This window comes from Barbus barbus, assembly GCF_936440315.1.
Source record: "Barbus barbus genome assembly, chromosome: 50".
In the NCBI taxonomy this organism is placed as follows: domain Eukaryota; kingdom Metazoa; phylum Chordata; class Actinopteri; order Cypriniformes; family Cyprinidae; genus Barbus; species Barbus barbus.
In genome coordinates, this window is record NC_136728.1 from 6,259,604 (window position 1) to 6,329,428 (window position 69,825).

The following is a 69,825-nucleotide window of genomic DNA, read 5'->3' on the forward strand; positions in this document are numbered from 1 at the left end:
TGGGTCGGGCTTTCTGGGATGGTACTCAAATGGTTCAGGTCCTACTTGGACGTCCTATACTCACATAATAACCTCTCCCTTCTATGACATGTGGAGTCCCACAAGGCTCAACTCTTGCACCGCTCTTGTTTAGCTTGTATATGCTCCCACTAAGTCAGATAATGAGGAAGAACCAAATTGCCTATCACAGCTATGCTGATGATACCCAGATTTACCTAGCCTTATCTTCAAATGACTGCAGCCCCATTGACTCCCCCTACAAATGCACTGATGAACAGTTGGATGTGCCAAAATTTTCTTCAGTTAAACAAGGAGAAAACTGAAGTCATTACATTTGGAAACAAAGATGAAGTTCTCAAGGTGAATGCATACCTTGACTCTTGGGGTAAAACAACTAAAAATCAAGTAAAAAATCTTGGGGTGATTCTGGAGACAGACCTTAGTTTTAGTAGTCATGTCAAAGCAGTAACTAAATACTATCATCTCAAAAGCATTGCAAGAATTAGATGTTTTGTTTCCAGTCAAGATTTGGAGAAACTTGTTCATGCCTTTATCACCAGCAGGGTGGATTACTGTAATGGTCTCCTCACAGGCCTTCCAAAGAAGACCATTACACAGCTGTAGCTCATCCAGAACGCTGCTGCCAGGATTCTGAAATCTGAGCATATCACACCAGTCCACAGGTCCTTACACTGGCTTCCAGTTACATTTAGGATTGATTTTAAAGTTCTTTTACTCGTTTGTAAATCACTAAATGGCCTAGGACCCAAATACATTGCAGATATGCTCACTGAATATAAACCTAACAGACCACTCAGATCATTAGGATCGAGTCAGTTAGAAATACAGAGGGTTCACACAAAACAAGTGGAGTCCGCTTTTAGCTATTATACCGCCCACAGTTGGAACCAGCTTCCAGGAGAGATCAGATGTGCTAAAACATTAGCCACATTTAAATCCAGACTCAAAACTCATCTGTTTAGCTGTGCATTTGTTGAATGAGCACTGTGCTACGTCCGAAGTGATTGCACTGTACTTTCATTTTATATAATTTTCCTTGTTTTTATTGTTGTGATTATTATTCCTTGTTTTTATTGCTATGATAATCATTTTCTATTCTTAAATGTTTTAAATTAATTTTAATTCAATTTTATATCATTTTAAAAGTTTAAACTGAAGGCTAAAATAAGTGCTGTGATGATAAAGAGAATGTGGGCAAAGAAAGACAAGTGTGTTGGTTAATCAGTTTAAAGTAGGACCTCTGAGTTCTATTTGTTTGGTTTCTGGTTAAGGACTGTCTGTAAGCGGAGGGAGTGCGGGAGAGGGAGAGATCTATAGATTGAGAGATGTGCACAGTCCGGGGGGGACAAAATGCATTCTCTAAGGCACTAAGAGCCCTAGAGGCAAGTAGTGCATTTGAAGTTATAAATACAGAGAGAATGTGCGACGCTAGAAGGGAGGTTCTATTCGTGAATCGCTCTACAAACTCTAAATCATAACATACGCATGCGCTGATTTGTGACTGCGTGCTTTGAGTTTGAGCTCCATCAAGTTGATTCTTTATCGTCTATTTTCTATCTTAAAAATATTTTTGTTTCTATAACATGTGAATATATCCCCTATAGCATTCTAAAACAAAACCAATCAGAGCGCCTTGTTAACACTAGTTTTATTTTGATTTCTCGAGTCTGCTATTAGCTTATAGTCCATTAGCATCGGCAGCGTGGCTGCCGCTAATCTCACTTAAATTGCTAATACTCTATTCACACACATTACCATTGTTTCACTGTTACTTGCTTAACTGGTGGATTTGTGTCTACCTTTGAGTGCAGGTGAGGACACATTCGAGCTGCATTCGGTGCAGCTGGAGCTGGAGGCCGTGGAGAAGCAGATCCGCGACCTGGTGGAGAAGCAGGCCCAGCTGAGAGAGCGGAGAGCCACGCTGGAAACATCCCGGGCTGATGCTCACAAGTCCGGGGTAAGTATACAGCACGCTGCTAACACTCCCTCCACCTCTACTCAGTGTGTTTCAGACCCTGTGCACCCAGGACGCGATCTTCCCAGATGTCCTTCACTCTGGCGCCGGGACGCCTCGGACCCTGGGTGCACCAGCAGCGGAAGACAGGTCCGGGTGACGACCTCTCCCGCTCTGCGGCCTCCGGTCTTCTAGATCTCCACCCAGAACCGCTTCGCTCCCCTCCGCGAGACGGAGCACGACGCTGTGATCGTCGGAGACTCCATTATCCGGCACGTCCGTGCTACGTTAGCTGAAGGTAAAGTGCACACTCACTGTTTCCTCAGTGCTCGTGTTCTCGATGTTTCTGCGCAGATACCTGCGATCCTGAAGGGCGATGAGAGCATCGGTGCTGTACGCGGGGGTTGACGACACCAAGCTGTGGCAGACGGAGACACTGAAGAGGGACTTCAGGAGCCTGATCAAGACGGTACGCAGTACATCGCCCGCTACGACGATCATCGTGTCAGGACCGCTTCCCACGCATTGACGAGGACACGAAAGGTTCAGTAGACTTTTTGCTTTAAAACTAATGGTTATTGTCATGGTGTAAAGAACAGAAACTGCTCTTTGTTAATAATTGGAATCTTTTCTGGGAGCGTCCTAGGCTTTTCCGTGCTGATGGCCTGCACCCCAGCAGAGTCGGAGCGCAACTCCTGTCGGACAACATCTCCAGGACGCTACGCTCCATCTGACTAGTAAGCCAATTCTCAAATAACTGCTATGATGACTTTTGTTCTACCCACTTAAAAGATAGAAGTACTTGCGTTGTCCAATCTATACAGACTGGGTCTGTTCCCCGAATAGCGAGGTAAAAATATAAATTTAATGCAGACTCTAGAAAAAATCTGATCGTGATTAAACCAGAAAAACGTCAAATAAATGAACAAAAACTATTTTTAAAGCTTGGGCTCCTAAATATTAGATCACTCGCACCCAAAGCAGTTATTGTAAATGAAATTATCACAGATAATAATTTTGATGTGCTCTGCCTGACTGAAACCTGGCTGAAACCAAATGAATATTTTGGTCTAAATGAGTCTACTCAACCAAGCTACTGTTATAAACATGAGCCCCGTCAGACTGGTCGTGGCGGCGGTGTTGCAACAATATATAGTGATATTCCCATCGTTACTCAGAAAACAGGATACAGGAGGTTTAACTCATTCGAAATACTTATGCTTAATGTTACACTGTTAGATATGCAAAATAAATCTCTCCTATCTCTTGCTCTGGCTACTGTGTATAGACCGCCAGGGCCATATACAGATTTCCTTAAAGAATTTGCAGATTTCCTCTCAGATCTATTAGTTAATGATGATAAAGTGCTAATTGTCTGAGATTTTAACATTCACGTTGATAATACATATGATGCGTTAGGACTTGCGTTTACTGACCTAATAAACTCTTTTGGAGTCAAGCAAAACGTCACCGGGCCCACTCATCGTTTTAATCATACGCTAGATTTAATTATATCGCATGGAATTGATCTTACCAATATAGATATCGTACCTCAAAGTGATGATGTTACTGATAATTTCCTTGTATCTTAAGTTGTACCTTAAGCTCTTTTTCAAGCAAAAAAATCACTCATCACTAAATGAAAACTTAAAGTGAAGACCTGATTATTTCAGGAGCCTTGTCACAAGTTCATTGTTTTTGAATGGCGGTGCTACTTCTGCTATATTTTCACACTTAAAACAATAATGTGATATTCCTCTTATAACAATGTCCTCTTTTATACTAAGAAATAGGTCAACTGGCAGTTCTCTCCCAAGTGGTTCCACTGCTGCCAGCATTAAGTCTGAGTGTGATTCAGTGGGCTATATTACACTTTTAATTTTCAGGAAATTACTTGTCTTTAAAAGTTTTGGTTCAATATACTTACACTACCCTCCAAAAGTTTGGAAACACCCCTGGCAAAGTGTGGTTTTGGACGATATCAGCATAAATCCTTATCATTTTTTGGTGCAAATACATTAAAGTAACTTGACATTATCATTGAAGACCATTATCATATGAAAAACATAATAATGGCAATATATACACGTCAAAGTCAGCCATGCCCCTTTGCCAGCTGTGATGCCTGGTTACTGGTTTAAACTTGGCCCAGGTTTTTAAGAGATTTTTGGGTCAGCACACCTTAATACTGTAGCTTCAACAATTGATTGCCAATTCAAAGTCAATGTTTGAATAAACTGACAGCTCGGATGCCCAGATTATGCAGAGCTGTAAAAGCTGCTAATGGTGGATATTTTTATGAATCGAAAAGTTACGTTTTTTCTATGTATAATCTGTTTAGCAATAAAATATGTTTCTGTAGTTTGTGTTGTCCCTTATCAGTGCAAAATTATCACAAATTAAAAAGGATTCATGCCAATATTGTCCAAAACCCCACTTTTCTTGGGCATTTCCAAACTTTTGGAGGGCAGTGTACCTGTTGATCAATAATAGCCTTAAACCTATACCTAAACCTAAACTTTTTTTTTTTTTTTTTGTAATTTTCAGGAGGGTGTACTAATTTTTGCAACACAACATTTGATCACTTTGATAAGGAAATCTTACTTTGCTGAATAATTTTGACAAGCAGGCTTGTTGGAACATTATATATCTCCAAAGAACCCTAACATGTCATCTAAGTAAAGAGTAATTGCTGAATTTGTTACATTTTAGAGGGGGTGTACTCATTTATGCTGTGCACTACATGTAAATATCAAAATATATGCTGTATGTGTTTGTCTTTATATACATAATAACACAGTACACACCCATATATTATGTAAACACACTTTTATTTTGAATGTGATTAATAGCGATTAATCATTTGACAGCACTAATAAAAACACAAACTAGCAATAGTTATGCTGCCTTCATCTACTATCGGAATTATTGTAAATACAAGTTTCTTAGTCGGAAATTGGACGTGAACGACTTCTCAAGTCGTATTTATTACTGGGAAATTCAGAAATAATTTTGATACCAGAGTTTCCGAGTCATAAACTTTAAATACGGACAACCATTGCTGCTGTCAATGCTGTTCTCACAACAACTACATCCCTTTGTCTTGTCGCTAAAGTACTGTATTTATAAGCTAGATATGAACAATGATGCAAAGCATGTTGTATGTTTTATAAGCATGTATTTGACTGAAATTGTCAGCGAACTGCATGTATAGCGCGGTGAATGTTTATTAAAGCACTTGAATACCACAATCACGACTTCATAAGTGGGAAACAACAGGATATTTCCAATAGCACGTGAAAACTGCTTTCAATTGAAAGTAGCTAAAACTACTAGCTAAATGTCACTAGCAAATTTACTAATCTATATAAAGATGAATGGAAATTTAGATAAGGTTTATCCAAGCAATTGCTATATTTGTCCCTAAACTTTTGAAAAAAGTCTCAAAAAGGGGGAAAAAGTCGCTAATCTAGCTGCAAAATAGCTAAATTGTCAACACTCGCATGTTGTTGTGCCTCTCCGGAGCGCAGGGTGGCGGTGAATGCTGACAGCAGCACTGTGTAATGCAGCGTGAAGCAGGCGGGGAGTATATAGCTACTCATATTTCAGTTTTTATTACATCATATGTCTTTTAGGAGTGTCCATATCATGAAAAACACGCGCAGGTTTGTTGTGTGTTCGTTGAAGTAACCGCTCGCCGTGTTTTCTTCACTTCCGCGTCTGTTTATGCAGGTAAAAGAGGGATAATTTGAAGAGAATGGAAGCTAAAAAGGTAAAATCAAAAGTTACTACACTGTCTTCTAGTGAATAACTCCTGTAACTAACGAAACTTAATAAAGTGCTCGATTTACTGTCTATGCAGAATCACACAGGTCCTCTTATGATTGCGCTGCAATATAATGACTTATTTGACTTGGACTCAATCTCAGCGTCTACAAACACAGATGTTCTTCCCAAAGGCAGAGCATTCATTTTTATTAAGGTAGGACAGGCCAGGTTATTAGATGTGCTGCATGGCCTATTTCAGAGGAAGTTTATGGATTATTAAAATGCTTGCTGTGAATGTAGGCTGTGCAAACAGTGAATGAGAGACTTGTGGAACAGAACAAGGCCGAATGTTTGCTTTTTGAAGTGATCCTCATTGCAAAGGAGTGTTCAGAAGAAATCAAAATGAAGATAGTTGAGAGTGTAAAGCATTACGGTAAGTTTACTTTGGCCATTTTAATACAGCACTTGCATAGATATAGAATAGGGACTAATTTCTCTCTCTCTCTCCAAGTGTTTAAAGAAGGTGCTCCTAATTTGTATTTTAAAAGTTTAGTATTTAATATTTTTTTTTTAAATTAAATGTTATATAAAATTAAACATTAGCTATAAAATACGAAAGGTTTTGACAGAATGTGTAAAATTTTGTTGGATAATTTATCAAAACATATTTGTGTCTCACAATAATAATAAACATTGGATATTTATTCTTAAATGCTTAATTTTTATTCAATTCTTATTAAGTATGATATGCTTATTTTATTTACATTTGCTTATTTTATTCCATCACTAGGTCTAGAAATTGGCAAATTTTTCTTTTGCAAAAAGGAAGAACTCATAAATACTCTTCAGTCCAACAAAGTCAAGCTGTTCCTCTCTACTGAAAGGGATGATGTCTATGAAGCTCTGCATACAGGTAGATCACTTCCTGAACATTTAATGAGTCATTTTAAAATATTTATTTTTAATACATGATTTAAAAAAAAAAAAAATGCATTAGTACACATTATTTTATGTTTGCACATTTTGTTGAGTTTAGGAATCCCAGCTGCTGTGCTGTATGATCAGGCTGATGATCATGTCCTCAATCAGCTAAAGGTCATTTTCTCAGGTGATGTTATCGGTTTCTCTGAGGATTCACTTGATAGTCTTTCAGATTTTGGATTCAGTGAAACCCAAGTAGAGACATTCAAAGCAGCAAAGGTAAATTATGAAACTTTGTACTTATGCAACAATCTTTTTTTTTTAAGCTACAATAGTCATATTAACCTAGTCTTATGTTACCAGATCTGCATGAAGGAGTTTGCCGTTTTGATCGGTCAGATGAGGAGGAGGTTTGGGCAAGAGAACAGCCCTCTCTGTACCTGTCTCTTAACCTCGTGGGGCTCTAGAAATGTCTGTGCATCTGCCCTGAAAACTCTTCGGGAATGGGGTGTGGATGTGGACGAGGCGTTTTGTCTGGCTGGAGCTCCTTGCAGCCCCATACTTGCTGTAGTTAAACCCCACATACTGTGGGACGGTGGCCTTCACAACATGAGGGACTTGTCCACCCACAGTTAGTCGCACTAAGCTGGACACACAAGTGTGGCTTACCTTTATTTTAATCAGGTGCCAATTCTGTTCTCTTGCTGTTACACTTGACTTTGCATATTTTATTCAAAAGGGTTATGTTGTAAAATAAGAAGCATCCATATAGGGTGATTAGGGATTAATAGTAATTCACAGTACTATACATAGATTTGGTTTTAGGGGTTTGTATTAAGTTTTTTTCTGTTTACGAAAACTATAGTACATGACTAAGAAAAAATTAAAAACATGTTTAAATACTCCCAATCTACTGAAATTAAATGCAGCCATATTTAGAAGACAACACATGAGCAAAGTCTGAGCATAAAACGTCATAATATATTTTATATAATCTAATTTACAGAGTCAGCATGCTTACACCATCCTTAAAGTTGATCCTATCATGGCTTGGGTTGAATTTCAGAAAGGCACTACTTTCAGCTAAACAGCTATGATATCATCTATTGAAACAAATTATATATAATATATTAAAGATCTAGTTCACCCAAAATGAAAATTCCTTTAAAACTTTTTTTTTTGTTTTATATATATATATATCTCCCAAGTCATGTTTAGAATATGAGCGTGAAAATTTTCATTTTGGGTGAACTATTCCATTAAGAGTAAAAGTACATTTTCAAGCAGTATCAGTTATATTTTATGCATATTTCAACAATAATGACATTGGCGAAATTAAAGCAAGGAGTACAATATTTTGCAGTCATGCAGTAACATATTGCAACTAAAATAAGTGATTGTCTTTGGCTCAACAGTAAAACACTTATACAAATTATAAATCAACCATAGTATGAAATGTAAAAAAAAAACTAAATCACAGGTCAGATTGATCTCCACTAACAGTAAACACAAATGTGGAAGTTGCACATTCATACAAATGTTTTCAGAGGCTAAAATAAGAATACAAAAATATATTTATGCTTCCAAAGTAATTCATCCTTCATCTACTTTTTTTTTTTTTTTTTTTTTAATGTGACAGGTTACAGTTATCATTTTCTAATACACTTTCTAATAATGATACTATACTATACAAATCAGCATACTTATGGTCAAGTCTACCAAGTGGTCCTTAAACATAGATGCCCTCAGGATTTAAACCTGAGGTGATCGAACTATGGAGTCCATGGATGCTGCCGACCACTGGATGAGATAAACCCGGTCGTTTCAATGAGCCAGTTAACGCAGCAAAGTCTGGGGAATGAAAGAAAACAACTTATATAAAGAACTTTGTCTAATATCTCATTGTAAAGCTCATTATATATATATGTATGCTAAGAACTTAACAATACAAACAAAATTAGAGTAGTCTTGACCAATTCCATAGATCTTTGCTTAATTCCAATAACAGTTGCTTATTTGGAATATCATACCACCATACTACTATTCCTGCGGTATATAGTATGGATACAATGCATGTAATGCCTATTTTCTGAATGCATAGAATATGCAAATACAACAGAGCACAATGCTTAATCCACAATGCAATGCAGTTTACTTATTTCTAGTGACGAATGATCTGAAAATAATATCAGCGGTGATTTTGACTCATTATTTGATCAGATTCAGGCTGCATTCAGTATGCAGTATGCTAATATTCAAACTAGCCTTTTAATTAACCAATTAGCCAAGTCTATGGATATTGTAAACTCTTTGACCAATAACACGTACAATACCAACTCTAACCACAAGGTGGCACTTTGAATTAGAAATATAAATAATAATAGAAAAAGCACTTTGAATCAGTGACATCTACAAACAAAAGGCTTGCAACTGCAGTGTTATTTTTCATCCAGTCTTGACGTCAATAAATCGGAGAGAAATAACAGAGTTGTGTACTCGACAGAGTAAATGACAGAGGCAAGACCGCTGAGTCAATCTTTGCAACTATAATATGTCACGGCACCGATGAAGCAGGAGCATGCAAAAACTCTGCAGCCTTACATGTTTTAACTAAGGAAAAGGCTTTTAACTCTCTCCTACGAGGGCCTGCAGTGTTTTTTTGCTAGATCTGTAAGTGAAAACTTACTTGGCACTCTAGTAAATTAAAAACAGATGTGGGCTGGCCATTAATGACACTTGTAAAATGAACTTATTAGTGTGGTTGAGGTCTTCTTTTCATTCATGCCGAGTCCTAACAGAATCCACATTGTATGGAGCATATCCCTGGGGCTTTAGATATATTGTCAGTAAAAACAATACCTTTATAATCTGTTGTGTTGCTGGAGTCATCATCACCAGGCTCCACAGGCAGAACCGTGACTTTGGTGCCTGTTTGTTGTATGAACTGCTGTAGGTTTACCTGCCTCAACTCTTTGGTAAGCTGCTCCAGTTCATACTGACTCTCCTGGTGGAAACAGGGTGGAGAAGGTGCTAATGAAATGTTTGCGTAGTACTGCAACTGGCATTCAGCCTGCAGCAATGCAATAACAACTGGCTATAAACAGTAACAATGTTCCAATGTACTTCCACAAAATCAGCTCACAATTCTAAACAGATGCGTCATTTTTGCATTTACAACAATCACAAGTGAGAAATGTTTTAGAAAAGAGCAGCTAAAACCAGCATGAATTTCTTTGTTAGTGAGTGCTGGTTTGGAACTTGTCTAGTTAAGTATATTTCAACCAGCTATGTTGCTCACCATTTGTTGAGGCTAGTCAACCTCCCAATATTTTGCTGGTTTAACTACTTAAGAAGCCTTGTGGGTGAAACCACAGAGTCAAGATTTGGCTGTTTAGCCTGGTCGAGTTATTCCCTGCTGGTAGATGCAGATATTTTTGGATGGCTCTTAAAAGCGTGAAATGGAAATGCTCCCTGCTGCCTTTGAAATCACAGCTAAGGCTAGTCGCTAATGAAGGACTAACGTTTGCACATTCTTGTGGTGCAATCAGCTAATCACCATTGTCAACATGTCATGATGTCAAACTACACGACTTTTTAACACTAGGCTTCATTCATTTGCCAACTCTGTAAATGATTACACAAGAAAAATGGACATCATACACTAAAAAAAATTCACAAAGATCACATTGTACCAAATGATGAATAAGTGTTTAAAAATCAGCTTAATATATTAAAAATGTTTGATATCCTTCAGCTTGATGGAATCACGGTCTGAAGCTATTGATCACTGCAATTTTATGAGAAATCTGTCAACTCCAACTGGCCAAAATCTGAAGAATGGCTCTGACGTTTGTCAACTTTTGGCAACTAGTGTCAACTTATCCAGACTGCAAATTAGAGCCAACGTTTTTGTAGTGTATTTTAGCCTTTACTTCTAGGTACTTCTGGGGGATCCTGCACCACCCAAACAACTGGTATTGAGATAAACAGAAATAGTTAATTGTTTTATCCAGGTATTGTAGACTTCTTTGCAGCCAACACAGCATATAGTGGTGAAAAGCAATGCTTCTCTCTTCAATAATAATCTCTGGCCACTAATTACCACGGCAGTCTTCAATTTTAAAATTTCATATGGATTCCTCAAGTTTTTGTTTGTGAAATTTGACGTACCTGCAGTCTCTTGCATGACTCAGTCAGTGAGCGCTCCACTGCTCTTGAGCTGTTTTCAAGCTGGGCCGTGTGTTGAGCTTGAGCTTTGAGTTCTGCTTTCACTCTCTGAAGTCTAGCCTTCACTTCCCCCTCACTGGCCTGCTGGCTCTCTTTGATCTCCTTATGTTGCTTTTGAGCCTCTATGCCTGCCTCTACACCCTGCAGAGACATCAGCCGCTGTTCCAGATCCGCCTTACAGCCGCGCAACCGACTGCTCAACTCCTGGAGGTGATCCTGCAGCTGCCTCTCACTCTCTCGCTCGATCTCGAGCTCGGTTGCCCAGAATTCGTCTTCCTCAATCTCCACCTTGTTCCTTCGCACCTGCTTTTCCAACCTTGAAACTTCCTCGATCATCTTCACATACAGTTCGTCGTCCTCTAGTCCAACTCTTTTCTCAGTCAGCATTCGAAGCTCTGCCTCGTACGCCTCTATCCTGCTGTCTAGAACCGAAAGAGTCTCCCTCTGCAGTCTCACCAGTTGGGTAAGATCCTCCACGCGGTGGCCTGATAACCGAGGGGACATTGATGGTGAATTGTGAGCACTTCTCACTAAAACCTCTCGTTGTTTGGCACTACTGTCACTGAGCCTCCCTCCACTAAGGATGTCCCTCAGACTGCGGGGCACACCGGTGAAGGTCAGAGATTTGCGCCGTGGCTCGCGCCGACGGAGGGAACGGTCACCTGGAGCTCGGAGCTTGGCCATCAAAGGAAGGCTCTGCCGATGCAAGCCACGCTCTGGGCCCCGAGGATTCAGATGTTCAGTTGAGGGGTACTCCTTGAGAGACGGACCTGTGCGGTGAAGGATAAACTGCACGTCACCGGCATACTGCCCCCAAGTGTTCAGGGAGGCCACCGGACTCTCATGAGGAACGAGATGTCGCTCAGTGTCCCTCCATTTTTCGATCAGTGTATACCGTCCTGTGCGACCTATAAAAAAGAACAAGGATTATAGTGCTGAACAAGACCAATAAGCCAAATATATCAAAGGGATAGTACACCAAGTATGTTCACAAAGAAAACAAAAATGACTTTATTCAACAGTTTCTTCTAGGGATGCACTGAATTTTCGTCTGCCGAAAATTATCGGCTAAAAATGCCATTTTCGTTTTTCGACCGAAAGATAAAAACAGGCGAAAATACGAGCCGAAAATATATATATAATAATATGTCGCGTCCCAGCTTGCCCGGCAGTGTTAAGCATGCGGGTTTCACTCTCCTCGTCATTGTGCGGGTTTACGCTCTGCTCAATATTCCGCTCCATAAATGTGCTCGTGTACTGCTCATGCTCACCGAAAAAGCAAAGTCTGCTAAAATAACGCGCTGACAGGAAATTTCAACTTGTTCCTGTTTGCAGTAGCGCTACTGTGCTTTAACATGGTGTAGTACAGCTGTACTGGGCAACGCTGGTACAATTATGCTTTCAGTGATGCTCTGCTCACATGCTGATAATAATAGCTTAGGACTATACAATATTTGGAGAATTAGTCCAAAAAAAAACAACTTATATCTGATTCTGTTACATAGAAGTGAATAAAAATATTATATTGACATTTAATATTAAGGTAACACTTTACAATAAGGTTCCATTAGTTAATGTATTAACTAACATGAACGATCAATGAACAATACATTTACAGTGTTTATTAATCTTTCTTAATGTTAGCTTTAATGCTAATACAGTTGTTCACTGTTAGTTCACGTTAAAGCAGAGTGCATTAACTGTTAACATGCACAACTGTTGTTTTTAATAATGCATTAGTAAATGTTGATAACTAAGATTATAAATGCTGAAGAACTATTGTTCATTCTTAGTTCATGTTATCTAAAGTTACCTAATGAACCTTATTGTAAAGTGTTAGCAAAATTTATATAAATTCTGTCCAGTTTTATTGTGCTACTTTCAGTAAAAGTGTGGTTATTTTATTGGCTTGTTTTTTTTTTTTTTTTTTTTTTTAGTATCATTAAAAATTGAGTTAAATTAAAAAGTCTTACAAAATTACTTTATATTATTTAATAAAGTAATAAATAATCATTACAAAGCATTTTTGGTTTCGGTTTTTGGCCAAGTGCATCCAGAATTTTCAGTTTTGGTTTCCCCCAGAATTTTCATTTTGGTGCATCCCTAATTTCTTCTCTTCCATGTCAGTCTTTGACATGCTGTTAATGCAGGAGTTGGATTCTGACGTAGAACCTGGATGCATTGTTCCTTGTTTACAAGCAGATGCAGCACACTGTACATAAAACTTGTCTGAAGTAAACATGTCTGAAGATTTCAGACATGTTGAAATATTTTTTTTTTTAATATTTTGCCCTGCCTTACTTATTTGAACCAGAATATACAATGAACGAAGAGAGATGGATGTTCTATGTCAACAGCACCACACACATCTATTGTGATACTCTCGTGAACGCACATCGAAGACTGACACAGAAGAGAAGAAACCACTGATGTCACATGGATTATTTTAACGTTGTCCTTACTATATTTCTGGGCCTTGAATGTGGTAGTTGCATTTCTGTCTATGCAACTAGAAAGCTTTCGGATTTCATTAAAAACATCATAATTTGTGTTCCAAAGATGAACGAAGGTCTTAAGGGTTTGGAATGACATGAGGATGCATAATTAATGACAGAATTTTTAATTTTGGGGTGAATTAACCCTTCGTATGTACTCTCAACAATTTTTTGTTGACTAATATGTTGCAAAATTGACCTTATGCTTAGCATCATGCAAAAGCAAACATTTGTAAATGAAAACAGTATGATTTACAATCTCATGTTAGTGTACATCATTATAAACATACTTTCCCAAAGTAGTATTACTTTATTTCTGTTAAACCCTTTTAAATGGGAAAAAAACAGTGTAATTCTTGTTTAAATGTGTCATGTTATGACTTATATCATTGTTATGTGAATACACAAATATATTAGGGATGTTTTTCCCAATCCCATTCCACCCTCTTCCGCCCATCATTTCCTGTACTTCTCCACTACCATATAATTTGCTTAAGGGCAAAGGCACAATATTTATTCATAAAATTAGTGCACTTCATCTAAAGATACACATTTGAAACAGCGAGCAGTAATTTGTTAAATCCATTCTTCCCCCAGTAAAAACATACAAATTTACTTTCAAAAATGTCAAAGTGGATTGAGGTGTTCTTAAGAGTTTTTTCTTTCAGTAGAATGAGTCAGATTTTCCATGTCAGCGGGCACTTTGGTTGCGCCAGTGCATTTCTCACTAATACAAGAGGGGGTCCATAGATTGTACCAGTCTGAGTGCAGCTGAAAATAGAATCAAACGGTGACGTCAAAGACAGGTTTGAATCAAAAACAAATTGCTTTGGGTCCCACTGGTGATGTAATTAACTGAAATCAGCTTTGTAGACTATTTGCGCCCTCTCCTTGAAACTCCTTAAAATATGGCTGATGTCTTTAGACTAGTTGTTAAACTAGTCTCGAGCCAAAACAAACTCTCTTAATCTTCTTTTTAATTATGAAATGGATGATGATTACTCAATCAAACTCGATGCCAGATGGTTTCAGCATTACTCAATTGATGGCATCTGTGTTAGCAACTATAGCTTCCATGATTTAAGTCTTCCATACCACTGCTGGGGAGCTTTTTGGTAGTATACGTTATTTGTTTTTTTTATTTACACTGTTCACTGAGGTCCACTTATAATGTTATCAAGAGTTTTATATCAAAAAAGATCATTCAGAAGTAATAAGCTATTTTCTGTCCTGTTTTTAACCTCCCTCATCAGAACGCTCTGTTTGAATAGGTGTAGCGGATTGAAGACTCTGAAGTAAATGCCCACTGATATGATTGTGTATGCAGTGATTTAGGTTAAAAATGCATAAATACTCAGTACACATCAAACCATCTGTAATGACAGACAAAGCAATAGTAATCACAAAATGAAAATGGTTACTCACTTACAGTCGGATCCAATATAATCTTTCTGAAAATCCGGCATCGAATTTTGCCTAGTTTGTAAACGAATTCACAGTAAAAATGAAGTGAACAGAGGACCGAGTTCTTACTGACGTGGTCTGGATTTCATTAAAAATAAAGTTAATCCACTTTTTCTTAATGTTCAGAGTTCAGATCAGAAGGCAATGCAAAGACAGTTTTTCCATAACTTGGCACTGCACAGAAACCAAACGATCATTTGGGTTCTGCGTAGATCTGCGTTCGCCCCTCATTATTTACACTACATGGACAATTCGGTGGGTGGGGCTAAAGAGGCAGCGATGTACAGGCAGGCGTTGATCTTCTGTGGAGGTGGCGTTTAGCCACACTGTTTTACATCATAGTACGTAGTACATTCCACAAGCTGTTGTTTTGGCAGAGTGGCTTCAATATAAGATATTTTTAAACTAACGCGAAAGTTTTCAGTTCTGAAACTTACAGGATGTTTTTAATAGTACGATAATTTAGTTTTTAATAGAACAGCACCTCTTATTTGTCAAAAGATCAAGGGAATTTTGGTTTCTCAGTTCGCAACCCCTAAAGGTCTTCTGAAGTGAATTGATGTGTTTGTGTAAGAAAAATATAATCGCTAGCTTCCGATAAATGTTGCATACATGTTCACGAGAGAGTGGCGTTCCAGGGGATGATGTAGGAAGTAGGCGTAGCATAAGCTCCGGTGAAAAGTGACGAACACGTAAGTGCAGAAGAGAGAGCAAAACAAAACACCGGTCACAACTTAGAAGTACAAAACGAGGATTTGTAAAGAAAAATATCTGTAAACAAAACTTGGTTCTCACGTCATCCGCTTGGACAGCACTCTCTCGTGAACGCACGTAAGACAGTTAGCGGAAGCTAGAGATTGTGGTTTATGAAGTTGTAAATATAGATATGATGGATGGACACAGTTTTTTTGGATTTCAAAATCTTAACCCCATTCATTGCCATTGTAAAGCATGGAAGAGCCAGGATATTTTTTAATATTAACTCTGACTGTATTCGTCTGAAAGAAAGTCATATACAGTAAATCATTGGGTAATTTTCATTTTTGGGTAAATTATTCCTTAAAGTCATACAAAATACAAGTTTTGAATGACATAAGGGTGAGTAATTAATGAATTTTCATTCGTAGTTAAACTATTACTTGTGAATATTTTTGTAGCTTGACAAACTACAGTTTCAAAGTAGCTTCTCCAACACTTTTCCATGCATTTTTTTTTTAAAGAGAGCAACTTAAAATTGACACTACCTACCAATTGCTTGAGCCAGAGCGATGACCACTTCCTGGCAGGTGGTGGCCTCTGTGACCCCACAGACCACACGCTGAACTCCGTCGACCCACACCTTCAGCTCCATCCTGGGTCAATCTCTGGAGGATCTGGGGCTGCTGGTCTGTGATGTCATACTGTCCTGCTCCAGGGGTCCAGTGCTACAGCAGTCACCCCCCTCACAGCAACTCTGCAACAACCACAACACGGGTTAGGAAACACCTGGGAATGATATATACTTCTCTCTGCCTTCAGCAGATATTCTCATACTAATAAGTGTGGGTATCTGAAATGAATTCGATCTTGTGTTTTTGAATGTCTTTTGCTTAAATTTGTATTTTTAAGTCAAAGACACCTTGTTGACTGGAGTTTCGAGATTGTTTTTTTATTATTATTCCCACAAGATTTGTTCGGTCTCTTTGTTCTCAGCTGAATGTTTACTTTTAATGAGTTTACAAAGTGGCATTTGTGGTTAGAAAGCCATAAAAAAAACAACTTCTATATACAAATTTCTAACCTTTTTAGCTTAAACAAATAAGCATTAACTTTACTACAATCTGAAATGCATCTGTCTAGGAATAAAGACAAGTGTTATAATATAATCAGGAAAGCTTTGTAAAAGGAAATGACTATGCTATTAGCAGGAGACCTCTGTGCTTCCAGATGGACACATTTCCTTCCTCAGATCTCTGACTAGTTGAACAATCAGCTCTTCTTCTGTATTTAACAAAGAAACAAGATACTGCGGTCTAAATAATTATTCAGTCTCTTTGAAACAACAGCTCACACATGGTCCCAAAATAGCATATTTTCCAAGAAACGAATTGGCCATGAATCAGTGCTTTTTGTGGAGGTGTGCCGAGGGTGTGAAGAGGAGGAGGATGACATGAAAAACAGTTGGCTGCAGTGTGGACGTCCTGCTGGATACAGTGAGACCAGCTGGACCTGACATTATGTTCCTCCCACTTCTGCAAACAGGTACAATTTTAGGACGAAGGGCTGGCAACCACACACGCCTGAGCAAATTTTCAGCTTTGTAGAGAAAATTCACAAGATCTGAGTTTATTCTCTCAGCAAAGAAAATATTACACAAACTGATGTAAAAGAGTCTAATGGTGTGTGCACACCAAAAGGGAATTTAAGTATTTGAACGAGTAGATTGCACACAAAGTCAATGCAAAGATGTGAATACAGCAAATTCAATATTTATGAGATTTGCCTCAATCGTGTTTTCTGTGAAAGTGGAAAAACTTCAACAGCTAGCGTAAAATATGCATGATGCGTTGTCATGCAAGCCAATCAGCAAAGAGCTTATTGTCACGTCCGGTTGTATCAGAAAATGTTTTTATTATTTTTATTCACACAAGTGATGCGAAAGTAATCTAGAGCAAGTAACGCGATGCAAATAATTGCTTCGCTTTTAGTGTGAACACAAGACTGGTGTAAGATCCACTTGCAGATTTACTGAAGAAAGTGCAATAATTAACCCAAGCAAACAGTGGGAGGGATATCCAAAGTCATTTAACATAAATCAAGCTTCACCAATCAGAAAAACACGAGTAAAACAAATGAGTAACAAATGAATTCAAAAACACAGCAGAGTCAACCAGAATATACAGAGCTTTCCACATGCATGTTATGAGTTCATAAGAGCCCATTTTACTTGCCTCTAAATGAATAGTAACCTGAGATGCACAATCATAGAATCACAAAATAGGTTTGAGTCCATTTACAAGGCCAGGGACTAATGGAAGCCTGACTTTAAGGTGAAATTTTTTATTTTTTTTTATTTGTAATTGTGACTTTCTTGTAATTCCTGGTTTTATTTTTAGCTCACAATTTGACTGTATATAGTAGCGATTTCATAAATCAATGTGACTTTATTTCTCATTATCAATAATATTGGCCTTATTTAATCACTTTAATCACACACACACATACACATACATATATATATATATACTGTTTGTATTGATTGATTGGCTTGCATGAAAACGCATCATGCATATTTTCCACTATACAATACAAATTTCGAATAAAATTTGTTATTTAACCCACCTTATTAATATTAAAAAAAAAACAGTTGTGATACATCTTTATCCACAATGGTTTTGTTAACATTCTGTTATTACAAGATTATGCATAGTGTCCTTTATTGTTTATTAAATTCCAGACAATTTTATTTCGTCCACTCATGCTATTTTTTTGTAGAAGTTCTAATATCAAAACAAATGTGTTCTTTTAATTTCTTCATTATGTTTATAGAGCTTTGGCTCCAGCAGAGGGACAGGGACGATTTACTGACTGTTTGGGGCACTGCGCTGGAAAAGTAAAGCACTGCAGCAGCCAAAGACCACAGCATCAAGACAGAGCTCCTCTCTCAATGAAATACTACACCCGTCCTAGGCTAATAAAATCTGCAAGCACACAAAATTATGCATTACTCATAAAAAACAATGTGCAGTTCTCAAAGGACAACTCTTTTTGGGACTAAAAACCAGGTTGTTAAAACAAAGCTTACAAAGTTTTTTTCAGCAGAAGTCTTTAGTTCAAGATCCTTCGTAATTGAAAAATAAAAACTGATGATATAGTAAAACTTTTTTTTTCTTAAACAGGCATTTCTGGATATCTTTCACAGTATAATTCGTTTATAATTCATCTTAAAAATAACAACTTTTTGAGCTTAAAATTGAAACTGCATTCATCTAAAGCAGCAGTTTTTATCATAATACATTTTATCAGGATGTTTCCTGGGAATCAAATCATGACCTTGGCGTTTCTATTGCCACATTCTACTATTTCTTCAACAGTAACCCAATTGTTTGCACACACGATATAATAATACTTTGCTTTAAACAATCAAGCCATTATTTCCAAGAACTACCCAACAAAAAGATGTCTTCTCAATTGCTTTTTTCAACCCTGTAAGAGGGAGTACACTGAATATCTCTGGTTTAGTGCGGAGACATATGGTGGGGTGGAACCCCTATAAGAGCTCTTCGGTCTGAGCCAAAATGGAAAAAAGAGAGCTTATTACAAAAAACCAAATAGCTACTGCAGTCAATGTGGAGTTCTTGCCAAATTTCTCATTTTTGATTTATACATGGTTTGGAATCTTTCAGAAACCATGGCTGCCAATGCAAGGACGTTCAAATCACATTTTAAATTGCCCATAAATTTATGCAAAAAATTCCCACTTGGCATTGTCACACAACATTTCTTTTTAGGAGTGCGATCCTCAGCAAATGTCAAAAATGTGATGTTTGTTGCACGTGGCATATTTTCTCTCCATTTTGCCCTTCTGTAAGCAGATACGCATTTTGTCCTTCATTTTTACTACCCTTTAGCGTCTATGACAACAGATGGAGTCCTGTAGCCAATAGTCAGATGCATAGTGGGGCCATTTTATGTGTCCTTTTCTGACTAACGCAAAAGTGGCCTGCAGCCGACTCTATTCTGACATTTTTCCAGGAGCGATCACTGAAGCAAGGAAGCCCAGTTAACGGATGACTTCACGTCTGCTGCATATATGTTTGACTGAATTAACCAAAAACACAAGGGAACCAAGGTTGTCCGATCAGACATAGTACAAGATGTAATATCAAAACGTGTGAGATTTAAAGTTTGACCTTCTAAGAATCAGATCACAAGTCCATAGTATTTGTTGTCTTTTACACAATGCATGAGTAGAATAAAAAATAAAAAGCCAAGAACCTAAAACACAATGCTTGTTAAGACTAAAAGAGCCACAGAAGTTCAATGTCACTTTAAAATAGTGGCAAAGTGACACATTAATCATTATTTGCAACACAACCTCGGGCCTACAGTCTTCATGAAAGCGCAAATAAACGTCACAAGGCACGTCCAAGTCATGTGTGGAAATTGAGAAGTACTGGAGCTACATTGGCCATTTGGACTGTTTTGTTCAGGCCACCGGTCTTAATCAGGAAAAGACTGTTGAATTTGATTGCCGCCCCACCATGAGCACTCCATTCAATCATCTGCGCATCATGCAAGTGATCACTTAGTCTAAAACGAGCACTGAATCAAGCACCATTTGTGGAAGTCACAATGAAGCATTTGGGAACTGACTGTCCATTTGCTACATCCATCTCTGAATTCATGATGACATCATTCCACATGATAACTATGGGCCAGATTTACTAACAGTTTGCACTAACACAAACCCTGTTTTGGCATTAAAAACTACTGTTTGGATTTACTAAAAACAAGCAGTGAAACATTAGTGATGAAAGGGAATGGGCAGTTATTTTTGCGGCTGATCTTATTACATATGCATTTGTAGGAGTTTCCATTTCAGACACAAAATTTATGGGTAAATAAATCATGCAAGGTGATTTACTAAAGTTTGTGGAAGTCAATTTACTTGTTATTTATGCCATTATTTAACGTCCCCAAAAAGCATGTCTGAAAAGGGTTACTCCACCCCAAACTGAACATTTTGTCATTAATCACTTACCCCCATGTCGTTCCAAACCCATAAAAGCTTTGTTCGTCTTCGGAACACAAATTAAGATATTTTTGATGCTTTCTGGCAGCTCCCTGACCCTCTTATAGACAGCAATGTAATTAACACGACCAACGTCCAGAAACGTAGCAAGGAGATCGGTAAAATAATGTGACATCGGGGGTTCAACTGTAACTTTACGAAGCTACGAGAATACTTTTTGAAAGAAAACAAAAATAACGACTTTATTCAACAATTCGTCTCCTTTATGTCAGTGTAGCGCCATTTTGGAGAGTATCCACTGAACGCAAACTGTGTATGTTGTTCTGTGTCAGCCGCACCACACGGATACATTTTTGACGTCGCTTACGCTTTGAATGAAAACAGCGTATCCTTGTGGTGCAGGACCTCTTCTCAGGACCTGATGTCTATAAACCACTTATTTCTATATCTTTTATCTATACTCAGACCATCAGTAGGAAACTTTTGCACGGTGAAATGTGACTTTTGGTGGTATAAATTACACCAGCATTGGTTTTGTGAAGTCTCTCTTTATAAGGCTAACCATCTCAATGAACCCAACTGAGTAATATCCTCCTACCATTGCTCATACTTCTGATTCAGGCTTCTGCATTTTCCCTCGGGAATCAATGAAGTAAGGTACCCAACGTTTTTCCACCAATTTCACTCTACTCCTTAGCCAACTTTATGAGTAAATATAAACGACATATTTAGTTTTAACTTGTTTATTAAAAACATTTGGCAAACATGTCTTTCTTATGCTTTGTCTGAGACCAAGAGAATAAAGTGATTGCTAAGACAAACAAAACTTAGTATTGCTCAAACTTAATGCTGAACAAACCACTAACCCAAAGTTAAACTTTGGATGGCATTTCTAGATGCAGTACGGGCACTCACATGTTCCTCAGGAAAAACTCAAGATTTGGCTGATTCAAAAGCTGCACAAAAGCAAATATAGAAAAATAAATATCCCCCAAATATTCCTCCCAATGGGAAGTTAACATAGCATATGTCTAACAAACCTTTCATTTGGTTATTAAGAATCAAGAGAGCGTTTGGCAGAGGCTAAACCCTAAAGTCTGCAAGGAAAGGATCAAATTAAAAACAAATGATACAAGATTCGAGGTCTATCCAAAACCAGAGAGAATGAGCTAATTTCTCGTGGAAAGATGGTGTGCTGTTACTATTGCAGAGCTATTTTGGATGAACCTTTTATTCTACTTGTGCTTGCGCTAGCTGCCATGCTACATGTAATTACTAGCAATTTATGCACTCTCCCACAAGTAGTTGCAGGCCTCGGTTGAAACCGTTCCAAGAGTAAAAACACTCCAAGAAACACAGATAGCTAGATAGAGCTAGATAGATATTTTGAACAATTTTTAATCTTTTTTGGCAGTTTATGAAAGTGAACTTGACCCAAAACTTTCAAGGTCCACAAAGGGTATAAAAGTAGTGTAAAATGAATCCAGACTTGAAAGTGACGCAATTATTTTTTATGATGAACTGACTGAAATGTATCGTCAAACCTCACATCACGTGATCAAATGGGAGGCTAAATGAGGTTGATCAATGTTTTGATTCAAGGGTGAATAAAGCCCTAAATTTCGATCTGTTCTTCACAGAATGTGACCGTGTTGCTTCAAAAACATATAAAATAGTCATCTACTTTCATGCTACCATTTGATCCTTATTGGAGCTTGGAAGATTGGGTTCTATTGACTTCCATAATGGACAAAAACGGCTGAAACATTCTTCAGATTATCTTCTTTTATGTTCCACAGTCAAATGAAAGTCATACAGGTTTGGAACGGTGTCAGGGTGAGTAAAAGATGACAGTTTTTGGGTCCACTGTATAGTGAAAAGATTAGCTAGTGACTAAGGCATTTTTAGGCTTGAAGGAATGCAGGTGGTTATCCAAAGACTTGGGCCTTGATTTTACACCATGGAAACTGATAACATTGAGGTTACACATTCCACGCAGCCGGGCACTGAACGCTGAAGGAGATAAGACGTTTCTAGCCCCCCTCACGCTTTCTCTAATCAAAGACTTTCATTTGTAGCCATTGTCCACGACTAAGAAATGTTATTTATAGCATGCAGGTTTTGATACTAAAGTTCAATTAGGTTTTTTTTTATTTATTTAGAAGAACAGTTTTTTTTTTCTGGTATTCTCTTATTTGAGCTACGGCAGAATTGGGATATATTTTTAAATCTCGTGTTTTGAATCTTGTTCCTTCCTTAGGGAAAATTAAGGTGCAAATCAAACACTAAGTAAACAAACAACACCACTACACAATCAAACTGAACCACAAAAGACCTCCCATCTGCCAAACACAGAGGAGAACTGTGTCCTCACCAAATCTCCCATCTGGGACGAAAGAGGAAGGAAAACAATCCTTCGTTCCCCATCCCAGTAAAACAATAACCTGAGGTTTTGGAAGAAAGCGAGTGAATTCACAGTGAAATCTCCCAATCTTGCTCCTAAATCCCCTGGGTGTCCCAAAATGTACTTTGCTACGCTTGATTCTTTCACGTAGATTGGCACATTTAGCCTGTGAGAGTAAAAAACAATGAGGAGCTTTCATGGAAAGTAATAGGAAAACAAAGCTTTGAAGGGAATAAAACCATGCCAAGTCCTTCTCTAAGGACGCTAGATGGCAAACAGTCTACCTACTGTGGTATTTAACTACGGACCAGCAAGAGCCGCCTTCGCTCTCAGAGTTTGTTGAGTCTCAAGTCTCAGCTGAGGTGCTTTAATAAACTTGAGAATAAACGTCGGCCCCCCAAAATCCACCTCCACGCCCACGGCTAGGATGTAGACTGGCAGAATCGCTAACATCTGGATGGCACGTTTAGCTGGATATAATACTGCCTTTGTACTTTTGCCATGGTTGTGATCAGCAGGCTAGCTTTGAAGGACCAGCCAAAAACTGGTTACGAGTGTCAACGTGAATAAGTGGTTTATTAATAATCTCTCATCTTACCACTTTCAATAAAGTAGTTATGCATTCCCACTGTGGCAATACAAAAATGCCCTAAAGACACTTTGTTGGATTAAATGAGTATTTTGCAGTAAATAGCCTATGATATGATAAAAGAATAACCAAATGACAATTAATCTTTGTTAGAACCACCAAGGCCAACTTTCTATTGCACTGCATGACATACTAATTAATGATACAAATTAAAAGCACATTAAATGTTAGATAATAACTGGGTTTGGTAGTAACCGCATATTGCATCAAATAGACTTGTCATACACTGATGTTGTTAAGCAGACTGATCCTTCAAATATCAATAATTGAGTACAAATAAAAAAAGGCTTTACAATGAATTTACAAATTAAATAACACAAATCTACCATCTTTATGTGGGTTAACAATTCATTGCATCCACATATAGAGGAGAACAAAACAAACAAACAAAAGTAGCAGCTTTATTGCATGCGTTTTCCCAACAGTGTTGAAAGCAAATCTCAGTTTGCTTTGAATATGAATAATAAACTTTGTTTGTGTGTGTGTGTGAAGTCAATTGATATGACGGTCTGCATACAGAATACTAAAAACATGCTATTTTAACTGTTTTTTTTTTTTCTTTAAGTTAAATGACAAAAAATTAAGACCTAAAGTTACTAAATATATCAGATTGTGATGCTGAATGCTGTTTTTAAGTTGAATTTATGAAGCATTTCAGTTTCCGCATGCAAAATCTGTACATTCTTACCTTTATGACTAAATGTAAGAAAACATTTATCCACTTTTTGTCCGATCCGATGTCACAAAGACCAAAGTTTGTGCAATAAATTAAAAGGACACTGTAGCATTCATGTTTTTTTCTGTGTTAAGACTAACTATACAGCTCCGTTTGCTATAAACGAACTGCTCTTATATTTTGTGGTTTTACAGCGCAAAAGTCTGAGAAAATTAGCGGATTTCATCCGTAGGGATCACCGCCCCACAGGAAAAAGTTTTCATGCTGTGCCGCAGTCAGTCCATCCGAGCTCAAATGTGGAAAACACGACCATCTGATCTTACTCGCTGCATTCTCTCAAGTCCCGCCCTCAGTCTCATCATAGTGTGCTATTATTGGTCAAGCTTGTGAAGCGCCTCTAAACTGTCCAATCAGAGACCGCTTTTGAGAGACTCCTATTGGCCCATCTTGTCGCAGAAGGCGGGACTTTTCAGTTTTGTCAATTCAGTTTTATTCCTCAAGAGGGCGCTTGACGGCTCAGAAAACCTGGGTTAATCTCTGGACGGTTTTTAGTGTGATTTAAATCATTTCAATTATTAATAAATAATTTAAAAAGGAAATTTAAATAGCCTCAACAGTCACTATTTTATTTATTTATTTAACAAAATGTTTTGATTTGGTAAGCATGTGAGCGCTGAGAAAAGTAATAAACATCACGTGACAATCAACAAAATCAAAGAGTTTCATAAGCGGTTTGAACAATAGCTCACAACAGAGTTATGATGCTTAAACATTTTAATAACCATAAATTATAAAAAAAAAAAAAAAAATCAAAAGACAATACATTTGAATACAGCAAAACGGTTTGGCGTTATTTTTTTAAATAAAGACAGACTTGCAAACCCATGGAAATACTGACCCCTTGTGTCTTTTGCGTTTTTTTATTTTATTGTGTCATGTAAAATCAAAATATATAATTTTTTATTATTCCAAAGTTCAAATTATTTAACATATGTTTGCGTAACATATGTTTAAGATCAGATAATAGACTGTACTAAAGTCGTAAATCTTCCACTTTGTTTTTTTCAACCCTCTTTGTGTTGCAAAATCTTTTATAATAAAAAAAAAAAAAAAAAAAATATATATATATATATATATATATATATATATATATATATATATAATAATTAAAAGTGAACTCAAAATTAAAAATTACCGCAATGTGTAGAGTGAATTTCAAGCATAATTCATGCAATAATTTAGTATTAAAATATCTCTGGAACAAAAGTAATTCACCCAAGATAATAAAGTCTTCATTGTTAATGTTTTAGTGAATTTTATTTACCTGTTCCTTTACCATATAAATGATCATTTTAATTACGATATCTTGACAATATGAAAGAAAAAGCACTAAAAAACTTTTTATTGTATGCTTTTATTCATTTATTTATTTATTCATTGTATGCTTAGTTTCACAATTATATGTATCTGTTAACTATATTTACATTAAATGACAAAGAAAAAAAACTATAAAGTAAAGCATCAAGCCAAACAATAAACATCTAGGTCGAGTAATTTGTATTATTCTGTCAATAACCGTAGACGATTGGCTCCTTGCAAAGCCCTTAATTCTGACTGACAGGTGAATCAGCCAATAAGATTCCACATACGCGCTGACGTGCGCACGTACACGTTCCGGTTATATTTAGGGCCTATTTAAGCAGCAAGCCAGTCTGTACCAACACTGTCCTCAGCGCTGGTTGAATGCCGGTCTTTGCCCAGTATCGAATATGTCTTAGCACGTTCTCGCGTGCTACTACACTGTAAACTAAAGTGCATTTATTATCCGTCGTATAACCATATTTAGCCTGGAATTACCAGTGTTATCGGTCAGTTATTGATCAAGCACATCTCACTGAAAGGACACCGATCAGGATTGTTTGCACCTCCAGATGTTTCGTCTATTATAATGCAAGATGCATGCTGATGCTCGGAAGTGCGTATTACTCGTCCTTTTATCCTCCTCCACCTACTGAAAATAATCGTAAACAGCTGAAAACCGTTGATATTTTGGGGTAAGTGATCATTTAGCAGGACGCAACAGTGTGTGTCCGCCCATATTTATGAAAAGCGCAGGCCATGTAGCCTAAAAAGACCAAATTCGTCTCTATTCCGTATAAAATAGTCGGTTTTCGTTTAGAAAACCCCTTTAAACACATTAACGGGATACATGCGGCTTTATACACGCTGTTTAAAAGGATAATAACGTTATGGCAAGGTCATGAGTCGTTAAATGCTTCTCAGACGCGGAACTTACAACAAACCCAGAGGTAAAACTAATAGAAAAGCTGTTTTAACGTGTATTTACAGCCACTAACATTCAAATAAAGATAAAGTTAAGAAATGGTTATATGTGAGGTTTTGTGTGTGTTATTATCATCGCACGCCCAAACGAGTTCAGGCCCAATGGCGCTTAACTACTTACTAACGATTAACTTATTTTAACTCGACTTAAAATCGAAATCACACTGTATTATTATATCATACGCAAATCATTTATCCTCAAAAAGGTACATAAAATACTTGGTAGTCAGTAAAAACAGCCATGATGTCGAATGAGTCTTTTACTTGATCGATTTTAAATTATTATTAAGAAAAGTTAAAGTAAAAAGGGCTTACAGAGGACTAGCCTAACTTAAAATTTATCAATTATTTTATGAATTGATTGTTTACTGTTGTAGATTAATCGGTTGTGTTATAGTAACGAAAAGTGATATAATGATTATACTGAAGGTAAAGTGATATAGTAGTATCATGTAAGATAATACATAAAATGTCATGTCGTAAGCATGGGATTAGTTTATTTAACGGGACTTTTTAGTTGTAGCGAAGAAAATCTATTTGAGCATAACCATAAGGTAATATTGATAAGGATATAGACTTGTAATTTAAGATGGTAACAAAATTATATATAAATAAATCTCATAACTGTGTAATTTCAGGCATTAGTATTTCATTTGTATCATTTTGTGGATAAACTGATTCAGTTCTATAATGGTTATTTCTGTAAATATATTTAAAACGGATTAGTTATAGTTGTAAATAGTTTTAGTAGTAAGATATGGTAAAGTTGAGTAGTGTTTAATGTTTTATATGCTGTTATTTTGGGTCAAAGACCTGGCATTTTAAGTAGATGTCAGTGTGAGACAAACCTTCGCAGTCTTGCCTGATTGTAGGGTGCTGTGGTGTAATGGTTAAACATCTGGGCTGGTAGCTGTAAAGTTGTAAGTTCAAACCATAAAAGGCTTTATTATTGAACTATCACTGTTTCGCCCATGAACAACATAGTTAGTCTAACCCAAGGTTACTCCAACGGGCTGAAACTGTAATTAGTGAACTAAGTCGATTGCCCAGTAAGTACATTAAAGCTGGAGCAGAAAAAGTGTTTAACTGCTTGGCGATTTTCACAGTTTTTTTTCTATTGCAGGTAAAGAATGACCGAATATAAGCTTGTGGTCGTGGGGGCTGGAGGCGTGGGCAAGAGCGCTCTCACCATCCAACTCATCCAGAACCACTTTGTGGATGAATACGACCCCACCATAGAGGTGAGGCATGTGTACCTCTGTCTCTAGCGCTGTCAGGACACTCACTTTCTACTGCCACACCATGCTGTGAAACTCACCCATATGTGAATATGCAAAAAATTACTGTTAAAGATTCAACAGTGCGATCCGGTTATTCTGGTTTAAAAGGTGGATTCCACATTGAAGGCCATTGAGTCTCTTGACTTTCACTTTCCTAGCTTGGCACACTTCTAAGTTTAGATTGCAAATTTGCATAATGCCGAATAGGTTTTTGTTTGTTTGCTTGCTTTTCTTTGGTGCTTGACGTGTGTGTTTGTTTGTTTTGGGGGCCTAAAAATTAGCTAAAAAGTTTCAGTTTGGTGTGTAGTTTTTGCAATAGTTAGTTTTAGATGTTTTGTAATTGTTTTTGAAGTTTTTAAGGTGTGTTTGTGGTTTGTTTAAAGTTTTTAGACGGTGGTTTTCTTTTATAGTTTTAGATGCTTGTTTTGTTTAGTTTTAGATATTTGTTTGTAGTTTTTTTTGTTTGTTTTGTAGTTTTTTACATTTTGTTTTGTAGTTTAGTGTTTTGTTTTATAATGTTTGTAGTAGGGCTAGGCGATATATAGAAAGCGATATGCATGCGCATCTCGTCACTAAAGCAGATTCCTCGATTAGCGGTAAATCCCCTTCACCTGCTTTCAGCGGCATTTAATACACAGAGTCGTAGTTCACTGACAAGCTACGCAATATCGCGTTCATCATCGAAGGTGAAATATCTGCGATAATGAAAGCGATATTGCGTAGCTTGTCAGTGAACTACGACTCTGTGTATTAAATGCCGCTCCATCTGAAAGCAAGTGAAGGGGATTTACCGCTAATCGAGGAATCTGCTTTAGTGACGAGATGCGCATGCATATCGCTTTCTATATATCACCTAGCCCTAGTTTGTAGAGGTTTTGAAGATATTAACAGATTTTTTTTTTTTAGATGTTTTGTAGTTTTTACTGCAGAGACCAATTGTCTTTGGAATAATGTGAGCCGATAAATTAAAACCAAGAGCATGCATGAAAATGCTGAAAATAATCTTTCTAATTTAAATGTAATGTTGACTTGCACACCATTTTGCTAGACTTAATCTACACCTAAATGAGCACTTTAAAACTCGGGTACAATTTTGGCCTACGAGTACAATTTGTCATTTTACAAATGTCAGGATTTTAATATCAGTTTTGGAATATTTTAGGCTTTTGTATTGTGATAAATTGATATTACAGAACCAGTACAGTTTGGGATTCATATACTGATCAATATGCTCAAAATATCTCTTCACTTGTGCAGGACTCCTACAGGAAGCAGGTGGTGATTGACGGGGAGACGTGTCTCCTGGACATCTTGGACACTGCAGGTCAGGAGGAGTACAGTGCTATGAGGGATCAGTACATGAGGACAGGAGAGGGCTTCCTCTGTGTCTTTGCCATCAATAACACCAAGTCCTTTGAGGACATTCACCACTACAGGTATACACTGCATGGTGTGCACTCGCATAACCTGCAGAATCAGGTTTGTAAAGGGTTAAAATGCTTCACAAAGTCAAATTAATTATAAACATGCAATGTTCTGTGTGCTTTGACAGAGAGCAGATAAAGCGAGTAAAGGACTCTGAGGACGTCCCCATGGTCCTGGTGGGGAATAAGTGTGATCTTCCTTCCCGCAGTGTGGACACAAAGCAGGCTCAGGATTTAGCACGGAGCTACGGCATCCCATTTATAGAGACCTCAGCAAAGACGAGACAGGTATGGAAAATACTGGTGGTTGTGTACTGAATACAAGCGCGTTTGACACATCAATCAAAATAAAAAATTCACAGTGAAAGACTTTTATTTTGACTGATTCAAAGACCGCATGAAATCAAAATCAACTGTTTTAAAATAAATATCATTGGTCTTATTGTGCACTGTTCATCATTTTTTAAAAATACATTTGTTTTCCATAAATGTTTATCCACTTCTGAAACGGTTAACGCTGACACGACTAAGGCCACAATTAAAATGAGTCTGTAATAGCACAGTATAAATTAGGATTAAATCACATTCTAATGCATAAATGTACACCAATTTTGTTCTGCCCCACAATATTATTTTGCTCAGAAATGCATCATTATGGAAGTTAAAGGAGTTGAAAATACCATTTCATGTTGTCTTTAGTGTCATGTTAATGCATTATGGTTTTAAAATCTGTAATAAAAGTAGACTATAACCAGATTATATATACAGCCATTAAGGTCAGTTGTAAAGCATTTCAAGAACATGTCTGGGTCACATTTCACCCCAAAATCAAAATAAAGTAGCAATTATTTATTATAGAAAGTTATTATTAATTTAGTTTATTGCAATGTTTGTATTTTTATTTTAAAACATTTTCTGCTGGTTAAAAACTACCACTACTAGGGGTGTAACAAATTGTCACCTAAACGTCTCAATACAAAAATGCAACAATATGTATCATGGATAATGACAATCTGTGTAGTTCACCCCAAAAAAGGGTCAAATATTTTTCTGGTGTTTCTGAAAAGAATCGTTGTAATCCTAGATTTGTATTTTCTACATTGAACGCTGTGATTAATCCGCCTGTTTCTGAGGGGTCTGATGTTTCTGTTCACACCTGTTAAAACTTTCGTATATATTTTTCGGCTAAGATTTCAGATATTAGATCTTCGATTCAGCCATCTGATCATAACCCTTCAGTCCCTCTGTTGACATGCCCTGCTGTCTTTCATCAGTTTGAGCCTGTTTCCATTACTTCCTTGACAGAGATTTGTTAAACACCTGAGGCCTTCCACTAGTCCCCAAGTTATTATCCCGACTCGTTTTTTGAAACAGGTCTTTAATGTTGTGGGTCATAATATTCTGATCCTAATAAATTGTTGCCTGGCTACGGGTTCCATGCCAGCTCACTTCAAACATGCTGTAGTGCAGCCTTTACTAAAGAGATCAAATTTGGATTCCACAGAGCCATCTAATTTTAGACCGATCTCGAAACTGCCTTTTCTCTCTAAAGTTTTAGAGAAGGTAGTTTTTATTCAACTACAAACATTTTTAGGAAAAAACTCAGTGCTGGAAGTTTCTCAATCAGGTTTTAGGGCACTACACAGCACTGAATCTGCACTTTTAAAGGTTCATAATGATATTTTGCTAACTCTTGATCAAACTAAACTTTGATAAGCAAATTACATTTTAAAGAGTCTTATTGTATAAATGTATTTTTATTTTATTTTTTCTAGGAGGTAATTGTGACTTAGACATGGTTTTGGTGACATTCACACACCAGTTGAAGTTGAAATGTGTAGAATTGTAGGAAAGCTGGTCATTGCGTCCTGTTGCTTTCCACTGGGTTTATGCATGAGTTCATTCTGACGGGCTTTATGAATAATCAATCAGGTCATATCACACAACAACTGATCTGCCTCTGGGTTTGTGCCTGGTCTCTGTCTTGTGCGTTCATTATATAATTTGTCTGTTTGATTTGATTAATCTCTTAATGGCAAAGAATGCTATTTGAATTGATTGATCTGGAGTTTAATCACTATAAATCAGTTGGGGATCTTGAACTGCTGTCACGTTGAATATCAGGGCAAACACTCTACCTCCCTCTGCAGTGCTCAAATCTCAACTCCTTGTGGTGCTGGGGTGTAATAAAAGCTCCTGAATTAATTTCTTTTCTCTTTGTTTCGAGCCTCACATGCTACCCGCCGATACCATAGTGCCGTCTTCAATACCCACAATTCCCTCTCTGGCTGCAAGTTGAAATGGTTTTGTGTATTACCCTAATAGCAGATTCACTTTCTAATTCTCTCTCATATACATACATGTATGTATGTGTATGTATATATATGTTTGTATGTTCAGGGACATTACTAATTGAGAAACTCTTAAAATGTTTTCCAAATGTGAAGATGCAGCAAAAAATTACATCCCACCTGGCTTTTTTTTGTGGAAAGTTGATGTAAAAACGTGATTATGCCAAATTCCTTCCAAATTCCCAGAAATAGTCAAAAGAAAATGTTGATATTGTGCCAACACTGTGGAAAACTTGCCACTTGGTTCCCGAAATCCAATTGGGACTGTTTCCCCTTCTCAGTGATGACCGCTGTGCGTTCCTTAACACTGAAGGGAGTTGTGTTTTGCACTGCAGAGAGTGGAAGATGCCTTTTATACTCTGGTACGGGAGATCAGGCAATACCGGCTGAGAAAACTCAGTAAAGAAGAAAAGACGACACAATGCATCAAGCTTAAAAAATGTGTTTTGATGTGAGCGGGGTAAGTTTGAAGCGCTGCCCGTCTGCAGCCCAGCTGTGGGGTACGACATCTGTACAGCACTTTACGCCTGTTCTTGAGTGGATCTCACAATCTGTCAAAGAAATATCCAGGTCATATTTCAGGCCAAAATTACATTTCCTTAAAAAGAAGCCTATTTTTAGGGCTGAAAAGAGATTTAGCATTGTGACATATCGCACCTGCCACAGTGTAAATACCCAGTAAATATTTACTACATACATTTGTATGTAGTAGGTGTTGTAATTAATGCTAATTGTAATAAAATATATTTTATTATTTTGTTAGTATTAGTTGTACTGAATTTAAATAATGCTAATTTTATAAAAGTCACGTTCCAGACTATATATATCTCATACACGTGTGTGTGTGATATATATATATATATATATATATATATATATATATATATATATATATATATATATATATATATACGCGCGCATAAATAAAAAAAAAATTATTTTTGGGACGGAATATGACCATTTATTTGTGAGATTCACACTCTTATCTAAAACCATTTCTTGTTCTTTTCTAACTTTTTTTTCAGTTTATTTAAAATTTCGCTATTCAGGTTTGGTGAAGATGGCCTTTTAACACTTATCTGTGGCCAGTTTTAATGTAAAGTGGCTAATGTTTGGTATATGACAGTAAAAGTTGGGCATAGATCTGTGAAAAGTCTCTTATTTGTTAGTGTTTGATGCTTTAGATAATCACCTACTGTTCTTGCTTTCTCATTTTTAAGGGCGTGGACGACGCGTTTTATACCCTAGTCCGAGAAATCCGGAAACACAAGGAGAAGATGAGCAAGGAGGGCAAGAAGAAAAAGAAGAAATCCAAAACAAAATGTGTCTTAATGTGAACAAGCCTTTCCTGTCATTATAGACTCAAAAAATAATTTCCACCACTGCATTTTGTACATTACACTAAATTATTAGCCACCTCAGAATACAGAATGGATCCTTATTCTACTTGCTTTCTTAAAAGAAATAAGCTTTACTTCTCGTTCGGTGCCAGTTGTTCCAAAGTGTTGGTGACCTTTATGGCTTATTTTATCGGGTGGGCTGTCAGAACTGGTGTTATTTTGCAGTTGGTTTAGAGTAGTTTAGCAGATTTCTAAAGAATGGTGTGGACTGAAACAAGGTTTTGGTGTGCTGTATGAGGGAGAACTAGGCATGTAGCCGTTTAGCCATGAAATTTGCATGTGAGTCACTTGATTTTACAGGAACTGAAACATTGAGGAATTACTTTTTTAGGACCAACACTTTCAGGGGGCGTTTTGATACGTTATCACTGTGTATGACCCTGCCTTTGGATGTCCCAGACTTCCAAAAAAAACAACCTGCATGTGAACTTCCATTTTCGTCTGATTAACACGCCCTCTCTCGAAAGCCATGATAATGTATATATGGTGAAATCTTAACCACATTAACCTTATTTTTCCCTGTTTGCATGTTGTGTTCTTTAAACTTCCAGGGAGCGGTAATGCGTTGAATACTGTTTAATAGCCACTGTTGTGTAGAAAGGATTTTCTCAGTTGGTCCAAACAGGCGCTATTGTTTCAACAAGGCCATTGTGATATTTTCACTTAAATTCATGAAGGTTTATATAGAAGGCAAAATCTGCTGAGAGGTAATGTAAAAAATTCTTAATTAAACGACAAAATTAAACATTTATTAACGTTTTTAAACAACTAAGATAGTGATCTGCATTTTTATTAATCACTGGTCAATTTCAGGGAGTGAAGAACAAATTTATACTCATGTGTTATGTATTAGGTATGTTACGTTTCTGACAGACAAGCCGCTCGGTCTGCATTTTCTTTTCGGAAAGTGATGTCAAAACATTTGTGTGTACATTTGTTTTTAGGAAATGTGTGCACTCCCTGAACCTCTGTTGCACTGTAAAAAAAAAAAAAAGAAAAGTTGAGCCAACTTAAAATTTTAAGTCAACCAGCTTCAGCTGATTTTTGAGTTCTCTCAACTTGTTTTTGTAGGAGATTCTCAACTTTTTGTTGCATAAACTTAAAACAACAAGTTGAGAACCAAATCTGCTGAAGCTGGTTGACTTAAAATTTTAACTTTTAACAGTGTGGCTTCTTGTAAATAATAGTATTGTGCACGTTATTTTTTTGACAGACAAAATGTTACATTTAGCTGTCGTGAATTCATTGACTTTTGAAAACCAAGTACTTTTTTTAATTTTTCCAGGAAAGGAGTGGTTTTGATGCACAAAGTTGTCTCTTATAACACGCATCTTTTATTCAAACCCATGAAAATGCAGATCCTGTTGTAAGTAACAGTGAAAAATCACTTTTTAAAACTGGCGTTTACACCTTAGCAGATTTTGACTAAAATATAGAGCTGCAGTTGACCAATCAGAATCAAGTATTCCAGGGAGTGTGTAATAACTAATCCCTTTTCTGTAAGGATCTACACTAGCGAACGCCTCACTTCTGCACTCGGAGGAGGATTTCTTTGACGTATGAATATTTTACCCTCTTGTGCCCAGCCAAACGGCGCCTTAGAAGTCGGAGTAATTGCGTTGAATTGTTTTTGCTAAATTTTGATTAGTGAATATAACCTACTGTACCGCTAGTTGTTGTGATGCAGAAATATGTAAAAAAAAAAAAATGAAGAAAACACATGCCTTGTTTATGCTGCCATTCACCATCAAGACATTCTGCTTCTAGAAGCCCAATTCTAGTCGAATCGAAGCCGAACGCATAAATTCCAAAGAGTCAGTCGTGAATGGTATACTATGGTAAAAATGTGGCTAGCTTAGTTCTGGAGGGCAAATTTTCAGCCATCACTCAAACCAAAGAGAGTGATATAAAGATTTATTTTGTGTGGCAATACTTGTGATGTCATGAGATGTCATTTCTAGGAGATTTCCAATATAGGAGCAGAATGTTGCTTTAAAACCTTCGGTGAGCTGTTTTACCACGCATCCTTAACCATTACTAGTTTGTTTTTCTATATCACAGTTTGACTAATACAGTGAAATCTAAACAGGAACTAAATCAGGACGCTCTTATGCAAAGTTAAGTGTTTTGGGTGATTTCTGTTCCCTTTAAAATAATTTACTAGATGTCTGTAACGCGAGTAGCAAAGTCGTTAGATATTTTTTGAATCTTTTCTGAAATGTTCTCTGTCTGTTTGTGTGCCAATTGCAAATGTTGATAAAATGGTTCACGTATACATGGACCTGGTTTTAACAGCCTTTGTACGGTTGTGATAAAGATGACTATTTTGTAAATTGTGCTTTTTTGGGGGGGGGTTAATGAATCGAATGACACTTAATTGTAATTAAGGGTCATGTGTTAACGTCTATGAGAAAGTGCTGATCTGAGGGCATCTTTTGGTGAATGTGATCATTAGGATGAGGAAAGCTGTTCTCAGATCTGCACCATTTTATAAATGCAACCCACTCCTGTTTTTCCCCATTAATCTCGTCAGTTTTATTTAATGTGTAATTAAAAGAAATGCATAAATCCCACAGGAGAAACCGTGTCTGTTTTGTTGGTTAGGAATGAATGCTTTGTACAATTACACCAAAAATTGGTAGAATGTGAAATGAGTTTGACTTTAATTGCTAAACTTAATTCTTTTCAGAAGTGAATCTCATGAAACCTCCGAAGACAATTTTATCCTCAATCAAATTTTGTATAGCAATTTTAAACGGTTAAGTATTTTGCATCCATGTTTTTAAAAGCATCCGTGTTTACAAAAGCTGATTTTATTTGGTCAAAATACAGTAAAAATGTGAAATATTATTACACTATAAAATAAGTGTTTTCTACTTGAATGTGTTTTAAAACGTAATTTATGTGATGCAAAGCTGAATTTTCAGCATCATTTCTCCAGTCTTCACTGTCACACGATACTTCAGAAATCATTCAGATTTGCTGCTTTCTGATTATTATCAGTGTTGAAAACTGAATAATTATTTTAATTAATACTGCGATTTGTTTCCCAGAACTCTTTAATCCAAAGTTTAGAAGTGAATAGACAAGTCTTTTGTAGCATTATAAAAGTATTTACTGTTACTTTTAATCAATTTAATCTAAATTTCGAATGGTATATATTTATATATATAAATGGTCATTTTCATGAGATTCGCTATATACCTCTGCATGCTTATCCCTTATATGCCACAAAGTGGCAGTATTCTCTCATGCCATGATATAATAGTTTCTCAGATGGTCTTCTGTAATGTCATCCTAACAGAATTAAAATTACAGGCACTCTCAATAACTCCCTGATTTAATCCGGGGCACGGCATCATTCCTTCGCGTAATTACATTCACCACGTGAAATTAAATATCAAGCTTGCTGTGGATTTGAAACCTACCTTTGTCTCTGGTGCCAAGATGAATAGGTTGTTCCATATTAGTTTAGCTGCAGGTGAAAAAGGACACGTTTCATAGGATCAGCCATTTGCCATTAATAATGCAGTTTTTAAATGTGATTGCGGTGCTCGGGTGTCCTCTCTGGTGTCTTGAATACAATTTTACAAGGAATACAAAAATGTACATGCATGGTTTAATTATGCTAGAAAACCTACAGCAACCTTAATAAAACTGCTGGGCCCAATGCTGCTCTTGTTTTTAAAATGTATTTTCACCCTATTAATCCTCCCAAAGCCCTTAAAGTCAAAGTAAACATTCTGACCAATTTTCTTTTTTTTTTTTAGATACCTTTTCATCATTCATTCGTGATTCATGATTACTAGATAAGGATTTTTAATCCTTCTAGACAGATTTCATTTGTATGTCAGGTACTAATCTTTTGAATTAATATATTTAATCAATTTTACTTAGAATGTAATCCCATTTTTGCCACATTTTTGATCATGCTTTGATCAATTCTAATAATAAAAAGTAGTACTTATGACACAAAATTGAGATAGTAAGTCATAATTCTGAGATAAACATTAAATGACAGACATTGAGATAAAAAGTCATTGTGAGAATGAATTGAGATATTGAAATTGTCAATTAAAAAAGTGTTGACATGGCATGTCATTAATTGTGATTTTGGTTAATTGACTCAAAATTATGAATCAATTCTAGGATAAAAAGTTAAGATTATAAAACTGTTGACTTATGAAAACGTTGACATTTTTTCATAATTGTGACTTTTTATCTTATAGTTCTGACTTGGTCAAAATTATGAGAAAGTGAAAATTATGACAGTTTGTCATAATTATGATTTGGCGTATCTTAATTTTGACTCATAATTACAGGACTTTTCAGTTTTGACTTTTTATTTTACAATTATAGCTGTTTGTCATAATCATGATGTATCAAATAATTGATCAAAAAATTATGATTTTTTCATATGTGGCAGAAAAAAGACACCATATTTTGTGCAACCACACACCGCTGAAACATTTTATATTTTAGTATTAAAATACTAATTAAAAATGATATCACTTTCATTCACAAAGAGCAAAACTTTCAGAGAAAAATTCCTAGAAATTGTGGTGGCTAATATTATAGTGACTGACACTAAAGACAGAATCGGATGGTTTATTATTTCTTGTCTCTAAGTATTAAAAATGCTTTGGGGCCAAAATGGCAGGGCCCAAGTATCTGTTTCAGTCCACAGCTAAATTTCGATTGTCCCTTCCCTTCAGTTCTGATCTAATTGTGTCCTAACTCTTGAAAAATGTGTCTGTGACCACAGTTGTTCATTTTACATCCTTGTCTCGTAGTGGACAAGCAGGTGACCTTAATACTCAATCACTGTCTTCTGGTTCTCAGATGGTCTAGATAAGGATCTCACAAACGATTTTGAACCAAGGACCACTTCGTTTTCATTCTCTTTTTTTTCCCCAAAAGCCCTGTCCAAAACAAAAAAAAAAAATGAATACGTGTTGCACTTGAAATGTCACATAAACAATGTTATAGACTCTCAAATCCTCGTTAACCTTTAAAATAGAAATAACAGTAGCTCCACTACTCCAAGAGCAAAAATAGTGAGAGAAAATGGGAGACTCCATTAAATTATGCAGACTATTTCTTGACTGTATCACAGACCTGAGCCCTGACAGGAGAGAATGGAGAGGAAAATATAAGCTGGAGCAGTCACTGTAAATCCTCTTGATTCTCTTGGGTGCACCTTAGGCCAGACCCTGTCAGTCAAACCTCCTCCACAGCTGTAATCTCTGGACAACAATGAGGGGCCTGCATGTCTGATAAAACTGCTGAAACTGAGCAATCCTCATCCGCAGAACCTCCGGTGGGCCGAGAGGACAGTGAAATGGTGGGTGTTCAGAAGTTGACAGACTCCCAACTCTCTCAAATATGCCTGTGCAATCCCTCGCAAACTGGGACAAAGATGTGTCTACGTTGCAAAATGTTCCTGGATACAAAGTGAATTTTGAACGGTCTCTTCAAAAGTCATACCTTCTTGCATTGTTGAGAAGACGGTAATGAGGCCAGTAAGGAGACAGTATGACTGCAAAAGAAAGCACAAACACAAAACTACAGTAATATTGTCATTTTGTTTTCATATGTTAAAATTAAATTTGTTCTTGTGATGACAAAGTTGAATTTTTTACTTCTGTTTTCAGTGTCACATGATGCACATATGCTGATTTGGTGCTCAAGAAATATTTCTTCTTATCAGCGATGAAAAAAGTTGTTTCTTAATATTTTCTGGAAACCAAATACCAAGATTTTTTTTTTTCCTCATTTTATTATAAATTTTTAAACAATCTCAAAGGAAGAGCATGTACATGTTTTTACTGTCAGTTTTAACCGATTTCATAAATACTTGCTGGATAAAAAGATTAATTTCTTACTGACCCCAAAGTTTAGTTAGTATACTAGTTTAGTTTGTATATATGTAATTAAATTTAAAAAAATAAATATGTAGCCTGTATAGAGACCTAACCTGGTATTTGTGACAATTTTTCTTGAATAAAAAATGAGGGTGTTTTAGATGTTCTCAGGGGAAATGGTACGACAAAAAAGTAAACTTAGCAGCATTCAGCTATTAAATAACTAGAGCTCAGAAAAGGAGTAGATTGTGAATAAGGGAGGAACTTATTTTCCTTTTATTGTACTGCATAAAGCAGCAGGACAGGGCAGTCATCATAGGATCCCAACAAAAAGACCGTGAATTTTTAAACACCTAGAGGCAACAACTGTGTGACAGCGATAAAGAGAGATTTGCTGAGGGTTACAGCTGAGAGAAAGAAGATCTCATTCTTGTCAAGATTAAGACCGAGTTTGTTTGATATATCAGTCAGGGATTTAGAGATTGCAGACATCGAGACAGAAGGGGACATGTACAGCTGAGTGTCATAGGCACACCAGCGATAAGAGAAGCCATGCAATTAAATGACAAATCAGAGCTATCTATAAATGTCTGAGTGTAGACAGGAAAGAGTAATGGTCCCAGCAGCGAGCCCTGTGGAACCCCCACAGTGGGGCTTTTCCAGCTAACTTGGTGTGGTTCTCTTGGGAAGTGCCTTCTTGAGGTATAGACTTACAATTTTTGCAATGGAACGAGCAGAACAAATGTCCTAGATTACATGCATTTGTCAAAGCTCACAACTTGCAATAGTGTTTCATGAAGTTTTTGTTTGATGAAAGTGTTTTTTTTTATATCAGTTGGTATGTTGTTAAACTACAGTACAATCCATTGAACACACTGTACTTATATCCCTCACAGCCTTGTTTTCATTCCTATCGAATATTTAATATGGCTCAGCATTAAAGGGATTTTGGTCAAAGCAATATGAACGCAATTCCTTTTTTTATTTTCTTATTGCTGTTTTTTTGTTAGGTGCCATTGCAACAAAATAAAGGGCATAGGATGCACATTATGTCTGCATATTGTGTTTTATAGTATTTTATCAATGATATTCCAAAAGCATATTCTGGCAAGGTAATTTAATCATCAGGTCAACAACGTTAAATATATGCAAAATAATTATGATCAATATTGTTATCTATGGTTTAAGTAAAATAAATAAATAAAACGTGTATTTTTATTTTTAATTTCCCGAGTTGTGAAACGCTAAAGTATTGTGCAAAGTGTGCATAATTAATGCAATTTATGTGTAGGTGAATGAAGGCAAATTAAGTTTTGTGGTCTGTCTCCTTAAAAAAAAAAAAAAAAAAAGTAAATGATGAGTAAAATGAGTAGTGCTGTGTGGCAAGTTTTATTCTTCAACAGTATCCTACATAAACGAATAAAAAACTAAACTGTACAATTCTACATTTAATAATAATAATAATAATAATTCCGACCACGGCCGTAGCCAGCTATGAGGTCACCGAGGTCCGGACCTCGGTCATTTTTTATATTCAAAAATAAAATGTCAAGCTCTCTGAATGATTATTTAGCCGTTTAAACCACCTCATATCACATGAGTGTTTGCAATTCATGTTGCTGCGAGAAGCTAGCGCAGTGAACGGGGCTTGAGAGCGCGTTGAGTGAGAGCGCGGGTGCAGTCTCCATTTGTTGCCAGATCCACCTATTATACGTGTTTTGTGACTCGTTTTTCCAATTTATTGTGACACTTTGGGACGTTTATAAAGTGGAAAGTTGAACGTTAGTGTTAGTGATATATTCTTATTTACAAAACACAAGCTTTGAACTTATTTCGGATATCTTTTTCTTTCTTTTTGTAATTGCTTGTTTTTCGTAGCAATATCTGGCAACATTGTACATTCATAAAAAAAGCTTATAGACAATCTGTAATTTAATTGCTGACAGGAAGATACCACAATCGGTAAGACAAACGCAGTGATCATCGTTAATATCTGAAAGAAATGTATAACACTATCAAAAACAATAGCATAATACAAATCTGTTTGTAACAGAATGAAATAGGCTAACGTTACTATGCCAAATAACTTTAACGTTACTGGCCAGCAGACGTCTCATGCTCTTTAGTTAACCTTAAGTCATCAAAAAACATTAATTAAAGCAGTGTTTCTCAACTGGTGGGTCGCAAAAACGTTTTGAGTGGGTCGCGGAGTGTGCAGTCAAAGAAACAACAAACGTAATTCTGTTTTTTCTGACGCTAGACTATTATTTTGAAAGACGTGCTTGAAAGCGGTTGACTCTTCTAAAAGTAGGCCTACCTGAGAAAAACGCTTTTTCCTCATTCAGTATCTACGGTCAAATCAGATGTTGTCAAGTTTTATGTCGGTGTCATTATTCTAACGTTATTTTTATAACTTGTTATAAAATAAAAATTCCCTCACCTAAAAAAAAAAAAAAAAAAGAACTTTCCAGTCCTGTCAGTCATACTGTGCTGGTTGCGCGCACTCTTCCATTACACCGCAAATTTACCATGGTAACAGACCTTAACCCTCAAAATGCCACTTTTATATATAATATTTTATATTATTTTTATATATAATTGTAATTTAAGTGAAATTACTGAACTTAAATATACGAGCTTGATAAAAATGATCATTCTAGAAGAAATTTTCAGACGGCATATATATATATATTTATATATATGTCAATTTCCAAAAAAAAAGGGTCGCAGCTTAATGTCCATGGTAAAATGTGGGTTCAATGGCCTAACCAGTTGACAACCACTGCATTAGAGCACAGCCAAAGTTATTATTACTTATCCATATAGCAATGTTTATTATGGAAATCTATTACAGTAATCAGTATTGTTACATAACCCATTGTGATGCAATAAAGAAGGTCTAATTTAACAATGTTTATCCTCCAAAACAGACAGAACAGAGAGAGTGTAGAATGGCAAAAAGGTTCCGGCAAAATACATTAGATGTATTTCTTAAAAAAAAGCCTAAATTGAAAGACACACACACACACACACACACAAACACGCGCGCACACACACACACACACACACAGAGAAACACTATAGCAAATAGCCTGTAAATAGTTTGTAACATGTAAAACATTATATTGAATAAAAAATATTTCACAATCATCTACATGTCTGTCTATTTTGAAGTTTAGGCTATATGTAGTACATTTGTGGGTGTTATTATAGCACAATTCTTAACACCTTACTTCGGACCTCACTAATTTTCAAACCCTGGTTACGGCCTTGATTCCGACATGATTCTGCAATTGACTAGCTTTGCTTCCCGCCAATCACCACTCACAGAAAGCACGAGGCAGCCGCGAGAGAAGAAGACGATACAAACAAACAGCGACATAGTGACTTTAAGACCATTTGGACACGGTCACAACAGTTTTAACTTGCTTTAGATAGTAAACATTACAGCGAATGAGTTCGTGAAGGGTAGTTTTACAGAGGAAAAAATCTCGTTTTGGTAAGCTGATAAGCACAAACGCAAAATCTGTCTCTCTCTCTCTCTCTCTCTCTCTCTCTCTCTCTCTCTCTCTATCTATCTATCTATCTATCTATCTATCTATCTATCTATCTATCTATCTATCTATCTATCTATCTATCTATCTATCCAGTACAGCTCATTCATTATACAGGTAGTTTCTAATGAATATGCTAATTTATAACAATTTAAAAGGATAAATATTTGTGCATGTAGTAGCAATAAAACGATTATTTCTGTTAATATTGCCTGGTAAGATCTTGGAAGTGAGCAGGCCCTGTCTTATAAATGCAGGTCAGGTTTTATGGCAACCCCATCCATTTTGAGAGGAAGAGTTATTCAGTTCCCGGATGTTTTATTGATGTCGAGCCACCCAACTAAGCCTGAAGATACTTCACATAGGCAAAAGAAGATTCATCGCTCCGGAATAACAGACCTGGATCTCAAGACCTGTGCTGAGGTAAGACTGTATACAGCTGCTGAAGTGGATCTGAACTCTCTCGTTTGTCTTGACAGATATAAAGCTCTTGAGAAAAAGATTGCAAAGCCTTGAGCTTTTTATTTCTTTATAGCCCTGAGAAAGGGAGAGCGAGATGACCAGTAGTTTTTGAAGTTGATGGATTTTTTTGAGCGTTGTTTTGAGTGATGCAGCTTTTGCTGACTGTATAAATACTTTTTGGCATTTTAAATTGATATCGCTCAACTGCTGCTGAAGCCTTGATTGCGACTGGTTCATGCACATAGATGTTGATTAATATTTTGTACCGCATGTTATCACAATATCACTTTGTCATGTTCTTTTCTAATTGTTACAAAAGTAAAATGAACTTCAAAGAGCCATACATTGGCCTATAGCAAAGCAACCAGACAGTGGTCAAGCAAATCTGATCAAATTGATAAATTGACCAAAAGCTGAAAAGGGTTACTGCCAAAAATCGTATGTACATATATAATATGTGCATATTTAATAACCTTTCTCAGTGCAGATGTGGATTGACTGTAAGAACAGTAGTGGAGACTGGCGTTGGTTTGGCACAGGGTTAATTTCAGGTTTTTAATTGGGTGCTGTCACAAAAATGTGACTTTTTGCCCTCTTGATCCACACTCTGATTTTATCAATACATTAGAAAATTAAAACCTGTCAAGCTGAAGACAGTTTGTCATATTTGCTGTGTCAAAACAAAAATGAACCCCATTCGGCTAACAAATATTAGATAAGAGATTTAAAATATGGAAGTGTTTGTTAGAGATAGAAACCAGTGATAAGTGTTTCTGACATTCACATTAGCACAGTATTTACTTCCAACAGCAATCCATGTTTTGGTGTTGATTAGCGTGACAGTTAAATAATTTGAGTCATGACTTGCAATAACAGGCTATTTTGAGTTTTCTATTTTCACTGTGTCTGTTTTAGGGTTAGCCTGGTATCAAAATTATTAAATAATAAAATTATTCTAGTTCCATACACTTTACAGCTTTCTAGTTCCAAACCTGTGATGTGATTGAAACATGTATTTTGTGTGTGTGTGTGTGTGTGCACGTAACACATAAGAAGTTTTGCTGAACTTAGACATTACTCTTTTCAATACAATGAAACTAAATGGTGTCAAGGGCTGTCATGCTTCAAAAATGACAACAAAAAAAAACTCCTTAAAAGTAGTCAATATGACTTGTGTGGTACATTCCAAGTCTTTTGAAATCAGATGCAGTGTTAGTTTAGTATTATTTATTAACTATAGTATTTATTCATATTTAAAAGTAGCCGTTATTTTTAGTACGTTTTTTTTTTTTTTTAAATATTTTCTATTTTAATATTTACTTTTTTTTTTTTTTTTCTTTTTTTTTTAAACAGATATATCACTTATTTACCAAGGCAACATTTCTAATTTTTCTTACATTTTATTTATTTATTCTTTTATATAATGTTTAATTTTTAACAATTTTAGTTAACAAAAACAACACTGGTCAGGTAATATCTTTTACTGTATGTGTGAGAAACGTATTGCAATTTTCAGTTATTCCTTGATAATTACAGTATATCTGCCACAGTACTCATATCTCATTCACGTATATTCAAATCTAACATATCAAGATGTGTCAAACCAGGCTTGACATCAATGACTCCAACTGAACCAAACGAGACTCTTAACCAGTTGAAATTTAAATATAAGCATATTTTAATCAGATTTGAGAGTTCCAGAGAAAGGAAATATAGTTGTTATTCACAAAAATCTGTTTTGTGGGTGTTGTGTTTGAATGCAAGTCATATGGACCATATTTATCCCGCTTCTGAGTCGCCATTCACTTTCATTGTATGGAAAAGTGCAGTTAACATACTAGCTAACATTTCCTTTTGTGTTGCAGAGAAGAAAGAGAATCACACACGAGGGTGAATAAATGATGACAGAATTTTCATTTTGGCTGAACTATTTCTTTACGTGTTCATTTGTACTTTTGTTGGGTTATTGTAATGTTTGTTCCCCCAGAGAAGAAAGAAAATTGTGCCAACCAATTCTGCTCTCCCCTACAGACATTGCCTTAAAAATGTTTTCCATCTGTTTACAGTAGTCGATCATGACAAAACATTTCAAAAGAGTGCAAACACAGCTCTGTAATCCCATCACCATCATTTCACTCAGACCAGAATGATGATGGTCTCTTTGTTGGCTTCTTCTGTTTTGAACCGTGTTGTTGTGTAGGACAGTTCTGCTCTGCTGATTTGTGGAAGTCATGACTGCCGGGGCCGGGTTTGTGTGTGCGTTTCGTCGTATATACGTGTGCCCGAGGGGGGCAGGGCTGGCCTCTGCATCTTTCTCTTGCTCCGTACGGGCCTCAGATGGGTGATTCATACTGGTTCCTCACTGGTAACAGGAGGGACATCCAGCTCTTTATTACCCTCATCCGTCACCATTAGTTCATCAATCCAAACCGGCGGCTCTGACCAGTGGCTGCTCTTCCCGAGTCCCTCGTCGCCTCTTTCTGCCATGAATGGGAAATTTACACTGTCTCAGATGCACACCAACATGGAGGCAGCGGCCCGTCAGCCACGAGACAGTGTCAGGGATGAAGTCCCTTGAGATTTGAGTGTGAAGATGCTGCTTGTTTCTTGCCGTCGCTTTTTTTTTATTGTCCCTGCTTCCTCTAACATCAGTTCTTTACTGTTGGGTTTAGTTGTAGAAGTATCACTGTTGCGAAATATTGCAAAACTCAGTTCTGTTGGGAATGCAATTACCATACACTACTGTTCAAATGTTTGAGATCAGTAAGATTTCTTTTAAAGATATTGATGCTTTTATTTAGCAGGGATACATTCAATTGATCAAAAGTACAAGAAATGTATAATGTTACAAAGATTTCTATGTCAGTTAAATGCTGTTCTTTTGAACTTTCTATTCATTAAAATATCCCAAAAAATGTATGGTAGATATACGAAGATATGAAGCAGCACAACTGTTTTCATTATTGATAATAATAAATGTTTCTTGAGCATCAAATCAGCATATTAGAATGATTTCTGAAGGATCATGCGACACTGAAGACAGGAATAAATTATATTTTAAAATATATTCAAATATAAAACAGTAATTTTATACTGTAATATTATTTCACAAAAAGGAACTATTGTGAAATAATATTACAATATAAAATTACTTGGTGAGCATAAGAGACGTCCTTCAAAAACAAATCCAAGCTTTTGAACAGTAGGGGTTTTTGAAAAGAAAACACCCATTTACTTCCACATTTTGATGCATTTCTGAGTGACACAATATTTAACAAGAAAAAAAAGTAGATTGGAGCTTAATTGTATCCATTAGTTTTGAGTGGTTTGTGAAAATGTGCTTGTTACCAGAATGGAGGCTGAATGCATGTTTGCTAACGCTGTTTTGTGCTGGATGTTTGCCAGAACGTTGTTTTTCAGTTGCTAATGTGTTCTTGGTAGTTTTGAGCATGTTGCCAGGAGATTGCAGGGTATTCTCAGAAGGTGCTAGATGGTTGATTACATTTCCAAGTTAAAAGAGTCCACCAAAAGTCTCTATCAAGGTCTGCATGACTCCGGTCCCTCCTTTAATGTAAGTCTATTATGTGCTGTTTTCATATGTATTATCATCTGGTAAGTGAAAAAAGTCATAACATCTCTCCTCAGCAAGCTGCATGATTTGAGTTGTTGTTCATGTCCATAGTGCTAATGGTGCTCAACAGTTAAATTATTTCATACAGGCTGATATTACAGATTATTTATTCATTGGTTAATATTTGACTTTTAATTTTTAAATGCCTATTTGCCCTGTTTTTAATTTATAAGTTTATTTCCTCTGCTGTCATCTAATACTCACTATTTTTTGGTGTTTTTAAAGTTGATCCTTAAAAATACAAATAATGAATAAGAGTTTAATTTTAAGCAAATTGAAACAAATCTTTTTAATACTGTGCTTTATAATGTTAGGATGTATTCATTCAGTACTAGTAATTAATATAATTGGTTTCACTTTTTTATTTTATGTATTTATTTTTTATTTTGAATCTGTTAGACTAAGTAGTATAAGATTTTAAAGGGGTCATGTTGCTAAAAAGAACATTATTTTGTGTATTTGGTGTAATGCAATGTTTATACGGTTTAAGGTTAAAAAACACATTATTTTCCACATATTAAACATTATTGTTGCTCTATGCCCCACCTTTCTAAAACACGTGATTTTTACAAAGCTCATCGTTCTGAGAAGCGAGGTATGCTCTGATTGGCCTGTGCCTATGCGGTGCATTGTGATTGGCTGAATACCTCAAGTGTGATGTAAATGTTATGCCCCTTACCGTATTGTGATGACGTGTCCCGGCGAGACGACACAAAAAAATGAAACCCATTATAAACGAGACATTTGTTGCATCAAGTGGGGACATAATTACTGATGACTTATACTGTCTTTTTACGCGTTGCATTGCGCCGTGCCACGTAAACATTACTATGTCTGCATTTGTGATCGGAGAAACAAATAACAAGCGCTACTCTACACCGCTCAAAACTCACGTTTGAATCGTCAGTGGCAAATTCTTTAAATATGAAAACATACTTACAGGCTGTGAGTCAGAAGCGCCAGACTGTCCTTGCAAAGTTGGAATTGCCCCACTTTATAGAAACAACCTTCGTGCAAGCCAGCATTGTAGGCTACTCCCAGGTTCAGGAAACAGTCCTCTGTAAAATGCGTTGTACACACTCTAATATTTGGGTTGAACTGTTCTGGTTTAACAGTGTTGTAAATACAACTTAACCACTGATTTCTAGTTGTGTACTCTTTTGGAAGTTATGTCCTCTATTAGAAACACAGCGTCTCCAGGACATGGCGCCGGTGGCAGCAACAATACTGCAGCGAGAATAAAAATCACGCCCTCTTTCTTTGCGTATACATTTGGGCGGTGTTATGCAAATCTTCCCACACAGTGACGTAGACATGTGGGGATGTGTTTAAATGAGCCGTGTTAGGGGGCCGTGGATGAGTCTTAACTTTTATAAAAACAAAGAGATATTCTTTGAGACTTTAGTCTTTGCATCTTCAGGGATCTTATCTACGCACAAACAGCTTGTAACACTCCAAAGAGAAAGGAAAACTTGAAATCGCACATGACCCCTTTAATATCAGCCATTTATCTATCATTGAAACATGAAAAGTAATTATTGGGTAATTGTACCAGTCAAAATTTTAAGTTATCAAGTTTTGATCTGTAAATCCCCCCCCCCCCCATGCCTCTATTGGCCTGTCAATATTTATCTAGTGTTAATATGCCGTACAAATACTGTACTTCATGATATCAGATATATTTTCATCAGCCAGTTTCTGAAATCACTGATGCAGCTAATTATGCATTTGGTAAGACGAGCTAATAAGATGAATCAGCTGCAGTGACTGAGGTAAATACCTGAAGGACACCAAATCCTTGAGGATAAATTAGTTCTTTACAAACATTTCCATCATGTTGTGACATTCTTGTGACCTTAGCGAAGTGACTGGAATAATAATGCAAATATTGTTTTTATAAAATCTGTTCTGCGTTCGAGAATCCTATATGCTACTCTGGCTTTTTTTCTTTTTTTATTCATCCAGGTCAGTTTTTAGAGGGAGTTTGGAGGTACTGGTTTTCTCAACTGCGTGCACATCATAATAAATTGCATATCCACAATGCTACGTTTTTGCAATGCAAAATTTTCTCAATACAGAATATGGTAATGGATCCCACTACAGTTTCAGCCTCAAAAAGGTTATCGGAAATATAAACATTTATCTTAATGTGTAAATTGTGAATGCTGCTGCTGACTACTGCATACATCCACATAAAATTGTCAACTACAATGTATCAAGGACTTTGCAAACAAGTCCGAATTTAAGCGTTGAGCTAGATAAAGCTAATTTCAGAAAAGAAAATCTTGAAAACAATATGCAATTAAGCTGGTTTTGTTTTTCGGTTCATTTCAAATCTTTCTCTCATTTACTGTCCGTTAAATGCCAACAGGCTACTTTTCACATAGATCATTAATTCGTTGCTATTGATCTGAAATGAAGTAAACACAAATTAAAGTGGCCCCAAATCACGGGACCTAAAGTTTCAATCAGTGTCTTCTGAATTTGTAATTCATAAGCTCTTATAAATGGATAGATCTCACTTTTCTGCCACGGTTTTGCCACTAATGGCTCATAAGGGGATCTATCCATGGAGACCACCATGTAGCAGTGCACTAGACTGAATGTATAAATTAGTAGCTGCATCATGTTTACTCATCTGAAAGGCTAGTGGGGGCAGAGCCAGAGTGTGTATCCGCCAATGTTCCCTCATGAGGAAAAATTATGCTTTTAATGCAAGTGACAGCGAGTGGAGAGTGAATTTGTGGGTACGGGTGGTTACCTTAGCGACAACACAGACTGCAAACACGTATAGACTATTGCTCAACAGTGGTCTGAAAGGTTGTGTGGGGAAGAGCTAGCAATTTAATGTTAATTCAGTGCTATTAATTTTCTATTAAAAAGCAGGATAAAATAACACATTTAACCATGACCTCACCAAAAAGCATACCTGCCGAAATCAGGCAGCACTTAATGAGTGAGGTTTTACATTCAAAAGTAGCTTAATGGAACCTCACAGAGATTTGTTTACCATAAAAAAAATAAAATTGAATATTTTAGGGCCCTAATGTTGCAAAACAGTTAATAAATTGTTAGTTTGTTTAAAGTTTTAATTGATACCTTATTAATTTTATTATAGAATCCAGAAAAATTAAAACAGAAGACATGGAAATTGGGAAAAATAAAACAGAATTTCAAGAAGTTATGCCGGTGAACGTCTTAATCTCGGTCAGTTCACTATGCACAAAGTTAAAGTAAAATTGGAATGACATAGCTTTCGGCATCTGACGCCGAATAATTAATGTTTTTGATATCTCTGGCTATCGCTGATACAAGATTATCGTCTTTTGACGCAACCCAGCAAGGAGAGGTTTTCGAGAACATTATATTTCACACACTTTAAGCTCAATTATTTTCCAGATGTAATAGTATTAGTCCAACGAATCGTTCGGTTTGTAATGTGTACCGAACAGTTCGATACGAATATGTGTATCGTTACACCCCTAGTAATTTAACCATTAAAAATAAAAACAAAAAAAAATTTAATCTGGGGGATGAGAAATATATATATATATATATATATATATATATATATATATATATATATATATGGGTCTTAAAATTTGTATTTTAATAGTTTTATAAAGAGACCGCTTCTTTTGCAGTAAATTGTGTTTAAGATGGTTTTTTGTTTGTTTATTTTATTTTTTTCTGTTGCACTATTAAACACTAAACTCTCATCTATTGCAATGTAATGTCAAATTTCTTTTTCATTTGGGGACTTTTCTTACCAAAAGAAATGTAATTGTAATTGTACTTTGAATGTTTTGTAATTTTTACAGTCCTAGTGTTTGGTACTATATTATCATCTTGCTTGCTGTGTAAATAAATTTGTAACTTTTTATTTTTGGCCAATCATATTTTGTGATCTAGCTCAGAAATTACAGCACATGTCTTTTGGTATGCAGTGCCGCCTCATTCTTAATGTAAGAAAATGGTAATGGATTTCATTTATCAAGTGTATTCCCACAGACTTCCCTCAACAAGTGTGCAGAGGTACTACGGCCAATTTATTTTATTTCACGTGCGCATGGTCTTTGTGTGTTCGTACCCGTGTTCGTGCACAGCAATCTCTTCCTCATTCAAGTCATGTCACAGACTAGACACTCCATTGTCAAAAGATGCTTTCATCTATTGGCTTCAAATATGGCTGTCATCCAGCCCAATTATACACAGAGAAATAGGTACCGTTACGCCTAAAGGATTGATTGAAGACAGAATAGGAAGGGAAGAAAGGAATGCCAACTTTGATTCAAGGACACATACGACGGAAAATCAAGTGCTCTACAAAAGTCCTAATTTGTTTGGGAATTTAGGGCATATCTACATTTCAGATGGTAGCTGATATGATGATCAATTGAAGGACTTTACTGTGGCACATATTTTCAGACCTTTAATGCTACAAATGCATAGACACTACAGATGTCATTATACGCTTGTTTAACTACTTCTTAGGGTTTATTATAGCATGCTGTCTACAGTGTTTGAAAGCAAATAGTCTGTAGTATGAATAGTACACTGGATCATCAAGTACTACATTTACCATAGTTTATTGTGCGTACTGTATGTCACAATTCAAATTACATTCACATTAAATTTAGTCATTTAGCAGATGCTTTTATCCAAAGCGACTTACAAATGAGTGCAATAGAAGCAATCAAATCTAACAAAAGAGCAATAATATGCAAGCGCTATGACAAGTCTCGGTTAGCCCAATGCAGTATACGTAGCAAGGTGTTTTTTTTAAATATAATATATAAAAAGAAAACATGTAGATAGAATAGAGAAAGAATAGAGAACAGTTGTGTTAGAGGCCTTTAAAAAAAAAAAGGAAAACGAGTTAGAAAATTAATAGAGACTGCAAGTGTTGGGCTTTTTTTAATAAAAAATAAAACAAATAGATAAAATAGAATTAGAATAGAGAGTGCTAGAGTTAGAGGGTCAACCCCCCCCCCCCCCAAAAAAATGGAAGAGATGTGTTTTTAGCCTTTTCTTGAAGCAGAAAAGCTGAAACGTTTACAGAAAATGTTTTCTGCACTGCACACAATACTGTATCTCAATGCAGTTTTGTTGTTATTAGAATGTTAAAGGGTAGTGTCTTCTGTTGAATGCAAAGGAAGATTTTTTTAAATATTGTTTTTTTAAAGAATTTTTAAATTATATTTTGACGAAAGTACAAAGAATGTTGGTTACCAACATTTTTCAATATATTTTCTTTTGCGTTCAAGTAGAAAGAAACTCATACAGGTTTGGAACAATTTGAGGGTAAGTAAATGATGATGGAAATGTCATTTTTGGGTGACCTCTTACTTTTTCCACAAAACTATTTAAAAAAATATTTCCTGAGCTCAAACTGTACGCCACTTGCTCAAGCTTATGACAATATTGTAGCATACTCTTTATTGACACATTCTGTTTATAATGCTATTTTTAAAAAGTTAAAAATAATAGTCACTGGATAGTCAATGGATGTGTTCAAACTGTAAAATGTATTAAGTAGCTTGTGTGCAAATAAAACAAGTCCCTGCAGGTATTTAAAAATCTTAAATATCTTAAGAGGTCTTAAATTTGGGGATGGAAAAGCAGGAATTGTGATTAACTTAAAATAGCTATTATTTCTTTAAAATAAATGTTTCAGAGACAAAAGCAGTTCACAATAATTAATATTGGTATTGTGGTTCCCTATCGAAAGGGAACTCCCGTTGCATCGTCATATTTCATTGACGACTGCTAATGGGGAAACTACTGTTTGCTCTTTTACTGAAGCCAGATTGGTTAACGTTTGTGTACTGCACAAACCAATGGCGCTCGAGCCTGCCAGAAGGGGGCGGAGCCGACCGCTACAGGAGTCGGCCCAGCGCGCCATTTCATCAGAATCTTCTCCTTCAGCGACGAGATCATCTCTTCGCTGACTCTGCAATTAAGAAGCCGAAGCAGAAGTACAGCCTGCAGCTCGCACTGTAGAAACGAACCCCCGGCAGCGGAAGAAGCGAGAAGCCTTCCCCTGTGGCTATACGGCTGGTAAGAGCAATTCCTGTACGTTTCTCGGCTACGTTTTTGCAAATGTCCTGCAGGATGCAGAAGGGCAGTGAGTGCATCACCTGTCTGGATAGCCCCCATGCAGTGATTCTATGCTCATTGTATGCTCGCTCGCTCTTCGCTCGCGAATCATAAAAAAAAAAACAGCCCCGCTCTCCCATTTCTCCTCTCTCAGTGAGCTCGGAGAAAGGAACGGTGCAGTCACGGAGCTGAACAACCGGGTTTGAATGATCCCACGCTGGCAAGAGCCCGCCTGCTCTTTCTCGCCCCGACACCTTTATACGCTGGTGTGTGTATTACAAGTGAGATTAGCGCCCCTCTTCGAGCGGCTCAATCTCTCTAGACGGATCAGAGTAAGAATGCTGTCAGCAATGATCAGATCGCTGACAGCTTCGCATTTGTGTGTGCGTCGCTGAGGCTGCGCTCACTGAGACATGCCGCCTTCACAGAAAAGGCGCAAGTTTGTCCCTGCATCGCTCACGGATCCCCTTCTTCAACGAAGATGGACCCGCATCTCTCGCGCATCTCCTCTCCCAGTTACCTCAGAGAAAAAAATTGCCAACTCGTGAGTTTTGAGCGATCAGGCATGAGTGATTTATGTCGGCACAGATCCCGCGGGTTTCACTCTTACCGCAGTACTTTGATCTGCCTGTGTATTTTATACCTGAGGATCAGCACCACTCGCTTCATCGAGCAGCTCTGTCCTTCTAGGCGGATCGGAGTAAGGACTGTTACTAGTGATTCACATCGCTGACAGCCTTGGATTTGAGTGCACCACTCGCCTTGGTACATGCTGAGGCTGCATTCACTGAGACGGACAGATTGTGAGAGAGTTCGTCTTGTGCCGGCACAGCTCCCGCGCAACCCACTCTCCCCTCAGAGCTTTGATCAGCCAGTGTGTTTTACACGTGAGGATTAACCCCTTGTTGCACGAGTGGTTTTATCCTTAAAGGCAGATGCATGCAGAACTTTGATCTGCCGCTGTGTTTACACGTGAGTGTCATCAACACCCCTCATCTATGAGCGGTTTGATTTTTTTTAGGCGGATTAAAAGAGAATACTGCCGGCTTCAGATAAAACTCATCTGGACCACGCCCACTCTGATGCTGCTCTCACGGGGGCTGGCTGCTCACACTGAGAGTCTAGCGAAGCAAGCTTTTGAGAGGAAAGGAAAGGATAAGTTCTCGCTGAGGCCGGAACTTCATCGAAGTAAGTTCACGCTCGCTCTCCATTGCTCCTTTCAACACTGAGCGGATGGAAATTCTATTCAAGCTGGGCACGTCCTTCTCATTCAGCGTGCGCCCAAGCAAACTACACCCGCTAGAGCAATTCTCCTCTCCTCACACTGTGAATGCCAGTTCCCCGCCCCGTGCTGTGAACTGCCATTAGTAGGAAAGTAACCGCTTGCCGCCTGGCTTTTGGCTTGGAAAGCCATCCCCGGCATGTCAAGCTGGATTCTTAAAAATCCATGGAACAAGGTTACTCACTCCAGTGAGCAGGTCACCTCACTTTTGAGGTATTATTCAAACTTTGGTACCAGACAACGCATGTTCTTCGGTCCGGAGTACATGCACTGCTTGCAGAGGTGTCGTGGAAACGGTCCCCTTAGTGAACAGTGAGTCGGGCTTTTACAGCCGATACTAATTTGTTCCCAAGAAAGACAGACCAATCCTCGATCTCAGACGTCTGAATCAGTCTCTCATGTGACAGCCGTTCAGAATGTTATCTTTGAAACCAAAAATTCAGCTCAAGGACTGGTTTCTGTCTGTGGATCTGAAAGACGCTTACTTTCATATTCGAATAGTGCCCTGTCACAGGGCACTATTCGAATATGAACATATGAAATATGTTCATATTTAAAAGTCCAAAGAGTCAGTAAGCGACAAGTGCTTGGAAACGCTGTTTTGTAAATGATTTATTGATGAGTCTGCTGCTTTAAGGCAAACTCAAACTGAATATTATGAATATTTTTTTTAATAATAATATCAATAATCTCATCTCACCTTACAATAGCAGCAGTTTCCTCAGTAGCTTGCTCTTCTCTGCAACTCTGTCTATTACAGAGAGATGATTTAATAATTAAAATAATCAAATGGCATCATCAGTTTTTCTGATGATGCCGTCGACGGTCGTTATGGGTTTTAAAGGGTTAACATTAGAATAGTCATCCAAAGTTGCAATTGAATAAGTTAACTCTGCTAACCTAGCTACAAAAACAATGCAAAATAGCTTATGCTGTGTTATTTGACTTTAGCTGACTGAGTGGCTAGTGCAGTAAATGACAATCTGACAGACTTTATAATAGCGACAACGATTATGTTGTCTTATTATAATATTCATTAATTTAGGTAAATCATCATCATCTTCGTCGTGGCCCAGCTAGGCCCACACACACTATCCTCCTGCATCTGCCCTGATTAACACTCCCTCCCTGTTAAATCATGTAGCTACCATGCTTACCGTTTCAATTACACTCTCCTGCTCACTCTGACCCTCCTTGACTTCACTGTCAGACACCTGCTCCTCTGCCTGGGTGCCGCCGGCGCCGCCATGGCTAGTCACCTCTCCTCCATGTGCTATGTTCACCTGTTTTTGCAAAGTGTCGTCAGGTACTGTTGGCTTGGAAACTGAAGCTACAGCACTAAACATGTTGGTTATTTTTGCACATGTTGAGGCATCAACCTCTAGAATTTTTATTTTTTTGGCCGCAACTTCTCCGCACCCCCCTTGCCTTTGCGCTTTTGCTTCTCCATCCTAAATCCACTGATTTCTGGCTCTGAGCCACTGACTACATCTGACACAAGAAACAGAGGGGGAGGGGTGGAGCTTGCTAAGAGATGATTGGGCCAGCCCAGTGTCAGTATGGAAAATGAACCAATGGGCCGCTGCCCCTGCTTTATGGGCCGGTCGTTGGCCAATTTTAAAAAAAAAACATATTATATGGACCGGCCCCCAAGTGCGTCGGCCCACCGGGCATTTGCCCAGTATGCCAGATTACCAGTCCAGCCCTGCAACTGAATGATAGGATTAAAAAAAAAAAAAAAAGTCGCTAGGTTTGTTAGTATGTACCCGTTATGGGAAAAAAGCCGCCAAAAGGGTCTGAAAGTTACTAAATATTGTTCTTAAGTCACGCTCGTGTGTGTGTGAGACACGGGAGCTGATGGCAGCGGGCGGTGGAGATTGTTACGGTAAAGTCTAGCCAGGTAAAGTCTATGTGTAGGAAACACTGACCGTATCCAGACACAATATTTTAAACTAACCATTCGGAGACGTCCTGCTGAGTTGCAACTTCTTCATCCGGTGCTTCTCCATCCGGATCAGATTCTGGGTCAAACTGAAAAGCTTGAACGACTGCGTGTCTACGAGCCATTGCGATACATCCACGGTCAACATTAGCGCATTGTACCGTGGCCGCAAGCTGGTTAAGGCCACACACCCACTCTCCACCTTGCCCCACCTCTCTCCTCCTCATTAGCATTTAAAGCTACAGACATAGAAATGGTACGTCCTAAGGAAAGCTCATTGTGGGACTGGCTCGTAGTGGCTGAAATTCTGCACCAAGGCTTCGGGAACGAGACTTCAGATACAGTACTAGGGACCACTTAGGCCTATATAAAACCATCCAAAAAATGTCATGGAACCTTTAATACATTAACTAATGTTAACAAATGGTACCTTATTGTAAAGTGTTACCAATTCATTATACAAATAGATGTATTTGGCACACAAAATGAGATGGCAGACAGAGACACTCTCTCACCATTTAATTAGCTACCTGAAAAAGTAACTGAATGGCATTATTCTGCCTAACATCTCCTTTTGTAAGTCATATGGATTAAAAAAACAAAATAAAGGTAAGCGATAAGACGCTTTGCATAAACTCTTATTCACAACATAATGTCTTCAGATACCTTATAGGGTTATGATAACTAACAGTTATGATAATGATATGATATGATAACATTCCTGAGCTAGATCAAGCTTTGATCTCTGTAAACCAAACTATCACTTTAATTATATTATTTTTTTCCCACTAACAAAAATATTTTATCAGTAGCTAGCTCCACACTGGAGACCAGCTTTATAACAGAAAATAAAGTTGTAATTCTAACTGAAAGTGACACTGGGTCTGGTTTTTCATGTTTAATACCGTTAAGCTGCTTGAATTAAGGCTATCTATTGCAGAACGTACTATATAAATAAACATGATGTGACCGGACTTTACTGCAGAGCTCGTGCAAACATCCACATCGTTGTAATCAGATGCATTTTTAACTGTTGCTTTCACACTGCTGTCATTTTTGTTGTATTTATTTCATAACTGAGAGGAAAGCGCACAATATATATTTACATATTCATCCAAACACCGCTCATGGTCGGATGCATTTTCTTTGAAGCGCTGTGTGTGTCGTCTTCTCTTGAATTGCATACAGGAGGGCTGAACTAACGTCTTGCGCTACAGTGCCACACTGGTCAAACCGCAGTATTGCAGGCTCTAACATTAGGTCATATGAGATCAAACGACTACTCGATAACAAAAATATGTGTCGACAATTTTTTATTGTCGACGTTGTCGATAATGTCGACTAATCGTTGCAGCCCTACAGTTGGGGACGACCTCCAAAAGGAAGGTGATCACGACAGATGCATCCAGCTCAGGCTGGGGTGCTCTGTATGAGGGCAACCTGGCGTATGGCTCCAGGTCGACCCACAAGCGACGCGTGCATATCAAATGCCTCGAAATGATGGCTGTTTGTCTGGCCCTAAAGACCTTCCTGCCAGCCTTAAAAGGGCATCACATACATCCCCAGACGGTTCAGATGATTTGGTCAGTTTTCGGCAAGGCAGAGGTCGACCTCTTCGCCTCCGGAGACAACTGTCACTGCCCAATTTATTTTTCAAAGCAGCAGGATGCTCTGGCCCACGATTGGCCCAACACCCGCCTGTATGCATTCTCTCCAATTGCCCTGCTACGCCAGGCTATCAGGTGGATCAGAGAAACGAAGTGCTCTCTCCTTCTTGTGCCCCCCCTCTGGAGGAACCAAGTCTGGTTCCCAGAGATGATCCAGCTGCTGGCGGCAGCACCGTGGTCAATTCCACTGAGGAGAGATCTCCCCTCCCTTTGAGCCGCTTCAAACAGCTGGCTTAAGGGTCATGACGCTCAAATCCGCTCTACTCTTGGCCCTGGCGTCGGTCAAGCGAGTGGGTGACTTGCAAGCCCTATCTCTCAGTGCTTCCTGTCTTGAGTTCGGATCCAATGACTGTGAGGTCGTTCTCCTTCCGCGCAGCGGCTATGTACCAAAAGTGCTCACAACTCTGTTCAGAGCCCAGGTTATCTCCCTTCTAGCACTCCCCGCATCAGACGGTGAGCAGGGACCTAACTTTCTATGCCCGGTCCGGGCAATGCAAGTGTACTTTGAGCATTCTAAGTCGTTTAGACAGTCCGAACAGCTCTTTGTGTGCTTTGGAGGCCGCTCTAAGGGGCTGCCGGTCACAAAGCAAAGGCTATCCCATTGGATAGTGGAGATTATCGCCCTGGCCTATACCTCAGCGGGCGTACAGTGTCCTATAGGTGTGAGGGCCCACTCCACGAGAGGAATGTATTAGGGAGATTTGTGCGGCTGCCGGATGGTTGTCGCCGTCGACCTTTATTAGATCCTACAATTTGGACGTCCCTGCCCTGCAGGCACAAGTGTTATAAGCTTAGTGCTCTTTTCTCCCTTCGGGTGGACGAGGCTTATGACAAGCATACTTCTCGGGTCTCTTATAGCTTGGGCTCATGAAGCCCACTCTGAGAGTGCCTGAGCTGAGCTCGCGGAGGCTTAGTTCTGCTTCTGCTTATAGCACGGCGCTACTGGATGCGCTCCCCATTAGCAGTCGTCAAGGAAATATGACAACGCAATGGGAGTTCCCTTTCGATAGGTGTTTTAGTATGGTTTTTGTTTTCAAAACTGATGTGAGACAAGTGTGGTGCTAATCAGCAAGAGAAGGTGTCAATAAAAGGTCCGTACACCATACTAATCAAGCAATACAACTGTTTATTGTTGATACACAGGTGATATCAATAATAATGATAATGATCATAGGTAAATGCAATTATAATCAAAAATAAACACATTAAAGAAGAATAATCATAAACCAGTGCATAATATAAGAATGATCATGAGTAAATGGATAAAAGATAATAATCATGAATGAATAATACACAAATTCGAGCATAGACTAATACTAAACCCAAAGCTAAATAATAGAACAATGTACAACCTCAGAACCGTGCCATCATCTTCACTCTTCAAAAGACTGGGGAGCCCTCCAAGTGAGAGAGAAAGCAAATTGGCCTGGCTCGCTCCCCCTCCCAGCTGGGTGCACTTTGTTTTAATTACAAAAAAGATGAGTCCTTATTTAGCAATATCTCTGAGGTTTCATAATCAATGTGGCGCCAGAATTCTGCACCTAATACTTATCAACGCCAAGATGAAGGTCAATGCAATAGACTTGTTATACTTTCCCAAGAGATGCTGCTTTGCATCAATTGTAACCTTGAAAGTATCCCCCCTAAAATTCCATTCCCACACTGTTCATCTGTTGAGCGCATAAAAACAACCCATCTTTTACAATAGGGAATGCTCCAGTTACTCACGTAACCTCGGTTCCCTGAGATAAGGGAACGGGCGTTGCGTAACTGGTTGTGCTATAGCTGCACGCGAATCGATGGCTGTTGCTTCAGTCGTTGATTCTGATGAAATGGCACACTGGGCCGACTCCTGTAGCAGTCAGCTCCGCCCCTTCTGGCGGGCTCAAGCACCATTGGTTTGTGCAGTACACAAAGATTAACCAATCTGGCTTCAGTAAAAGAGTAAACAGGAGTTTCCCCATTAGCAGTCGTCAATGAAATATGGCGACGCAGCGCTCGTTCCCTTATCTCAGGGAACCGAGGTTACGTGAGTAACCGGAGCGTTACGCAATAAACTGTGCATCTTGCATTTAATTAAACATACTTGTAACTTTTGTCTTTGCCGCCCCACACAGGAAGGATGACTGCAAACATTATTTCACACATATTATTTAAACTATAGATTTGACTAGTATCAGCACAACAATCTGTTTACAATGGTTATTCTAATCAGTTGTGTTTGCTTGTCTCCTTGTATCCCTTTATTAAGAAAGTTTTTCTCAAAATATGCTCCTAAATATTTCTCTTTAACGTCACATGCTCCTTAGAGTAAAAAGCATCCAGCAATTTAACATTCAATAAGCCACAAGTATCTGTAATAATATATAGTGCTTTTTATTTAACTCTGCTCTAAAGATGTTGTTACATGTCATCTTTTAGTGCTTTTTATTTAACTCTGCTCTAAAGATGTTGTTACATGTCATCTTTTACATGTCAATAAATCATTTTCTTTAAATTTATTTTAAATCATTTTCTATATCATTTTAAAATTCCTTGTTTTTATTATTCTTATTTCCATGTTTCCATCAGTCTTTTACATACAGCTCTGTTTGCTTTCAGAGTTTATTTGACACAAATGACTTAAGCAACATTAATGCATTTTGGTTGCAAGTCATTAATGAACAATAAAGGTAGTACTTTATTTAAGCCTGCTAACAAATTCAGTAAAGCGGTTATTATTATTATTCTGTTACTTTCCATTAAACTTTAGGTGACAAGATGACATGCAATTTTCTGTGTTTGCTAGTATTTTTGAGCTATTTTTGTGCTGAGGGGACAATCTTTGACATTTTGTTAAAAGGTCTTGTTTCAGCATCTTTGTGCCTGATGGCTCCTGTAATGATGCACTATATGTCCTATAATAAGCAATATATGTCCTGGTTTGGAAAACAGGCTTTGCTCCATTGTAACATAACATAGAGCAGGTGTTTGGAAACCTACGGAAGTAATTTAACTTTTTGTATTTTGCCAAAATTTACTGACAGCCCTGCCAATGGATGATGCACATTTTCAATCATTTAAAATAGTTTTAGTTCAGCAGTTTTGTGGGCATGACATTTGCGATTTATTGAATTATATACAATATATTTGCATTCTGTTATGTTATGTTCAGTTTAGTTCAGTTATGAACCCTCATTAGTTACCATGGTTTCTGCTTAGTTTATCCTTGTCCAGCTATTCTTGTTTAGTTGCCTCATTTACCACCTGTGTATTTATACTCCTGATTTTGTTCTATCATTGGTCGGTTATCTAGTGTTATGTGTTCTACGCCCGTATTCTCAGTAAAGTCTATTTGGAAGTACGAATCTTCGTTTGTTGTCCTCATTCCTCGACAACCACTGACAGAATAACTGACCGCATAAAAACAAACAGAAAAGATGGACTCACAAGCCTTACGTCTCCTCCAGAGACCAGAAAGCCAGAGGTGGCTGGGTATTTGGGCTGGATGCTCCAGAACTTCCTCTCCCTCACAGTCAGCGAGCCTGAGACACCAACAGAGAGGAACCAGAGCCGGATACCACCAAAGCCCCCGAGACTAAGTGCACTGATCAGTCCACCCTAGAGCAAGGAGCGGACATGAACCTCATAGATCTGTGGTCCTTGGATCCAGTTCCCACCCAAGTACCCACCCTCACACCTTTGTCTTCTTCGCCAGTCCCATCCGGAGACCTTCCTCCTCTGATGTCCCTATCAGATTTCCTGGTCCCATCTCCTCCGCTGGTTTCAATGTCGCCCAGCTCCTTGGCTCTGTCTCTGCCGCTAACTCCGTGCTGCACTTCGGCCCTCCAGGTCCATGTCTCCACCTCGTCCACCTCGACTCTGCTCAGGCTCTGCATTCCCTCAAATCCACAGAGGCCCTTTTGCCGTAGGACTCCTCTGGGCTTCCTCGTACATTCGGACAAACCTCGGTCGGTCGTCGCTCAGCTTCCGCCACGGACTTCCAGGTCTCCAGCTGCACCTCGACCCTCCAACCCTTCAGTTTCACCGGGCTCCTCCCTTCCTCTGGTTTCCCCGTCGTCTTTGCTCGCTCCATCATCGTCCCAGTCAGCTGAATCCCCAGCTCCGCCTCGGTCATGCAAGCCAGCCGCTCCACCTTGGGCTTCCAGGCCTTCGATGTCGCCCCGGTCTGTCGGCCTCTCTGCTCCGCCGGTTCCTCCACTCACCCTGGTTCCGCCTCCGTTGATTGGCTTCCGGGTGTCGCCCAGTCCTTCAACCAAAGCTCCACCCTGGTTCCTCCCACCATCGGCTCCACCATGGTGTTGGTCTCTTCCAACTTCTCCTGATTCCTGTCCTTCACACTGAAAAACGTATTCATTGAATTAACTATTTTTTAAAGGTAAGTGATTGCAATCAATTTGTGTATTTCAATTAAATTTGTTTATTTAAATGTAGCTAAAATAAATTGTTTGCAACCACTTACCTTAAAATAATTTAGTATAATTTTTTTTTCAGTGCACCACACCCTCCACCTAAGCCTCCGCCCTCTTCTTTTCTGTTATCTACTGTTGTGGTGTGAGGTCACCCCTTCCGAGAGGGGGAGCTAATGTTACAGTTATGTTCAGTTTAGTTCAGTTCCTGTCATGTCTGTTATGAACTCTCATTAGTTACCATGGTTTCTGATTAGTTTATCCTTGTCCAGCTCTTTCTGTTTAGTTGCCTCATTTACCATGTGTGTATTTATACTCCTGATTTTGTTCTATCCTTTGTTGGTTATCTTGTATTATGTGGTCTATTTGGAACAAAGGCCCTGTCCAAATTCAGGGTCTGCATCCTCCTTAGGATCCTTCCTACCCGGTTGAAGGAGGAGGGATCCTCTGACGTCCGCAAAACCCGGAAGTCGGTGTTTGTGAATTTGGACAGCCTACCCTTCTTTCAGTTCCCTCCCTTACCCGTTGCTCATATCCTGTCGCCTAGCAACCGTGGCAGCGCCAAGCAAGAAGCGGGAAAATGGACAAACAAAGAGTTATTCTCCTCATTTTAATTATTTTGGAAGAAATAAAGCAATTAAATAAATTAAATACTTTCTTTGCTCGTTGTCGGAGAGTTTTTTATATCAGACTACAAGACAGTCACATCCAGGTAAGCCATTATAGCCTATTTTTATTTGTTTTTAAGTATTCTACTAATTTCTCCTACAAATTCATTGAGCCGAAGCATAAACTTTAGCTTGTTTTGTCAGAGAAACTCCTCTCCCACTCCGCTACCGCTCGCTTTGTCCGCCATTACGCTCTGCCGAAAAGAATTATGGGATAGGTAGGACGGGAAAGGATCCACCACACCCATCCTTCCAATTCGGGGAAAAGGAGGACGTATTTGTGGGCCGCATTTGAAGGATCCTACGAATTTGGACAGCCTTCGTCGCGGCGCTGTGACGTAACATCCTTCAAATGAGTACACCGAAGGATGCAGACCCTGAATTTGGACACAGCCAAAGTCTATTTGGAAGTATGAATCTTCGTTTGTTGTCCTCATTCCTTGACAACCGCTGACACATTCAGAGTTGGGTAGTAACTTCTTATATGTAATCTGGATTACGTAATCAGATTAATAAAAAAAATACTCTTAATCAGACTACAGTTACTTTTTATGGATTACATATTATTTACACAATAGCAATAATTTATTCATAATTTACTGACTCTCCCTAATCCTTTTTTTCATCTTTTAAATTTTCTTTTCTAAAATAGCCTACCGCTTATACACTCAGAAAGTCTTCAGTTTTTTGGACATTCACACAGAGATCAGTCATTAGTCAGGTGCCAGCACTGCATTTGAACATGCACAAATTCACCAACTTTTTTGTCATCTGATCCTCTTTCACCTAATACATTTTTATTTTAAGTACCTGATTTTACTGTAAAAAAACAGCAGCTGTGGTTGCCAGAATTTTACCGTAAAATAATATGGTAGCAACATTTTAGGTTTTAACTTAAATTTACAGTTAAAGTTACAGTTACTGAAGTACTGAAATCTGTTTTATATAATAAATATATAATATATAAAAAATAGAAGGGGAAAAAAAATCAATAATTAAACAACACTGCGTCGTCAGCGTTGGTATTGTATCAGACTTTACTGATCAGTGCACTTACCACACTATATGAAAATCAAGCTCAAATGGAGTTAACAAGGTTTTTGACCAGCGAATGACGGAGATGGAGTGTTTTGTCTGTCATTAGAACGGCTGTAATTGTTATCTGAGGCAGCAAGTGCATTGCATTATATGCTTTCATCAACTTTTATAGGTTATATAACGTTTATTGTAGCTATATGGGCGCTTAGTTTTTCTTGTTGTTTAATACACTTGCTCAAAATCTCAAATTAAGAGTTTATGCACAGGATATTTAAAACGTACAAAAGTAGGCTGTATTGGCTAGACGGAAAATAACCTCCTACTTCTCCGCTCTTCAAGCACACAAAAACATTAGCCTTTACAGACATGATGTTTGAGTAAAGAAAACGCTGTAATATTCAAACATCAATTATTTATTTACCCTTTCATTGCGAAAAAGCGGAGATCTGTCTCCTCCAGGCTGTGTGCGGCGCGTCGATCTGAATGGAGACGGGGTGAAGTTATGAGGTTTCGCTGAGAGATCCAATGGCGTTACGAAGTTTTACTGCCAAGCTCTTTTTAATGCTTATCATTGGTTAAACATTTTTAAAACCCTCTGATTTAAAATAATAATAACAAATTATAATAGAGATATGAAGTTTGGATAATTTTTCACAGCACACCTGACTGGGCTAGGGTATGGCAATTTGCCATACTCTGCCATACGGAAACGCCACCCCTGATAGTAGGGGAACTTACCATTAACCATTTAACAAGTTTTTACTGTAGCAACAGTCTTTTTTTTGGCGATTAAATTCAGTTTTTACAGTGTGCATGTTCATGGTTATTTGACATTGGTTAAGGTCACATGACATGCAGGTAAACAAATAAAATATTTCATTTTTTCAGTGTTTTATTTTGATTAGTTTTAAATGTCTTTTATTTTAAAATTATTATTTAATTAATTGTTAGCTTTTCATTAAACTCCGAACCCCCCTGCAGTTCCTTTTACAAACCCAGTTTGGGAAAGCTTGAATATAATGTTTAATGCACTTCATGATGTTATTAACAGCAAATGGAATATATTTTATTCTCTTTGTATTTTTATATCAATATGGTACAAGATTATCCTATTCAATCCTAAATCAATGTAAAAAATGAGATGGGTCAAAAGTAATCTAGAAGGGATTATATTACCTAAAATGGGTAATGTAATGGATTACGTTACTAACTACAATTTTTGTCATGTAATTTGGAATCAGTAACAGATTACAGTAAGTAATCTACCCAGCTCTGTTACCATTACATTGGCCGCTTTCTAAATATTGTCACTGGCATCAACCAGGTGGAAAGTCAGCAACAAAGACTACCATTTTACCATTTATGAATTCATACAATGTAGCTATAGTTCTCATAACTGTTTCATTTTAATTGGATTTCAGATGTAAAATGAGCCCAGGTTTTTCTAAAAAAATGTTTTACTTTAAATTACTAAGCATTTCGCTCAGAAGAACAATTCACCTCCGCTCTTTATGGCACAGCACATTAATAATGAATTGAGTTTTACCCCCAGGCTTCACACTTTTCAGCTGATCTTTTTGTGGGAACAATTTAAGAGCTCATCATTAGACCTTCATATTTGACTGAGGTGATCGAGCACTTCTATCTACCACCCACTGGTCTGAGTAGCAGATAATAGGTTTGCAGTTTCCACTTAGAGAGGAAGTTGAAGCTGCGTCGTGTGCGTTACTTTATACTACACTATATTAATGCTCTACAGACCAAATTTAAATTGAGTGGTGGACGGTGTTTAAAAATAAAGCATGAATATCTGTCTTTTATCAGTCAGATCGTAATTATGCAGATTTTACAGGGTGATTTAATTACGCCCAAAGATTGAAAATAATAGTAACGGTCTGTTAATGAACACCGTTTACGGTAATTAACACCAGCGAACGCTCCTCACTGCAAAACGTCTATCCGTGGAAATGCATAGTGCACATGCTTATACAAAGGAGGGAAAAGTGTCACTATGGAAACAAGAGAAGGAATTCTGAATGCAAGTCTCCTGAGAAACTGAAGTGGAGATAAAAAAAAACAAAAAACAGGCCAAGCTTAGTTGTGTCTGCCACACTGGCAAGGTAATTTACAATGTCATCTTCATTTCTGCCTCTGTCTGTGACATAAACAACCAAGAAAACACACCTAACCGGCTGTTATCGTTCCCTCCATTTAATTCCTCTCAGGGAATAATAATAAGGCATCCATATGTTTATAGCGCATATGTCCATATTTACAGTATACGAGTTCAGGCCGCCGTATATGCGGCTCTCAACGCAACCTGTATTACGGCGCTTTAGCAGAGGCAATCTATTTTAATAACAGCTGCCACAGTCTTACCTTACAATGATAAATGAAAAACTAAATGACTTGGGACAGGAAAAATCCAGCGGGAGGGAGAGGTGATAGAGATATGTGTGCGTGTGCTTGCGCATTGGCAAACGTGGCTTTCAAGCGAGATCCTGTCTCCCGGTCGCCGGTCTCTAATAACCTCTCGGACTGCGCATGTAACCCCCTCGCACTTTGAGTTCCCAAACCTGTGGCTGCGGGGAACATGCTAATGCGACTTGATCCTGTGTTAGGAGACTTTGAATATAAAGCAGGTTTAAGAAGCAAACATTCGCTTTTTATTTTCTGTAACCAATGTATTTATTTTACGAGGAAGGGCTTGGTGATGACACAAGTGGGGGGGGGGGGGAACGGAGAGAGACTGAGAGAGGGAGAGAGAGAGTATGGGAGGGGTAAACCTGCGCTCTTGGAAGGATGATGTCAGTTTCTGCAGCTGAGCCCCAATCTGTACCTCACTGAGCCGGAGACTCACCAACTCATTCCTCGTCTCTGATAGAGAGAGAGAGAGAGAGAGAGAGAGAGGGGGGATGAAAGACAGAGGGAAGACACAGAGGGAAGGCGAGCGGTGATGGTGGATGGCACAGGTGTGTATCAAAGGTCCCTTTTTTACTTCTCCATGAGTTCATGCTGCTATCTGTGTCAGTGACTAGTTTTAGTGTTGTCTGTTCTGAATGGTTTTATGCCAGCAGTTGGTTGAAGTCGTTAATATTTATGTCAAAATAGCAACAGATTAATCAGGTATCACAAATGCTGCTAAATATACTGCAAATGTTTGTGTATGTTGTCCTGTTGAGTGAGCAGTGTATTTGTGAATGTGTATGTGTGAAACTATCGGTGATTGTGTTATGGATTTGGAAAGTTGATGGCTGTTATGTTCTTGTTAACAGAATTCACAAACACATTGCTGGAAACCAAAAAAAAAAAAAATGTATATATACTTTTTTTTTTTTTTTTGATTTCCAGCAGTGTTTGTGTGAATTCTGTGCACTCCAGTTTTCTCACTGGAGTACCCCTGGATTTAACATAGAAAATAAACATTTAGGGGATAAAATAAATTAATAATAGTAGCCTATATTAAACTTTTTTTTGTTATTAGTATTTATTAATATTATTATTATTTTTTATACATTTACGATAAATATGTAACATTTTGTTATTATATACAATTTAAATATTTTTTAAATATATTGAAATATATCTAAATTAAAGTAAATAAATTGGGAAATATCTAAACGCTTATGTAAATAAGTGCATATTTGATACATACAAAACACATACATACAAAATGTTATATATGTATATGTATATATATGTGTGTGTGTGTGTATATATATATATATATATATATATATATATATATATATATATATATATATATATATATATATATATATATATATATGTATATGTGTGTGTGTATGTATATATATATATGTGTGTATGTATATATGTGTGTATATGTTTTTATGTATTTTGGATTTTTTATATATATATATTGATTAAATATATATTTCTTTGAAGTCTAAAAAAAGTAAAAAGACTGATGTGAACCACAAACCGACAGATGTTTTTTTGTTTTTTTCATTTCTGAACTGTTTATCTAGCATGTCGAATTTGCCTCTAATCCGAGCTGGCGGTGTTTGTTCATCAGTAGCTGCTCATTCACTCTAACACTCTCAATTTTCTAATTGATGTAATTAAACATCAGCCCATCCTCAGTAGTTTGACGTCTACCCTGAATCACATTGCTAATCTAAGTGAGTCACAACCAGCACTGGGATTTACCATCAAATATGGCACCGCCACGGCCCATGTCACTTCTGAGCTGCCTGACAGTTGGATTCCCTGACATTTTAAGTTGTCTGTTAGTGGGCTGTATCCTTGTCAATTGCAATCTCTCTCTCACACACACACACACACACACACACACTCTCACTCTCAGACACATGCCATGCTTGTGCAAACCGCAATTCACACGGGGAAAACGCCTTAGGGGTATGACACTTAAGGAGAGGATGTAGCAGTGGTGAAATATGAATAGTTGCACTGTTTCAGGCTATGTCTGTTAAGAATTAATGAAGTATGACATATTACCTCTGGGAGGAGAATAAACCGCACTGCTAACAAGCCAGAAATGTCTGATAGCCCTAAACGGCCATTTCTCCAATTCCGAATTAATCTTATGTCGTTATTACTCTCGCAAACCTTTAAAATTTAGTTTTTAATTGTATTCCAAATCACAGAGAACCCAAGCAGAGGTATTATTTTAGCTTTGAGGTGTTTAGCATTTCCCTCCGAGTCTTATCCTGCGCTTTATGACACACCGCATTAATAATTAATTGAGTTTTACCCCCAGGCTTAAGACTTGTTTTCCACTGAACTTTTTGCAGGAACAATTTGAGGGCTCATCAGCGCATACCTTGGCCAATCTAAATGCACAACCGATGCTAGATGATGGTGTCAGGGGCGGCAACTCATTACACAGATGCTGCTCTCTGTCTACTTTGCGCTCACCCCAATCTCAGAGGTCACGCGGCCTGATATCCACCTGGTTTGTTTGGGGTGCAGCCGCAATCATTTTAAAATCTGTGTAGAACATTAAACCGAGACCTTGAGTGAACCGTCTGCCACTTACATGGTCTCTTCAACCGCATGTTTTGAAATGACTGACATGCACTCAAGCTCTCTTGCTCTGTTTCAAGGAGATCAAGGACTCCTTTGCTTTGCTTTGCTGCAGCGAGTGCTGACAGCACGTGGCATCTAATGCGACCTGCGAGACTGCTCAACATTTCAAAAGAACGTCATTGTTGTTCAGATGTGCCTTTCAAAGCCCTGTGATGCATACACCGCTTCTCAAAGCTGTGAGTAAACAGTGAGGAACGGTTTGACTGCGCAGGCTGTTGAGGGACTATCACTTGTGTTGTCTTCACCACACTCGTACTTTTCGTCTCTTTAAAGCGTTTTCCTGCTATTGCTGACAGGTGAGTCTAAAACTCACAAAGCAAGGAGGATCAGATAGGCAGGGATGTGCCGTGGAGCTTTGAAAATAGTCTTTCTATGAAGACTGTAGATATTTTAAAGTTATTCTCAGCACCATTCATACATTAAATTCAAGTGATTCATAGGAAATAATAGAAGAATGTTCAGAAAAAGAACAGCAATAAATCATTCACATATTTTAAAAAAAAGAGGAATAAGAGAAAATTTAATGCAATGACTGAAAAGAATTGAAATCTATTCACATAGGAGCTTAGGGTACTTTAAAAAAAATTTAATTTAAAAGATTTGTTAAAAGATTGTTGTCCAGATGTGATATTTCTTACATTTCGTACTTTCTAAAGTCATTTAGTGCTTTAAAAACTAGTCAAAATTAGTCAAAAATTAGATCTGTTAAAAAACATTGTTAAATTTACAATAAAAAAACCTATAAATGTACTCATAACCACCAGAAAAAAATATGGGTGGTAAAGTAGAAAGCCAGATAATGAATTAAAGTTCTCCTTAAGTGGTCTGTTCATAAAATATGGCTAATACTTATATTTAGATGGGGTTATAACAAAGGGTTACACACACAAAAAACAAACCAGGGTAAGTCATGTGTAACTCTAAAATAATAAAAAAAAACATTTACCAAATAACAGCAATAAAACATTACTGATATTAGAAGAAACAAAATGTATTATGAAAATATATATTATATGTGATGCTGT

General features: G+C 37.5%; 3 protein-coding genes across 4 annotated transcripts; 2 read left to right on the forward strand and 1 right to left on the reverse strand.

Annotated features, from left to right (window-relative positions):
* The first annotated feature begins 5,503 nt into the window (after positions 1 to 5,503).
* On the forward strand, positions 5,504 to 8,802 carry LOC306868562 (cytosolic 5'-nucleotidase 1B). Its single transcript, XM_079414808.1, has 6 exons — positions 5,504 to 5,747; positions 5,838 to 5,957; positions 6,044 to 6,176; positions 6,534 to 6,656; positions 6,780 to 6,943; positions 7,028 to 8,802. Exons 1-6 carry the CDS (start codon positions 5,733 to 5,735, stop codon positions 7,298 to 7,300), a joined length of 828 nt encoding a protein of 275 aa, XP_079270934.1. The 5' UTR covers positions 5,504 to 5,732; the 3' UTR covers positions 7,301 to 8,802.
* Positions 7,627 to 24,611, reverse strand: rassf8a (Ras association domain family member 8a). The gene is made up of 5 exons (XM_079414807.1): positions 24,326 to 24,611; positions 16,099 to 16,303; positions 10,835 to 11,799; positions 9,524 to 9,668; positions 7,627 to 8,515 (listed from the first exon to the last, which is right to left on the reverse strand). The coding sequence occupies exons 2-5, from the start codon at positions 16,199 to 16,201 to the stop codon at positions 8,394 to 8,396; spliced, it is 1,335 nt and encodes a 444-aa protein (XP_079270933.1). The 5' UTR covers positions 16,202 to 16,303; positions 24,326 to 24,611; the 3' UTR covers positions 7,627 to 8,393.
* Positions 24,612 to 26,001: 1,390 nt separating this feature from the next.
* kras (v-Ki-ras2 Kirsten rat sarcoma viral oncogene homolog) lies at positions 26,002 to 34,091 on the forward strand. Of its 2 annotated transcripts, XM_079414809.1 has the most exons (6): positions 26,023 to 26,367; positions 27,780 to 27,897; positions 29,194 to 29,372; positions 29,489 to 29,648; positions 32,047 to 32,171; positions 32,932 to 34,091. In XM_079414809.1, exons 2-5 carry the CDS (start codon positions 27,787 to 27,789, stop codon positions 32,164 to 32,166), a joined length of 570 nt encoding a protein of 189 aa, XP_079270935.1. In that variant the 5' UTR covers positions 26,023 to 26,367; positions 27,780 to 27,786; the 3' UTR covers positions 32,167 to 32,171; positions 32,932 to 34,091. The 2 variants fall into 2 exon arrangements, with proteins under 2 accessions (XP_079270936.1, XP_079270935.1); XM_079414810.1 differs by lacking the exon at positions 32,047 to 32,171 and having other exon boundaries at positions 26,002 to 26,367.
* Positions 34,092 to 69,825: the final 35,734 nt, after the last annotated feature.

Coding starts and splice junctions, on each gene's coding strand:
- LOC306868562 (XM_079414808.1), top strand. Junction 6,177..6,533: donor TGAGAGTGTAAAGCATTACG/GTAAGTTTACTT, acceptor TTCCATCACTAG/GTCTAGAAATTGGCAAATTT. Junction 6,944..7,027: donor AGACATTCAAAGCAGCAAAG/GTAAATTATGAA, acceptor TTATGTTACCAG/ATCTGCATGAAGGAGTTTGC.
- kras (XM_079414809.1), top strand. CDS start 27,787: ATGACCGAATATAAGCTTGTGGTCGTGGGGGCTGGAGGCGTGGGCAAG. Junction 29,373..29,488: donor GAGGACATTCACCACTACAG/GTATACACTGCA, acceptor GTGCTTTGACAG/AGAGCAGATAAAGCGAGTAA. Junction 29,649..32,046: donor CCTCAGCAAAGACGAGACAG/GTATGGAAAATA, acceptor TTTGCACTGCAG/AGAGTGGAAGATGCCTTTTA.
- rassf8a (XM_079414807.1), bottom strand. CDS start 16,201: ATGGAGCTGAAGGTGTGGGTCGACGGAGTTCAGCGTGTGGTCTGTGGG. Junction 11,800..16,098: donor CGCTCTGGCTCAAGCAATTG/GTAGGTAGTGTC, acceptor TCTTTTTTATAG/GTCGCACAGGACGGTATACA. Junction 9,669..10,834: donor AGTCATGCAAGAGACTGCAG/GTACGTCAAATT, acceptor TGTTTCCACCAG/GAGAGTCAGTATGAACTGGA.